The 72089-nt window shown below is 40.4% G+C and overlaps 5 protein-coding genes across 5 annotated transcripts in view; 3 read left to right on the plus strand and 2 right to left on the minus strand.

Annotated features, from left to right (window-relative positions):
• gatb (glutamyl-tRNA(Gln) amidotransferase, subunit B) overlaps positions 1 to 4944 on the plus strand; it is a gene marked incomplete at its 5' end in the record, with an annotated part of 18144 nt that extends 13200 nt beyond the window's left edge. The window contains 3 exons of the mRNA XM_083935744.1: positions 3992 to 4070; positions 4179 to 4313; positions 4412 to 4944. Of these exons, the coding sequence (XP_083791870.1) occupies positions 3992 to 4070; positions 4179 to 4313; positions 4412 to 4537 (340 nt within the window). The 3' untranslated portion in view covers positions 4538 to 4944. The remainder of the gene's footprint in view (positions 1 to 3991; positions 4071 to 4178; positions 4314 to 4411) is intronic.
• A 1057-nt stretch (positions 4945 to 6001) lies between these two features.
• On the minus strand, positions 6002 to 37320 carry fhip1aa (FHF complex subunit HOOK interacting protein 1Aa). The gene is made up of 13 exons (XM_083938770.1): positions 37114 to 37320; positions 26017 to 26060; positions 23567 to 23787; positions 18140 to 18811; positions 16248 to 16406; positions 15895 to 15981; positions 15407 to 15574; positions 14185 to 14264; positions 13787 to 13989; positions 12014 to 13015; positions 11733 to 11911; positions 11188 to 11308; positions 6002 to 8523 (listed from the first exon to the last, which is right to left on the minus strand). Exons 3-13 carry the CDS (start codon positions 23669 to 23671, stop codon positions 8327 to 8329), a joined length of 2973 nt encoding a protein of 990 aa, XP_083794896.1. The 5' UTR covers positions 23672 to 23787; positions 26017 to 26060; positions 37114 to 37320; the 3' UTR covers positions 6002 to 8326.
• Positions 37321 to 39734: 2414 nt separating this feature from the next.
• Positions 39735 to 55707, plus strand: sh3d19 (SH3 domain containing 19; the record flags this gene model as incomplete). The annotated part of the gene is made up of 23 exons (XM_083936801.1): positions 39735 to 39804; positions 40790 to 40862; positions 43996 to 44021; positions 45148 to 45187; positions 46670 to 46710; positions 46907 to 46946; positions 47199 to 47325; positions 47671 to 47860; positions 47950 to 48987; positions 50083 to 50196; positions 50301 to 50410; positions 50976 to 51016; positions 51123 to 51327; positions 51416 to 51484; positions 51590 to 51733; positions 51827 to 51899; positions 53027 to 53157; positions 53245 to 53303; positions 53401 to 53630; positions 53938 to 53987; positions 54162 to 54348; positions 55076 to 55176; positions 55269 to 55707. The coding sequence occupies 23 exons, from the start codon at positions 39735 to 39737 to the stop codon at positions 55377 to 55379; spliced, it is 3270 nt and encodes a 1089-aa protein (XP_083792927.1). The 3' UTR covers positions 55380 to 55707.
• A 931-nt stretch (positions 55708 to 56638) lies between these two features.
• On the minus strand, positions 56639 to 60617 carry rps3a (ribosomal protein S3A). The gene is made up of 6 exons (XM_083934542.1): positions 60518 to 60617; positions 59767 to 59870; positions 58946 to 59133; positions 57478 to 57686; positions 57156 to 57265; positions 56639 to 56807 (listed from the first exon to the last, which is right to left on the minus strand). Exons 1-6 carry the CDS (start codon positions 60577 to 60579, stop codon positions 56680 to 56682), a joined length of 801 nt encoding a protein of 266 aa, XP_083790668.1. The 5' UTR covers positions 60580 to 60617; the 3' UTR covers positions 56639 to 56679.
• A 6306-nt stretch (positions 60618 to 66923) lies between these two features.
• Positions 66924 to 72089, plus strand: part of lrba (LPS-responsive vesicle trafficking, beach and anchor containing) — a 196666-nt gene continuing 191500 nt past the window's right edge. Inside the window, 1 exon segment of the mRNA XM_083933277.1 lies at positions 66924 to 67696. Within this exon segment, the coding sequence (XP_083789403.1) occupies positions 67511 to 67696 (186 nt within the window). The 5' untranslated portion in view covers positions 66924 to 67510.

The raw sequence follows: 72089 nt of genomic DNA on the forward strand, positions 1-72089 counted from the left end.
GAAGTGATAGTGACGCTGTAGTCGGACCAAAATCTGTTAAGTTTGCTCGCATGGAGGAGAGAAACTAGTATGGGCATGGTTGTTAACATGAACAGCGGGGTCTAGTCTAACAATATCAGCGCACAGTCATAAATTACACAGCATTTTATCAAACATTTTACTGTCATTAACCCCTGTCCCTGTCACTGCAGATAAACAACATCCTTTCTAATAAAACAAGCATCACAATTTCATCCAATCTGATAAATTTCACGACTGGAAGCTGATTCGTCTCGCCGTCTTTCACTGGAAATTAACAGGAAGCGAAATCCAGTCCGACTGCACCACAGTAGGTCAAAATATGAGGTTATGGTGGCCGTGCTGTAAACCTGCATTAACGTAATCAGTCACCTGATGCGTAAGCGACTTCAGTGCTCCTGAACTAATGATATGCCTCATATCTACCGCATTTCTGTGCCAATGACCTTTTATATGCACAGCAGTCGTAGCTGGCATCACATTGGAGCAAACAATAGCCAGCCAGAGTCCTATTGATAGCCAGGAGAAAATCATAAGCGGCAAAATCAACTGAACAAGAAAGCAAAAAGTGCAGGGCAACAAACTCACTTCAGTTGTAAAAAATCAATCCTATTTTGGGGTTGCATCTCTTGGCACGCGTTACACAAACCTCGGCTCAGTAGGAGAAGCTACTAAAGGACTAAGTTATCGAACTGCTTTTTCTTTATTCCTCCTCAATGAGGTTTACTCTGGATTAAAAAGCATTTAGCCACAGAAAAGTTGTTTTTGTGTGCTCAGAATAATGTTTTACTAGTCAAGCTACGATGTCTGCACAATGACAGCATACTTAGTTCGATCAAATAATTCTGCCTTATCCGTGAACCCGTCTACAATGTATTATTTTGGTTTGATTGACATCATGGATTATTAGATTCTTAGTGTTCACAACTACGGATCAGGCCGTCACACACTATACAACAATAACATGTGTGAGGTCATAAATCATCCGATATTCCCTAATTCTCTGTGTCTGTCGATGAGAAAACCCCTGCGGCGGTCTGACAGCCCGTCACTTTTGACAAATCCATTTACATTAGTGAAATCATTACTTTTGTAAGGTGTTGTTTTGATCTCTCTCTGCTGAAGGCCCGTTAGCTGGAACATGTTGGAATTTATAAATGTTCCAAAACACTGAAATCTTTTTTTGCCATTTTGAAGTTGCCATAGTTTCTCTCACACTTGCCTATGTAGCCACCTGCTGCGGGAAAGACAAAACTTCTTTTAATGGCCTACTGAGACACTGGATATCAGACACTCATTTCAACTCATTTCATTTTAGCAGCTTTCTTAAAACCACAGTTTACAAATGCCTGCAGATTAAAGGAAAACAACTGTGGTCGTATGCATCAGAGTTGTTGTGAAGCTCTGACTGAAGGTCGTCACGACTTTAGAAACTTTACTTCAGCTTGTTAAAACGGATATTTTTCATTTAACTTGCATAAACTCTGTGTTTATGATCATTTCTTAGAATAAAACCTTGAGTCATTATGAAATGAGAGCAAATAATGGGTTGACTTCAGCGCAGATGCTCTGAGCCCTTCTTTATCTACCATTCCCAGACTGTTGTGAAGCATTTGTGTGTGAGTAAACCACAGAGTAGCTGCTGTTTATTTATGCATGATGCTGCATTTGCTTTGGTTGAAAGGAGGAGAGTTAAAGAAAAAAACAACTAATGGCCGGCAGGACTGTCAAAAGCTGCAGGCGGGGAAGAAACAGAGAAACTCAGCTACATACAGTAACTGACATTTTAGGTGTAAAATAAAAGGTTTTCATTTGAAATCTTTTTACATTGCCTTTCCTGTATATTGTGTCCAAACCTCCTTTTGCCCCTCTGGCTCTGAGCCCTTGAGCAGGATAGATTAAATAAGAAATGGTGAAGCATATTGGTCAGACAGCCGGAGAGGTGAAACTCACCTGACATGTCATTAAGAGCTCGTTCGGATGCTTCCACCAGCTGAGGCAAGTCGTTCGTCCTATCTGTCCCCCCAGAATAGTTGCTGGGTGAGCTGGCGGCTGCTTTTTGAGGCAAACTCACTGCGGGTCCAGTGGGTGATTTGTGGCAGAACGGAGACAACCTGCTGACAGAATTGTGAAATATCTCACCAGGCCTACATTAATGCTCTGTAAAAATGTGAAAACGAAAACTATTTCCACGGTTTATCCATTCGCCGATTGGTATTCCTAGTTTTCTGTTTATTTTCCTCCTGAACACAATTATGCAGATGTATTTTTTTCAAGTTTAATTAATTTGTTTGCTATATAATTCATATTTTTACTCCCCGTGTGCCCTCTGGCAACTGCAGAAGTAGTCGATAGTCAAGTCAGTTATAGTTATACTAGTGCGGTGCCTGTTTGGATCAAGGCTGTTGCTTTGCTCCTGGTATTGCTGCTTGCAGTGTTGTTGAGGGGCGTACCACTCGGGCCGATTGCTTGAACTCTGAACGCGCTCTTGAGAACTGCTCAAACAATCGACTTCACATTCGACACTGCACACCCTTAGGTCCTGATCAATACAGCCACCAAGTGTGAAGTAAATTGGATGAACGGTTCTTGAGCTATGTGAAAGACAGTCATACATACAGACTGTAAACATAGAGATTTATTCCCAATAGGTGCAGCTACAGCACCACCTGTTGTCCAAATAGCACCACATCTTTCATCATATTTACACGTCTACTAAATGTGGTTGCAAATCGCAAAAAAGCGTTCAGGAGATGAGACATGTTTTGAAATAAAAGCCTCTGAACAAACTTGAAGGGGCCAGATAGCAAAACTGTAAAGTACATCACAAATCTGAAAAAAGTCACTTTTTACAGCTTGGTCCAGAGATGTTCTGTACCAAATTTGGTGATGATTGCTCAAAAGTTGTAGGGGCAGAAAATGAATGTGTCTTATATTGATAGATTTGTCCGGACCCACAGAATCCAGGAAAAACACGATTAGCTTCTGAGACTTGCGGTTCTGTGGTTAAAGGCCAAAATGTAAAGTTCATCTGGCCAATATTACACATTACACAGCGTATAACATTGGTCCTCCGCAATAAACCCGCTAAATGTGAAGTCGATCTGATGAAATGGAAGGTTCTCTTGAGATATGTGGATTATACGCACATGCACACGCACACGCACACACACACACACACACACACACACACACACACACACACACACACACACACACACACACACACACACACACACACACACACACACACACACACACACACACACACACACACACACACACACACACACACACACACACACACACACACACACACACACACACACACACACACACACACACACACACACACACACACACACACACACACACACACACACACACACACACACACACACACAGCTCACTTTATAGTTAGATAGCGCTAACTAACTCCACAGAAGACAGCACTTTCATATCGAGCCGGTCTAGACCATACTCATGCTACAACATTTACACCCATGAGCAAGCACAGCGACAGCTACAAGGAAAAAACAAAACCTTTAACGGGTAGAAACCTCCAGCAGAATTTGGAACGACTGCTCTATTTATTTCACACAAACAGTCGTCCAAACCGAGTTCTGTGAAGATGGATACTTTTCATCTGTTTTCCCACAGTGTCCAGGCCATGTTTGGGGGGGGTTGAGCTGAGATTGGCTGTCTGGTTTGCAGTCCACTGAATGAAAATGTGTTGCCACTTAATATATTCTAACAGGCTTCTTGATTCTGTTTGTCTGGTAGCCTGAGGTATAAACAAGCAGACATCGGAAAGACAAACACATTATAACCGCAAATGTTGATGGACTCTTTCATCCTTCCGGTCTGATACTCCCACTCTTTCTCTCTCCTTCTCCCCCTCCTTTTATTTATCGCTAATTATCCAGTACATATATTTAACTGTAATTAAGTTCCCCCCTTCATTTGATTTCAGCCCGATCTCTCCTTCTGCCCTGGCTGAGCTGCTGGAACTCCAGGAAACGGGACACATCTCCTCTTCGGTTGCCAAGCAGGTCAGTCAGCTGCAATTATCCCCTTCTATCTGTCACTCAACAAGCACACAAGCCAGCGTTTGTGTGTGTTCTGGTTCTCACCTGCGTGTTCTCCGCCGCCGTTCTCAGGTGTTCCAGGAGATGTGGAGGTCATCGGGCAAGACGGCCCCGCAGATCATCCAGGAGCAGAACTTGGGTCTTGTTGGTGACGTTGCACAGCTGCACAGCATATGCCAGAAGGTGGTGGACGCCCACCCTGATGAGGTGCGTACTCACATGCAAATTTTCACTCGTAATTTACAGTACATTTGTTGTTTTGTGCATGTTTTGAGATGCTTTGTGTTTGTCGTGCCTCTCTTTAGGTTCACGCTTTCAGAAATGGAAACAAGAAAGTTCTGAATAAGCTGATGGGCCTGGTTCAGAAAGAGACCAAAGGGCGGGCAGATCCAGTTCTGGTGAGGGCAATTTTACAAGAGAAGACTTCATAACATTCAGACTGCGAGGCCCAGCCATATCACAGACAGTCACATCATTGCATATGTGACCTTCATGAAAGAAGACTGATTTTTGCAGATCTGTATGAGAAATGCAGAGTAATCACATCCATGTCACACAGAGATATATTATACCTGTTCTTCAGCAGGTTGATAGAGCTATTGACGGTCAAGCCTCCATTATTAGTTCTTGAGAGGTTTTTGTAAATACTGAACACACCGGACAACAGCGATGACTTCTGTATGTACGTGTCTAAAAAAATGTATGAAGCTTTTCAGAAGAATGCTCTCAGTGGCGGTGTGTTGTTTCAACATTTGAGGAAAAAATGGTGCATCTTAATTAATAGTGGAAAACTCAATAAATGTTTAAGATACATTAAAAGGCACTGTACTCAATATTCAACGTTATTAAAGCAACAAACAACTATTTTTTACGTAAAGATATAGTACATCATTGACGATTGATGACCTCTGTGTGTGTTAATCTGACTTTCTCTGTTGTGATATATGGTCTGGCCAAGTGTGCATGTTCAGACATGAAAAAAAAACGTTTTTGGGAGTAAAACACCTTTAAATGGTGCTCAAATAAAGACGATTGGGGTTTCAGAAACAATTCCTCTACACAGCCCTGCGTATAATTCAGTATAACCCTTTCAATATAACTTTATGTACCTTTGCCCACTGCCATGTTGCCATTTATGGTCATTTTGAGGCCTGAAAATCACACAGGCAGAAGGTGAAATTGCTGACATGACAGATACACTTTTATCAAAAGAGGCAACAGCATCTGTCTCACACGTCCAGATGAGAGCGATCAATGAGCGCCCTCTTGTGGTAGAAACATGTTACTCGCCTTGTCTATATTGTGGTGTATTAAACCCTCTGGTACATTCATCTTAATCGTCTCAATACTGTTCCTCGAAACATGTCTCCCTCTTCTTATCTACACCTTCTCTTTTGTGATCAGTACATTTATCAAAAAGGAAATTAAGACACAATACCAGCTGTTACTTGACCTCATTAGTTTGCTTCTTGCCTCTAATGCAGTTTACGTAAATGTAACCAATTTTGAAAGCAATACTCTTGCAAATGGTAGATGTAGCAGTCTACCCCACATTGATGTAGTTTTATGCCCCATGTAATAACTTGATCTAAATGGTATTCTTGTGCATACACGTAATAATAATGAACAGGATATTTACAAGCTGTGGAAAGGTTCTCCATCGTTTTCTTCATCACTGCAGAACTTCATAATCATTGCATGTTAAGGGAGAATGTAAGCGAATGCATTTACCTGAGGATAACACCTAGTTTTGAACAAAGTCTCTCAGGGAGGGAAAGTTCTGTGCAGAAAAGAAATGTGTATTAAATGAGCATGTCAATGTCTACAGAGCAAACAGCCACAAACCACCTCTGGCAGGTAAAGACGCAGAGTTTCTGTTTTGAACGTGCATCCAGTTTCATTTACCAGAAGTTGACTTTATTAAAAGAGGCATGCCTTTGGGTCTCAGACATCAGCAACAAACAACCTGATCACATGTTGGACAGAAAACTTGAGGCCAAATGGTGTCAAAGGATGAATCTTTGGAACCCACCGAGACAGAAACTGGTCTGTAATCGGGGTTATTATACCCATCCTCCAGCCACAACGCTGCCAAAACGTTGTTATACTGTGCTGGGTATGTTACCCAGACTGAATGCATCTGTGCTGGTTGACGTGTCAGTGGTGCAGAGTGACACTGTCATATGAAAAGACTGATAAAGGGAGAAGTACTTATTCAACAGTTCTGGAAAGATTTGATTCAAATTTAAATTACATTTAAAAACAAACAAAAAAAAGTACACAAACACTGCACAATATATTCCCTGCATAGCATCAAGTAGAAATGAATGGATTTAAATAGGAACAAAAACTCAGCTGGACTTGAGATGATCAACCTAGGGTCGTTTTACAAGTCTACCAGACGTCCCAATAATTGGTGTTTGTACAAAAGGACAGTGTTTTTTTCGATCTTGGTGATGTAGTCCATTAACTCACTCTGAATCTTTTCATAACTGAAAGAAAATATATATATATATATATATATATCCTCAAAAAAAGTTACATTTCTGTGGGACATGTCCACATTATATTAACTGTATCTTTATATGAAGTTGTGAATGGATGGTGATTGATTGTTTACTTCGAAACATTAGTTTGAAATGAATACATTCTTTTTTTTAAAGCAGTGTTCGTGTCTTCTGTGGAGTTGAATTAAAATGAAACTGAACACGTCAGAAATATTGGGGGCTTTCCTTTTACAATGACGATGGACAGTTTCAATTAAAAAAAAGTCAATTCCTGTTTAAATCCATTCCAAATCAGGCAATGTGAATAAAACCATAATTTAGGCACCGATTACAAAGTGTTTCTGTCCTGTTACATTTATTGAGACAGCAGAGGCATGCTTTGTAACAAAATATATCTTTTGTATTATCTCATTTCAACAACCACATGAAATACCTGGACTAAAATAAAGGCGGCTTAAAACAGTTTGCCCTCTGTAACCGTTACAATGTGTGATGGTTTTGAGCAAATGCAAAACTACGACTCCTAACAGCGACACTTTAAACTTATCACAACTAAAACAAAACCTTACACAAACCCTAAATAGATGATGACGAATCATAACAAGTAGCCTCTAGTATAAACAAAAAATGGCAATATAAACTCTCATAATAGCTTAAATACCCCTTCCCATTGTGAAAATATCCAAAACTTAATTATACCCAAAATATTCTTGATTTGCATAGTGTTCTGTGTCATTAGAACTTTCTTTCTTACAATATGTACATTATAAAGCATCGCTAAAGTAAGGCAAATTAAATATAGCATGAATAATTCCGGTTTTGGTGCTCTGGACTGATCTGGAGAACATTAATGTGAGAAACTAGTGCATCGTAAGAAAACTGCTTTACCCAAGGGCCGTTTAAAACTGACAGAACAGAACGTGCGTTAAAAAGACTCCTGAGGTACCGTCATGAATTAACAGAAAAACACCAAAAAGAAAATGTACATCTAACACACACAAAGATTTTGCAGAAACACCGAAACATTTAAAAAAGACAAAAGTGACCCACCTGTGTTCACAAAAATGTAACAGTTGCATAAGAACGAAGTTTAGATGTGTGCGGATGTCGGCCCTGCTGCTGGTCGGCAAAAACAGTTCATCTAAAAATTACATTTCTATGCTGCTTATTCAAAAAAGGCTGCTAGTGGTGCTCTGATATGGTGTGTAATCCTATGGCTAAGAGGCAACAACTCTCCAGAAAGGCCACCTGAGTATTGAACAGAAGCACACTGAGCAGCAGACATCTTGCTGTGGTTGGAGCTGGTTGTAGAAGACATTCAGAAAGAGTTCAGGTACGGGCTGATGATTGTTTTTGTAAAAATCATCTCTCTACGGTCTTTGGTTGGTGGACCTGGAGCTCGCTCTTATGAGCATTATCGGCTGGTGAAGCTTTCAGCTGGTCACAGGTCAAAGTTTGGGCCTTTTCTCGGCTGCCAAACAGAACTTTCAAAAACTAGAAAGATGAACATTTTAAAAAGCACAAGAAGTTGATTATCTTTGCTTGGGAAAATAAATATGCTATGATTTGTTTTAAAATTGTTCTATAAATCACTTAATCTGAGAGTTATTTTCATCAAGTAGTGCCTGAAAAGAACACATTTAAAAAAAAAAACATATTAAAAGAGTCTTTTAAAGTCTTTCAGAGTTAAACTGGACTCTTATTGGGACACGATCACTCTTCCATAGGAATGTAAGATAAGATGGAGTGCTCTTGTGCAATGGCAGCCAGTTCTTTGAGGAACTCCGTGAAAAGGACAGTAGCAAAGACTTCTGTCCGGTCCAGAGAGATGGCTTTGGGTTTCGGTGGCGGCGAACTCTTCAGCATCCTTCCCGCCTCACCGTGCGTGGAGCGGCGGCTGCTGCTGTTGTCTGAGAACATGAGGATTTAATAAGTAACTGACAAAATGAAAGTAAATCACCTGTACCCATGCATATACTCTACACCATGCATGAGTTGGTATTTAAAAAAGTTCATGAACATAATATATTCCTGTTATTGATTTCATAAATTCATAATTTCAGCCAAAAAGTTGGTTCTTAAGTGCTCCACTGAACACATACAAGAAAGGAGAGTATCCCTGTTAACTAGCTGAAAAAGTCCCTTTAAATTCCCACTTAGGGAAAATTCTGGCTCTTATCTTTTCACAAACATACTAACGATAAAGTTTGTACAACTTTGAAACCACAGGGAACCTAGTTAAAAACAGGCCTGACACTCCAGGGTTGAGCTGAGGCTGCTGCTCAATGACACGTGACTCGACAAAATCAAGTAGAATTTATTCTGGTTCCCAACAGGAGCCGAAATGCAACCGATAATGAACGCAGACGTTTTGAACTTGACCCAATTTTTTTACAGCACGTTACTGAGACTGAGCGACTCAACAGCAGTGCAGAGTTTTATATTCTAGTCATCAAGTTGCCACCAAAAGATCTAAACCGTGCAATCTCAAGCCAATAAATCTCATTCGGAACCAACTGTCTTACCGAAGATACTTTATGAAACTGATTTCTGGAGTGGAATTACAGTTATTTATTTATTTGCAAATACATGGCAGCTTAAGGCAGGGTTTGTACAGGTGCTGAAATCCTTTGAAATGCTTGAATTTTAATGTTTGAAAAGGTTTAAAAAGTGTTTGGATTTTTAATAAAGTGCTTGAAATTGCAATTGCATTACTTTCATAAAGAACACTATCTGACAGCAATAGTTTGCTTTTTAGATAAAGAAATATAAAAGAGGGGAAGAGAGCCTAACTGCCTTTGCCTTTAAATGAAGAAGACACCCCCCGAGCCTCGAAGTCTGCACGTGTCATCTCTCAGTCTCTTCTGATGTGTGCCCTCTGATGGAGCAGAGGCTAACAGATGATAACATGCCGGGAGGTTGTCATTTCAGCGTAAGTAAAATGCGAGTGAAGGTTGAAAGGAGGACCCTTCTGTAAAATCTGCAAAGAGGACTTGCAGCTATTCACCATGCAAAGTAAGCCGTGGTAGGAAATTTTCCATGAGGCTGACGCTACATCAAAGTTGGCTATACTACATTTCTTAAGCTGGTGAATTCACAGGCTAATAAAGTGATTTTTAAAAAAGTATTACATGTCAATTACAGTACTTACTTTATAGAATATGCAACATAAACTAAAACAGTTTGACATTATGGGAACATTAGCTTAGCATAACAGCTCTAACCAAAGGTAAATAAAAAAAATTCAAAAATAAAAATCTGTGTACTTTCACCCCTAAAGCTCACTAATTAACACATTATATCTGGTTGGTTTAATTTGTACAAAACTGTGAAAAAAAGACATGTTTTTTTGTTGTGCTAAGCTAACTGGCTGCTAGCAGTTGCTTAATATTTACAGGTTGAGAGTGGCATCTTTAATAGCTGCGTTTCAGTAGGGGTTCAACATGCCCTTGTTCACTTTCCCTCGGCACTTGCCCTCGAATCCCCGCCGCTATGTTAAGTGTCGTTCCAATAGTGTGAAAAACTGAAATGAACTTGGTGAGTTCAAACCTCTGGGGGCTGAGTTATCCGAGTGAACAACAATGGTCACTCCAGAGGTGGATATCAGCCACAATGCATTGCAGTTATGCATTTGGTGGAAGAGAATACATCCTTGGGCAGGTGGCAGTAATGTACCTGTCCAAGATTGCTCACCACTAAAGAAGAACAATATGCATAAATAAAGCAACCTTTATTAAACTTCACTATCTGACATGCTTTTCAGTTTCATTTCTCTATAAATAATATCTTATTATAAGTGGGCTGTTCGCCTGTTTAGCCGATAGTTTCTGAAGAAAATATTCATAGCTTCATTTTTTACTGAAAACTGACTAGTTGCAGTAAATATTTAGGCTACTTAGTTTATATATCTATACTTGACTTGTGTGGTTTCTCCTCAACATTATCTGTAAACCCATGGAATAAATGTTATTTTGCAACATATCAAAGCAATAATAATGATGATAATCATGATACAGATCACAAACAGAAGTTTCTGAATCAAAGACAGATGCAGCTGTTTACAAAGTACAGACGGTGCTGACATATTGCAATCATCCGTAGAAAACACCTTCATCATTAAAATGAGTCTAAAGGTATTTCTGATTATTTGTAAGAAGCAGTACAGCGCTAAACCTACAACTGTGGTGGATCCATGATAGTTTGGCCTGAAGTGAACGAGGGCAGGTGCTTTTCATTTCATCCCCCACTCCTCCCCCCGCCCAATTTCCCTCAGCTCTCCAAGTGGCCCCCGTGTGACGTGTGCTGTTACGTAATACCAAGGGCTGAGGGGAAGTGAAGGAGGGCACGTTGAACAGCTAATGAAACACAGCTCTTGTCATCTCATGCTCAGCAAGAAAGCAAATCATGTTTCCAAAAATGTCAAACTATCTTTTGAAATATCAGCAACTGTGTGTTGAATGTTTTAAATACTTGCTTTTTCATGCACAATCCACACTGGTATACAACTGCACTAATACAGATTCCAACCATAACTGGCATTGAAACAAAAATCCTAGATGTGGGTGTGTTGTCACCTGCTGCCATGAATGAAGTCTCCCTGGCCAGCAGCCAGTGTTGGGCGGCAGTGATCAGCTCTGGAAAGTCTTTTCTGGCCGCGGCCTGCTCTTCTATCTGGTTCTTCACGGTGGCCAGTACCTGAAGGGAAACATAGGAAAGAAACTGAGGATTAGTGTACATTCACACCATTGAATTGCAGTAATATAATTAAAGCTTAATTAATGAGAACCTTGAAATCTGCAGCCTGATTATATTAATCAAGCATCTCTACGGTTGTACATGAAAAAACAGAGAGAAGAGAGGATGCTTTCGTTACTTCATCTTATTTAAGAGCAGCTACAGAGCTGTGCTCAAATGATTCATTGTATTCCTATTTTATCTCACTTACTGAAAGGTGAGCTGCATGTTTCATCATGACTCAGTGAATTAACAATACCCAAATCATTTGCTTTCTTTTTCCTCCTTTTATCGCCCTGATGATGCACAAGCCTCAGGGGGAAGGAAAGGAATTAAAAGCATCACTCCTGCCTGCACATGCATAAACACAACATATTTGTGCTACCTGGTAAAGAGAGCGAACAGTTGGCTGAAAGACCAAGTTGGTATTGAGGAAGAAGGAGCGCAGGAGAGGCTGAGGGTAGGCAGCCAACTGGGCCAGGATGCCCGTCAACAACAAGTTGACGTGGAGCGAGTTAGAAGGCATGTTCTCCAGACGAGACAACAGCACGCTGACAAATGGACCTGCAGGAAGAATAATCATAAACAATCTTTATTGTGCAGTCTGAATGTAAGTCTTTGGCGAATAATAAGGCTGCTGCAAAGCGTAGGTTTCCCTCAACTTACCAGTAAAAGGCACTGACTGGCTTCTACCTGCACTTCCACTGACAAACTTGGCCCCAAATGGTGAATGCAGTTTCTCTGGCTCTGGTGTCTCAGCAGAGAAGGAGGTGAAATCCATCTCCTCCTCCTCCTCCTCCTCCTCCTCTGCAGGTACGACAGGTTTCTTCAATTCTCCATCTGATTTGACTTGTTTTCCTCCTGCTTCAGTGTCCAACGTGCGAATGAGCTCCTCATACTGAGCCAAAAGGTCATCACCCGCCACAGCAGCCGTGGTGCTCTGGAGCTGGACATTACAATCTGTCTGACCTTCGGCCTTTGCTTCCACATTCGTTTTATCAGCCATCACAGCAGCTGGGAGTGTTAGACTAAGTCCGTTTTTTAGGGGAACTTCTGCTGAGCCTAGCTGAGTTTCTTCTGATTCAGACCTGTTGGATTTGAGCTTATCTCGTTCAGCGTCTCTGGTGTCTTTCTTAGCAACAAGATCATATACCATGACATCATCCTGGAACTCATTTTCCTCGATATAAGAACCTTTTACCAACATAATGGCTGTTTTCCTCATCTCCTGGATGTGCTTTGGGGGCTCAGCAGGAGGCTGTTGTGGAGGTTTACTCTCCGCAGGAGCCTCAGTGGCCTGCACGGGGCATGCATCGTAACTATCATCCCACTCCAGCTCCAGCTGCGTGATGGAGGGCAGATCTGTGTTCGGCAGCAGGCAGGGGCGAGGGCGAGGCGCTAGCGGCTGTGGAACTCTCTTAAAAGCCATCTGGGTTTGACGAGTCTTTAGCGCCGGCTCCTCGAGGACGCCGGGCTGGTATTTCTCAGGAGGGGGATCCTCGCTGTCATATGGTGCTGACCAAACCTGGCAGGCCCTTATGCAGCTGCTGATGCTTAGACGGGCATCATAGAGGTAATGAAGATAACTGACATCAAGGTAGATTTCTGAGCCGATGGTGCAGGAGTTACCTGAGCCATCGTCCTCTTCTAAGAAGCTCTTATTTTCCTCTGACAAAAAAAAACACACAGCAAATGTTGATAAAAGCTGGCGTCTCAGCGTCTCAGCCTCTCGTCGCAGAACTCACACAGAGCAGAACTAATGAGTTTGACATGTAGCTACAGGGGGTAAAGTGATGTAATACAGCGAAACAACGGGAGATTGCACTATGTGATAAAATACTCATAATCATCCCTGTTATATGTTCATGTCCCAGATAAATGCTCCTTGCAGTGCACTTTAGTCAAAACATGTCTGCAAAGATGTACATGTAGTGTTAATAAATCATACTCTTTATTATACTTTTTGTTTCGGTTTTAGCACTCTAACTGCAACAAAATTACTTTTCATTATGCAGAAGGACACCTCAGAAGTACAGTATGTATGCCTTCAGCACAGGGCCTTAAAAACTCACTATGTCACCCTGCTTCCCTACTCATTTCAGCTATGACGAAAATTAGCTGTACTCCATTAAGTGCAGCATGTGCTCCTTAGGATAATTGTAGTTTATTACAACTTGGGTAGTCTTTTTGTAGCTTTGGCCATCATTTCTGTCCTTTTTAGCTCCAAAAAAAGTGGTTTTGATAATCTGTCAGAACTCTTGGCTTATTTACAATCTGTAATGCTCGGTAATGCCTCCCTGTTCCCAGATCTGAGCAATTACTTTGCTGAGTACAATGTTGTCATAACCCATTGAAATGATGCTCCAAAAAAAGGCATAAATAGGAGCTGAGCTGTAATAAACCAAACAAAATTTTCTTTTAATGTCCTGTCCTTCTTACCTGTGTCGCAGGTGTTGCTGGGAGTCTCGGCACCCTTGGAAAAGAGGATGGAGTCCAGCTGTCGGAGGGGCGGAGGGCTGTGATCAGGAGAGCAGCAGGACGGCGTCAATGCCAGGATCTTGGCTGCTGACACAGAGTAGCAGTCCCTCTCCCCAACAACACGTCTCTGACTCAACATCATGTGATTACAGGGGATCAGGTACCTGGGGAGGCAGATGGGAACGAATCCTGTTAGGAAAACCAAGGGGTGGTCGCAGGAGGAGGGTGAGCAGACAGATGGTAACACAAGTCTGCACGGTGGTAGGTAGAAAGTAAAGGCTCATCCAAACCAATTAGATGTAGCATGTTTCATAACTGGGATAAGTCTGTGTGTGTGTGCGTGTGTATGTGTTACTCACCTCAATATGAGCTGCAGCATCACATCTTCACAGTATAAGCCAATGAGAGTGCGGAAAAGTGCCAGTGACACAGTCCCCAGCTGCAGAGTTGAATGGAAAGACACAATCAAACAAATTAAAACTACTGGGGAGAGTACTGCTGAAACGTTAGTGGAATAGTCAACAGCATTTTTGACAATTAATCAATTAAGTCACTTTTAAAAGCAAAATTGGCAAACACTTACCGGTCCCAGCTTCTCAAATTTGCTGCAATTTTCTATTATATGTAAATTGAATATATTTGGGTTTTGGACTGTTTGTCAGACAAAACAAAATTTCTAGATGTGGCATTGGCCTGTGATAAATGGTGATGGATATTATTTTTCATTAGACGTATTGAAGACTAAATTAATTTAATAACTTAAAAAGAATAGAGTGTAGAACAGAAATCAGGTGTTTGTATCAACTGCCCTGTTAGATTAAAGTAAAATCAAATCTAATAAATCAAATTGGTTTCTTAGCAGTCATTTTTGATTTGATGAGCCTAGATATGGTTGAGAGTTGAGATGTAGATTTAAATGATATTCTGTGTCAGTATTTCCCTCAGTCAAAGGCTAAACCAGCCATAACAACATGACTCTACAAAGTGCCATTTTTTTCAATCATACATCAATGTTAAAAGCAAAAAAGAAAACAGCTGAAATGTGGAATATTAGCGTGTAAGATTAAGTTTAATTTGGCTCAAGGTCAGACATAGGAAAAGCAAACACGCTTCTTGTTTTTCACTCGGAGTTGCAGGTGTGCCAAAGCCGACTGTTCGCAAACACTGCAGGGAACTCCCCGGGCCAACAACATTGTAAAGAACACATTACTTATTCATGTTAATGATGTGAACACAGTGTTTCAACACAGTACTGTAGGACTGTTTGAAAATGCTCATATCAGTTGCTTTGCTAGGATGATACCGTCACCGCAACTGAGCATCACCATGGCAACAATCCACCAGCTTTGCTACTGACATTTAAAGTTTTAGGGGTCCAAAGTGCCTTTCGGATAGTTTTTTTGCAGTTATTAAACATGAGTCATGCTGTATTTGAGTGGTGTGTGTGTGTGTGTATGTGTGTGTGTGTGCGTGTGTGCGTGTGTGCGTGTGTGCGTGTGTGCGCGTGTGTGCGTGTGTGTGTGTGTGTGTGTGTGTGTGTGTGTGTGTGTGTGTGTGTGTGTGTGTGTGTGTGTGTTGTACCTGGAAGGGAGTGTTGATGCGGCTGACTAGAGTATCTAAGATGTGGACGCTGTCGTGTCGGTGGAGGAGGATGAAGGAGAGGAAAGTCTGCAGCAGGGCCGGCTCAGACGCAGTCCTCAGGAAGAGGTCGAGGTACGCTGTGGTGGTCATCACCTCTTCTACTGTCAGCTTCACAGAGAGGAGGAATCATTAGTTTCCGCAGTTCATGTGTGTGTTTGTGCGTAACAAATGAAAACATCATGCCAGAGAAGAAAATGTCCACGGTATATTGCAAGATGTTGCTATTTTATGTGGATATTCTTATGTACAAATATGTACGATTTAAATATATTTTTCTTCCTTTTATTTATGTCTCATCCAGACACAGTATCTTGAAGATGTGTTGTGCCTTCTACCTTCTGTATTTTGGTGATTGGAGTTACTGAGGAATATGTATATGTGTGAGGCATTACATGGAGGTGAAGAGGAGAGGGAAGAAGAGTACTGACCTTGTGGAGAGCTGGTGCTAGGACAGGCACGAGGAATCCGTTGTAGATGTAGCTAACCAGCTGGTCTCTGATATCAGGGTTGGCCACCTGGGAACAATCACATGTCAGTCAGGTTGCAGTCACTTACCACGTGTGAATACATTTTTCATGTGGCAGAGCCTCGTGTCTGTGTCTGTGTGTGTGTGTGTGTGTGTGTGTGTGTGTGTGTGTGTGTGTGTGTGTGTGTGTGTGTGTGTGTGTGTGTGTGTGTGTGTGTGTGTGTGTGTGTGTGTGTGTGTGTGTGTGTGTGTGTGTGTGTGTGTGTGTGTGTGTGTGTGTGTGTGTGTGTGTGTAGCCTTGTGACAGTTTCTCACCTGAATAACAGCGTTGCAGAACTCCAGCGAGTTGAGAAACTGGACGAGGGACGGCATCTGGAGCCAGTCCTCTTTGTGCAGGCAGTGCCACTCATCATTGGGAGCCTCCAGCTTAGTGGGCAGAGATGAGTACAGGCCGCTCAGCCCTGTGGCCAGAACCTGAGGCAGTGTGCAAATTAATTAAACTGACAAAGAACCAAATAACCTCAACGAATAAACAGAAAGAAAAATGTGATACATATAAAACATAACTGCATAATCTTAATTACTCAAAATATAAGGCAACTACAAATGGCGAACATGTAAAACATTAGCCCTTGACTGCTAAACATGTGAGTATGTTAGCATCAGGTTTCAATGCTGGCGTTATGTTTTCAGCCCTGTCCGCAGGATTAAGGAAAAACTACCTGCCCGGTTTTCATTAAAAACCTTAGAGGAAGGGTGAAGCATGGGCCAAGGATGAACCCTATACAGGGCGGATAAGCAAATTATTTTTCACTTTCATTAACATTGTGAAAGGGCATTTGTGCTGCCTTTATGTGGTGTCAGAGGTTATTCCCGGCTGCTGATTCAGGATCAGATTACAGAACTTTGCCTAAATTCTCTGCATTGATTAGTTTCATGTTAGAAGATAGATCAATCTTCTTCATAGATCCATCCTTACTCCTTAATCACCATAAAACACTAATGCCTATTATAGTCTTGAACATGACTGGGTTTGCTCTGGACTTGGACTTGACCTGGACTCAATGAAGTTGGTCTTCACTAAAGCCCTGGATAAGACCCGTCTTATAAATACATTTGTAAATTATTTATACATTTTCCAGCAACTACAGAGCTTCCGTCAATTTGGGAAATTGGATGTAAAGAGGTTGTCAAAGCAGTTTGCCATAAAGGTTTTTTAGAGTGCTTTAGAGAATATTTTTTTATGCTGATTTAAACCCATGTTAATTTCTCTTTGTAACACTAGCCAGCTGTTTGCCTACAAAGCAAAATTACAATGTGACATATAAATACAGTATAAGGTGATTAGAGGGTGAATATAATGGGCTTTATTAAACATTGTTGAGGCAGGTGTATTGCATAAAATTATATATCTATTGGATGTTTTCATTGTGCTTCGCAGAACCGATTTATAACAGAATTTTAATGCTCACAACAATGCAAAATACTTTTGTAAATCATTTCTTTTTTTCCATTGAGATAATATAATGCAGATGCACTGCAGCAGCCTACATATCAGCCTGCCTGTTCCTCCTCCTCACACAGGAAGACAGCATACATATGGATTTATACCTCCTATAGGTCAGCTCTATAAATATTTGAGCAGCAAAGGGTTTTATTGCCTAACACGTTCCTATAGAAGCTTGATACGGTAATTAGGCCACTAATTAATGCATTATTGTCAGTATGATTTGTTTTTTGTTTGGGATGTTGAGTCAATAGCACTGCAGTCTGATTTAACATGCATTACTATTGCAATGATGTATACATCCTCTATAGGATTATCTTTGGAGTGTGCCGGTGGAACCAATTAAATTCAGACTCCAGTTGCTGAACCGGCATTGCATCAAAAGGTATATCTCACTGCGGCGTCTGCAGCTGCGGGTAAATAGTATTATTTACAAGGGATTAGCTTGCAGCCGTGCAATAATCTTATGAATGCATGACATTTCTAACATTCACTGAGATAGTTTAACCTCACGTCAAGTGGCTTCATGAATTCATTTGCATATTTTTTGCCTGATTATGATGTCCAGGGTCACAGAAAAGTCTGGAATTTAAAAGTGGCTGTAAGGTAGTAAGTGTGAAGAAGTCCTCATACAGAAAGGTTGATTAGGTATATAAAAAAACACAGGGATAGAGGAGGTAATTCATCATTCGGGACTGACCGGACAGAAATAGGTATTCTCTGCGATGTGTTTGGCTACTCGCTCATTCTCCGCAGACAGCGACATAATGAGCAGCAGTGCATCTCTAGCTTGCTGGCCCACTGTGCCCTCCCTGTGGATGAAGGGGATGAGCAGGGAGAAGATGAGAAAGTTTGTGGCTCCCTGATCCTCGCTGGTGTGGAAGAACAGCTCTAGAATTGATGGGTCCTTTGCCAGAACGCAGCACAGCTGATTGAGCAGCAGCACCAGCTCGGCTTCGACCTGTGGCACCGTGGTGCCCGAACACGACGACAGCAGCATCATGAGCGGCCGCAGGATGGGCTTGTGATGCAGCAGGGGCTGGTGCGCCTGGCCCACCAGCATCTCATACATCTTCAGCTGCTCCAGCTTCATGTCGTCTGTGAACTCCCTACGGAGGCTCCACACGAAGAGACGCTCCATCACATTCTCCATCACTACAAACTCCAGGATGGGGCCCATGGCGCCGGCCTGACCACTTTCCTCCTCCATGAGCAGGAACAGCATGTGCTCCACATAGTTCTGCACCGCGCTTGCCTCGTCCCCGGGGATGGGGCCGAAACGAGGGCCGCTGCTAGAGCCGGTGCTGAGGTTCAGGGAGGCCAGCGTTGAGCTGCTGCGCAGGGGATCATGCTTTTCTAGGATCTTCACCACCTACAACAAGAGAAGGGAGGAAATTACTTAAACACACATTACAACCATATGATTTGATTTAATATTATTATGCTTTGGCTCATAATTACATTCTAACAGAAAGAGAGGAAGCCAAAACTTATAGAATTAGACTTCAAAATATAAAACGTTAAGAGAAAAGGATGATTTTGGTGGAAGGTTTTAAATAAAGGACACAATATTTGTACAAATCACCTAATAAAGCTGTCTGATGTCTTTTCAATCTAAGGAAACATTTCGAGCCATTGGTGTAAAGATGCACTCCATGATGAGGCTGACACATTTACCAGGTTTATATGGCTTAATACATCTTTTTGTATTGGTCAACTCTTCGATTGGAGATGTGTGTTAAAGTGACATTTGAACAGACAAGTCTTTTTACAGCATGTATGACTGTATATGAATTAACCATCTGAGTACTTTCAAGTGTACACACTCACGGCGATGAAACTTTAGTCAAGATTGACAGAAACTCAATCAACAAAATCCAAGGAAGAAGCAAATTGACTGCCGGGATTTAAATAGTGCAAAAAGCACAAAAACAGTTTCCATTTATGTTGACAGAGAGGATCTTAAGCATTGCCACCCACATACAGCAGGCTATATGTGCTGTCTACCGATGGTACAAGACAGGGTTTCAAGTTCATAGCAGTTTTCAAGATTCAAGATTCAAGAAGCTTTATTTATCCCGAGGGAAATTATTGTGCAACAGTTTCGATACAAAGGCGGAAAAGGATCAGAGTAACAATAAGCATAAACATAAATCAAATCAAAATAAAGTTAACGTCAGATAAATCAAGCAATGAACCAAGTGTGACAGAGTGCAACAGACGTCGTGGTTAAGCGTAGGTATATACAATATACAACAATACGCAGCGTGCAGTTTAGCAGCAGATTGAAATAAAATAAGTACAAATAAGTATTTGTATGGTGCTTGTACACTGTGTTAAATTAAAGCTGATAGGTTGCAGGTAAAATAATTTCCTTGTTCCTGACAGGTTAATTATGGGTGTTAATAGACCAGCGGCACAGAGCAGATGAACTCAGTTTGGTAGCACAGAGTGAAACAGTCCTTTGTGTATCCACTCCCTCCCTTGTGTGTCCGCTGCATAGAAACCAGAGACGCAATAATGGAGCCAGTGTCCCCGGCCTGCCACTGCTGCCATGACAATAACTGGCTGTGCACAGGAGAGCAGGATGGAAACAAGAGAACAGAGTGTGTAATCCCTGTCTGAGCCCGAGAGGGCCTGGCCCAGTGGATCAGTCCAGTTCAAGCTCTCTGGCCATTTCTGTAGTGACAAGACAGATTAATACTGACACTACCAAGGTCAGGTGCAGACTAGGTTAATGATTGTTAACAATAATGACTGGAGTAGTGCATTAGTGTATTATTTGCAAAGCAGCTGCCAGTAAGTGAAAACCTTTGGCTCCATGGGTCAGAATAACATTTCTGGTTCAGGGATTTGACCTTCAGAATAAAAGCTGCTTTTAAAAAAGTGTTTGAAATTGAATTATTTATTTAGCATCAAATCCTCAAAGGCCACAACTGGCAGTATAAATGCTGAATGGGAGATTTAGACCTCCAAAGTCTAACAGGAAAAAACAACCTTTACACTTACGATGATCCGACTGATGGTTAGTTTACTATTTAACTACTGGGGGCTGATGATGATGGCGAAGGCATACTCTAAGTTTCCTGTCGTTCTTCTTCTTCTTGAGGTATTTTATTGTGGGTTTTATTGTGTGCATACACTTTTCTGTGTGTTCTATGTTTTACCTGGCTGCTAAACAAATCCCCCCTCAGGGACGACGCATTTGCCCCCTCCAAACTTCCTTTAAAAGTTGGAAAATACATCAGAATCAATTTGTTCGAAAGTACAGTTCTACTTTTACATCACTACCAGATTTGCTGATGCAGGCGCAGGTGCCTTTTCTTAAAGCTGCTGGAGTTTTACCATGAGTCAGCTTATAGAGTAAAGGTTTAGCTGAGTTGAATGTTTTGGCGCACATCTTATGAATCATTAATACACAATGAAATAATTGGTGTCAGATTCAGGCCGTGCTCTGAAGTGCCAATTCTAAAAAGGTGTCATTAACCATCATCAAAATTGGGATGATTAAATCAAACTTTTTGTCACACTTAACATCTGTGCTTTTATTTCAGTTGAAAGATGCCAAAAAAGGAAGTAAAAGATTATTTTTTTGGCAGTTTTTCGAGCCTTTATTATAAAGGACAGACAGAAAATGGAATGAGAGAGAGACATGCAGAGTAGAGCCGCAGGTCGGAGTCAAACCCGCGACCGCTGCCTTGAGGACCTTCAACCTGTTTACATGGGGCGACTGCTCTAACTACTCAGCCACCAGCCACCCCGACAACGTAAATTTAACTCAAAATCTGAATGTCTGAAGATGTTCTTCAGCGTACACTGGATGGAAGTGTTTCCACAAACTGTACATGTCACTAAGCAGAAACACATTCAGAAAAGTGAGGGATTCATTCGGGGTCACGTGACATTAACCATGAATGGAATGAGTCATAAATTGAAATATGGGCAGTTGGTTTGTTGTCATTATGGCTCTTCACTGTCTATAGAAAAGATTGTTGGCAACCACTTAGCATTTAACAACAAACACAATGAGCTCTGTGAGGCCTGGAGAGCGACAGATAAGACACAGCAAATGAACATAAACCTAATCTGCCAATGAAACAGGCAGAGCTTCTTACAGAGGGACCAACGTCACTGTTACTCGAAACATGTAACTCAGATTTCAAGGTTTTTTCCAAACTGAAACTGAACTCAAGAGCACTGTTATCAGGCCACAGATTAGCTATGCGTGGAAATAAGACTGCAGGAGTGAAATTGTGCTGCCAGTTTGCCTGAAGCCAAACAAGCTTTAATCTGGAACAGGGAGTTCTCTCTTTTTCCATTCACAGTCAGGCTGGGACTAGTAAAGGAATATGTGAATCTGTTAAAATGCACACACAAAAACAGACAGACCCCAGAAAGGACGAGTCAGAAACAAACTACAATGTTAACCCACCATCATGTTCAGTGCCAAGTCTGTCACTGGTCTCTGCCAAACCTGCTAAACTTGGCTACCTACTATGACAGGTTTGTGTTCAAAACAATAAGCTCACTTCCAACACAATTCTTCCACATCAATCTCCATTCTGCAACCACATTAACAGATGCACCCAATGCAAAGCATATCACTGGAGTCATTTACTTTGTCATCAAACTATTTCCAAGTTCAATAATGAAACTTCAAGCTCAATTTATCAATTTAAGGAGTAAATTCACAATAATTCCTCAAGAAATGCAACATAAATCAAAAAACACATCAAATGTTTTATAGGGGACATGACAATGCATTTTTTTCAGTGTTTGTGCAGACACATTTGGGTATCTGGAGGTCCGAGCAACACACAAACTGTGAAACAAGCCAACACAGTTGTTTGTGGGCTGTCTAGTTCAGAAAACATGGGATTCAACAAGTCGTCCAGATTGGTCTCCCCTTCCTATGCCACATGCAGGATCCTTAGAATATACGGTATCTCCTCCCACGGCTTGAAAACAACTTTTGCCAAGGTGTGGCAAATTTTTCTCACAAGTCAAATCAGCTGTTTCGAGAGCGGATTAGTGTATTTCGAACATTAAAGTATGAAAACATGTTCGAGTAGAAACCCAAAATAAAGGTATGAACCTAAAAATGAGCACAATGTATCCTCTTAAACGTATATACTCTGGTCAGAATAATATTTTGTGTCTGATATAGTTTATTGTTTCTTCTAAAAAGTTAAAATACAGTTCAATTCTTAAAATCACATCTATTTATTCGACCTCCTTAAACAAACATATTTTATGAAAATGCAAACTAAACTGCTGGACACAAGATATCGCCTACACTTTGTGAGTGATCCCATATCCAAGTTGGGATATTACTAAATTTTGTATGTGCACGTGTTAAAGAAACGTTCCTCCTACAGCTGGTGAATGTGAAAACTGCACAAAGTCTACTTTACTTCTACCGCACAGACAGTAGAAACTGACTCTAGTGTTGTCCAAGCAACTCTCAACTGCAGAGCAGTTATGGCCAGTGGAATATTGGCAGTAGGACGCCAACTGTCTCAGACTTTTGGCTGTTTGCAGCAGCATGTGTGCCTCTGCAGCCCTGTGGGTCCTGGCTGCCAGTGAGATCTGCTCCTCCCACACTGAGATCTACAAACGATATATAGTATGACACTGGCCAGACACTGAGGGGTTAGAAAAGTGTGTTTGTGACTAAGTGTCAGCTGCTTCTTCGTCTACATTAGTTGTTTTCAGTATGGGGTCTGAGCCTTTCTGGTGCGCACAGCTATATAAAGCTAAATTCCTGTTTTTATTACATTTTTCACCAGATGAACTTGTAGGGATTAGTTGTGTTATTTGGTCAGAGGTTGTGTGGTTCAATGCAAATGTGTACACTCCATGAGAGTGTTATTGACATGAAAAAAGAATAATTATTAATCATTTCTATTGATGTGATGATCATTTAGTATTATTAAAGTTAAAAAGCAAAAAATAAAAAGCTACATGAGCAACTACCAAAGGTCTTTATTATTTTATTATTTGTCTTTTTTTGCCTATTTTCTGTTGTATTTATTCCTCTTTGTATTTCCACAATACACGTGTATTTCCTGAAATGACAAACTGTCCCTTTAAGCTGTGTCACTCTTGATTTAGTGCTGGCATTTACCTGAGCCCAGTGGTTCTTGAACACAATCATGCATGTCTCTGGATCCACCCCTTTCAAGACCAGAGACTGCCCATCTCGGTTTCCATTGGCAACCATGGAGGCCATCGCGGTGACCGGATCATACGTGGGTTAAACCATGTCATAGGCAGAAGGAGGAGGACATTCCTGACTGCTTACTGGCTGCAACCATAACCACAGAAGGAAGCGTAATCACAGAGAACCTACGGATGCAACAAAAAAAACACATTATCATACAGAGAGCCACGAAAAGTTGCTTCATAAAATAGCAGCACAGATGCACTGATATGACTGGTGTTTGCGATTCTCTCCCACTGCATGGCTACACAGCAGCTATGACAGGCATGCAGGACAGAGAACAATAACAGTCAGATAACTCAGGAGAGGAGAGGAGAGAAAGAGACGTATCGGGCTCGACTTTGGCTCAGAGACTGGCTGGACTTCGGACTGAGCTGTCAAATTGCTTTTGGACTACCTCATACGCCCAAAGTGGATTCCTGCAGGCCCCCTGACATCACCCTCATTACAGAAACATTTCTTGACATCAGTAGGCGAACAGCAACTGGGTGTCAACCACTCTGGCTGAATTTGGGGAGTTAAAAAGACAACATACTGTATATAGGCAAGTGAGGTCTGCTGCATTGCTCACATTGCTCTTTTTGTATTAAAAAAAAAAGACTTTGATGACTTTGACTTTATAACGTTATAACCTGAAGGCAGCTTCTCAGATCGTTTTCAACAATCTCATTGGCAGCGTGGAAATTTGGAGGATGCCCACTTTTTCCCCCAGAAAGGAGCTAATTTGTTGTTTCCTTTGGAGAGGACATTACTGGAAAGACTGACTCTGTTTAAAAAGACAGAAAGTTTTCTGCGGAAAGAAAGAGTGTAGTGTTTTTCAACCAGACTAATGTGAGGGGGGAAAAAAAACCATCAAGGTTAAATCCAGTTCTCTGCTCTTACGGTTTTCCATGTACACGCCCGCACTTCAAGAGGAAGGATGCGAGGATGTGCCTTATCTGCCCGTGTTTCCTCTGTTTGCAGACAGTGAATGTTTGTGATGACCATCATGACAACTTGAAATTATGTCAGTTATGTTCAAAGGATCTTACGCTTAATCTCTCCAGAACGAAGCCTGCAGGCATGCTAACAGCTTAGGTTTGCAGTACGGTTTCTAATTAGCACTAAACACAGAGTATTTCTCATGGGAATGTTATCAGCTTTGCAGGTCGTGAACCAAAGAATCTGACAAATAAAATGATGATTTGTCCAAAACTTGATGAAGGTACTAGGGGGTAAAGCTGTATGGATAGCTCCTATTGAGGTTTTTGAATGAACGTGTGAAGTCGCATTTTATGACGTCATCATCATCGGCATAGGCATCAGGTTAATCCAATCAGGGCATGAAATAATAATGCGTCCTTTGGCCTACAGTAACATTATACCACGGCAGTAACACCTCTGGAGTTATTGAAAATATATGGATCCCACAGGTCAGAAAAATCCTACGCAGGCAACACTTGAACCTAATTTTATAAATAATATATTACTAATAATGTTAGTGTTACCTATATTTTCGTGTTTAAAAAGAATAAAGAGAAATAAAACGAAAAAAAGAAAGCGTTCAAATTTTGATTTAGAATTTGAACGTCAACATTATGAATGATGCTTCAAACCCATTAGCTATCTGTCTGATGACAATTCGGCTGCTTTTGAGAGACTGTGTGAACGCAGCTCTGCACGTTTGATGCAGGGCCTTAGCTGAGCTTCTAATATTACGTTTACAATAATTCACTTTTGGTCAGTTTATTGTTTGTTTCAATGATTTGAGAAGCTTGCGGGCATAGTGGCGGTTTGTTTTTACAAGTACAGTTTTAAAAACGCAAAAGTTTGGGGGGGGGGGGGGGGGGGGGCTGGGGAAGCAAGGCTTTACAGTTGGGGGGCAGCTGCGCCCCCTTGCCCACCTGTAGATCCGCCCCTGGCTGGTGGTGGTTGAGGAAAAGTGATATGGTTTAAGTCCGTCCCTCCCAGAGCGCTAACACAACATCGGACAAAGCTTAAAACTCACACAACACACTGCAAGATCATATGGACTCCCCCGTCACCACAGGGGATCAACTGTAAAACACGCAGCAGCTGCATGCCACAACGTCAAATACAGCCTCTAGAGCTCCTGCCCCTAAATGTGCCTCTCAACCAATCACAGCTCACCCCCTTCTTTTGAATCCACTTTGCCCTGATACCACAGAAACATCCCCGCCAGCCACTGAGTTCAGGCGTAACAAGGCGCGCAGTCAAACTTTTACCATCTGCTTTCAGTTAGAGGAGAGCTGCCGGCTGGTTGGATTCTTGAGAAGGAATGTGAAAGCAGCGTGGCGAGCGTGTCAGACTGTGTGTGTGTATGTGTGTGTGTGTGTGTGTGTGTGTGTCCTTACCTTTGCTGAACCATCTTTAAGCAGACAAGGACCTCATTCTTCTCCTGTTGTCACACAAAAAACAGAGAGATGAAGATACGTCAAAGCGAGGAGCAGGAAGTGAGTGTCCGTGTGAGAGAGGCAAGGCATGGTGGGAAGTGACTGGACATGAGTAAGCTCCTCTGAACGCCACTTGGACGGAGATGGAGAGGGAGGAGGTTACAGGGAGGGAGGGAGGGAGGGAGAACAGGAGGGGGAGGGCGAATAAAAGGAAAAACATGTTGAGAGAAAGTCTGATAAAGGAGGGGGTATAAGAAAAACATGACAGCAACAGTGTTTACATGCATAAAAAGAACAGAATAAAACAACTCTGTGTTGGCGCTTAATATTTCCGTTCATCAGTATCACATCCCCATGATCCCTGAATAACACTATTGTCCTTTTCAATTAGTGTTGTGATATAATTGGCATCCTTCTCCACTGTGAGAGGCCCAAACATTACAACTGCCCTCTCCAGCACTTACACCTAGCCATCGTGGGAATCCCATCACATGATGCAGCAGCCTCAAAACTCTCAAAATCTGGTTGTGTTTTTTGCATCATGTGTACAATAAAACTCTCCGTTTCTGCAGTTGAGGGTTTGCTCTGTGAGAATCTAAAAATGTGGGTTTCTTGGAAAACATGCAATCTTTCATAAAAGTGTAGTGTCGTGTAAACAGAGAGAAGTGAGAGGGAGACAGATGGAGATGTGTGTGTGTGGGTAAGTAAGTGTGTTAAAGGTGAGTCATCATCATGCACTCATTTTGTTTTGCAGGCTGGTTTTGTGCCTCACACATGCCGCCTTTTTCCTAGCAGCACAGTACTGATGCCACCCATGGACGTGTACATTTAGATTCAATGTACACTTTTAAATGCAGACAAGAGGAACTCAGAAACACAACACCAACCTTGTGATTAAAGGCCGACCAGCTCTACCAACTGAGATACAGCAGCCAAAAACGTAACTTAATTTAGCAACTTAGTACACGACAGCAGGCTTTATTTAATGTCTGCCACACTGGCAACGAGCCATCAGCAGCGGATCGCAAAAGCTGACAGAACGGTTGCCATATTGAATGGTGCGCTCCATTTGCTTCGGAAGTCGGAACTGGGGATTGACGTCACACCCGAGTTGACCGCGTCCCAGTTAAAAAGTCGGAAAAGCCTTATATAAAGAGATAGCCAGGTTAGCCATGGTTAGCAATACCAGCTGACTAGAACACATTATGCTGTATTTTTTGCTTACAAACACTGTAGCAACATGTCAAAGATGGGCAGTATTATGTGCACACAATTATTTCATGTTTTCACTTCGGTTGATGCTGGGCGCCAACATGTTGGATTTTGACGTCGGGGATCCAAGAGATCTTTGACTGGGAACTTCATGCCCGAGTCTACTGGAACGCAGCATTAATCCTATTTAACTGGAGTGATAACAGTGATATCAATGGGGAAAATTTGCGGTTAAACATTTTACTTAACACACATTTAACACCCTTTCACATAAAATTGATTCAATTAAAAACAAGTCACTCAGCTTCACTAGAACTGATACATAAGTACATGATGGCTGATAAGTAAGAAGAAATGTCAATATATGTTTGAGGTAATTGGTGACCACTGACAAGTTTATTCTTCAAGTGTTGATGACAGTTCTTTACAGGGTACCACATATTCTTTAACATAAAAATTCAGACTTTTCAAGGACGGTCCAGTCCCAATTCCCCCACAGTTTAAAAGACAGGGTAATTACTGTTATAACACTGGGCTTTTTTATAATGAGATATTAACTAATGTTCAGTTAAAAAAGAAAATCAAAAGACCTTTAATTTTCTATTCTTGCACAAACTATAAATAAATAACACAGGTTTACTCTCTCTATTGTTCTCAAATTCATAAAAAGGATTTCAAGAACATGTTGAAACTATGTCTTTAAAAATGTAATTTAAAGCGTATGAAGATGTTTGTTTATAATGTATATTTGAAAAAAACAAGAAATGGGTTTTCTCAGGAGGGTGGCTGGAGTCTCCCTTAGAGATAAGGTGAGAAGTTCAGCTATCTATGAGGAACTCGGAGTAGAGCCGCTGCTCCTTTGCGTTGAAAGGAGCCAGTTGAGGTGGTTCAGGATCATCTAGTAAGGATGCCCCCTGGGCGCCTCCCTAGGGAGGTGTTCCAGGCACGTCCAGCTTGGAGGAGGCCTCAGGGAAGACCCAGGACCAGGTGGAGAGATTATATCTCCACTCTGGCCTGGGAACGCCTCGGGATCCCCCAGTTAGAGCTGGTTAATGTGACCCGGGAAAGGGAAGTTTCCCCTGCTTGAGCTGCTGCCCCTGCGACCCGATCCAGGATAATCGGTCGAAGATGAGCAAGTGAGTAAGTGAGTGACGTTTTTAAAATTCAAATTATTGGCCTCAAAACTCCATCACTGGTTGGGATACAGTCACAGCTGGGGCAAACTTGATAGACAAACATTAGCACACTGAATAATGGATACATCTTTGCAGGGAAATATGTACATTTATTATCATCTCCTGCTGAGTCTTTCTCTCTCCAAGTTAATTATTCAGCTGCCGTCTCAGTGGTTATTATAAAAACCTTTCTTTTTGTACAGAGCCTGTGAAGGTTTTGTTTTTGTTGTTTTTTCAGTGTTACAACAGATTGCAAGATTAGCCTGATGTAAGCAGTGATTAGCTCCTCTCAGACAACAATACACTGGCAACACCTCCTCACAAATATGCTTTACACAACATTTTTGTCTTGAACTATGAGCCAAATAGGTCAATACTTGGATTTACACGACTGAGCCTGACTGAGACTGAGCACCAGCATCTGATAATACTCTGGAGAATCCAACTCGGGTCTGAAATTATGTTTTCGAAGACTGAAATGTGCTTTTTCTCCAACTAATCTACTGTAGTAAGGCCCTATTAATGAAAGTCATGACCTACATCGTGCTCTCATTTACAGTACCTGCTGTCATGCTGTCACACAGAGTGAGAGCCCACAGTTACCCAGAAGACACTGCTCTACTTGCCTAAAATAACCTGAAATACAGTAGAGCCAGAAATGTGACGGGCAGAGCACATGAGAAAAAGTATAGGTTGTTAAAAATACATCTTTTGTGCATGTGTGTTTGAGATCTGAATGGTGTATATATTTGTCTGTTTACAGTCTCAGACTGCCGGAGTAGGGACTTCATTGCTACACAAGCCTTGCTGGATATTCCTAATGTCCAATTATCTAATTATGGCAATTTGATAATTACACATATTTGTCGCTTCCACATCTCCACAGTCAGAGACAAGATCAACATAGCAGACAAATCCAGCCTGGGATTTCCATCTGTACATGCAGTTAGTAACACCCATAGACACGACATGTACTCAATTTCTTTCCTACATGAGAGGAAATTTAGACGTCACAGGAGAAACACTGAATGCAAACGTCTTCTACATCTTTCCTAAATGTATGCCATACGCCACATTACGGCCTACAATCCAAAAGTCACAATATCTCACTTTTTCAACATTTAAAAAAACTTGATTACTCTGTTGTGTTTCAGCATCTTGAGCTGCATTGAGTCGCTGGAGGAAAAACGACTCATAACAAATCAAATCAGGGAGAGAGAAACTCTTCTTTCGACGTTTTTCACTCTTTGATTTATTCTCTGATGTTGAGCCATGATTGATGAGGCCTTACAAGTGTTCGGTTACACCAACAGTTTTAAACTATTTTTTGGGTAGGGTGAGATCTTTTTGGAGGTATACTTCTGAGTCGACGCGTCCCTTTATTCCTGTGGTTCTTAGCTGATTGACACAGACCGAAAACAAACGCCCACATTAAAATATAAAGGCTCAACTCAATAAAATGAAATAACAATAGAACAAAAAAGCTGTAACAAACCTGGATTGAATTTCCTTTTTTTTTTTTAACTAAATTACCAGACACCATTCCTCATAGCTTTGGCTGGTTTCTTTACACTTGCTGTGTGGCGGCTAAAGCGTTTGACTCATCCTTATGAACACTGAATTAGGAGTTGTTACAAACAATCTACTTTTGCTGAAACATGTCATGCCTTTCCAGCCAATGAATGCATTGGCTAACATATTTTTATTTAATATCACTACACAGATAAAGCTGCTCTTTCAATCTAGTCAATAGGAATGGTTTTACAAGTGGTTTTGCGTAAAGAGCAACAGGCTCTCATCTCCTCACTCCTAAGGTAAATATGGGAACAAAGTGAGAACATGGGCTGGTCTTTTGTGTTGCACCTCAGTGTTTTGCAAGGATCTAAAAAAGAGATAAAGCCTGAGGCCCAGAGGAGCAAACATGGTTTTAATGCTCGCCTCAAGGGTTTTGCCAGTTTTTCTGACCTGGTTTCTGGTATTGTCAGCTTTCTGTCATCCCAGAGGTTTTCAAACACACAGGCGTGGTCTCGACAAATAGCTTTGAGGCAGGACACACCCTTTACTCAGAGTAAAGATCATCTTTCCTGCTAAGCAGGAGTTTTAAACCTCAATCCCAGAGACCTGATTAATGAACTGTCAGATTAGATATCATTGACATTTCTTTTCTAAACTTTAGTCTAAGGTGTAGCGTTCTGGGTGCTAGATAACCTCAGCTTCACAGAGTTTAATCCTCCTGAACCAGCCTTATTATATAATTTACAGTGGCAGCCATGGTAACACATTGACAGACAGGCCCATTAAAGGAATAGTAGCTGATTAAATATTTAGGGGCTACAGAGGAAGCCATTGAAGGGGCAGATAGTTTGTGCTCTGATCATTTATATTGTTCACCCTCCTCATCCCAAACCCATCAACAACACAGCAGGAAGGAAAAGGGCTGTTTCTTTTCTCCATTTCTTTCATTATTCCCTTCAGCGACCGTTCTGTTGAACCATCTTCAAAAGAGACAGATTGACTCAAGTTCAGAGCAAATTACAAGAATGTTTTAAATGATCAGACAATCAGTTAAATGTCGTAAAAATATGAATAACAATTAAAAAGGATTGACCCAAATTTAAACACTCTAATTAATAACACCAATCTCATTGTGACAACAGCAAATAAATGTCAAATTTGTGTGAATATTGGACATACATTCATCCAATATTCACAGTCATACTTAATTTAAAAGTTAGATAAACTGACCAATAACATAATTATTAGACAGGAACTAATACTTTGTCTTTTCTATTTATAAAGACAGGATACTGCAGGTTAAACTGGGGGGAAAATAGTGACTTGACTTGCCTTAACTAGGGACTCCACCAAGAAAAAATGACTTTGGACTTGCTTGAGACTTGGATCGAAGAGACTGAGTCTCCAATGACTTGGCTGTTTCGTACATACTGTAAATCATAACTGTCCATATGAAGTATTCCCACAAAGCTTCTCATCGTCTGTTTCGAAACACAACACAAGCCCAACAGGTCCTGAATAATGACTGTAAATAGCTTTAAGATAAGAATGTGATTGTGTAAGCAGATAGTGTTGCTCCATACTGCATGTCTGTGGATTTTCACATGCACATGAAGGCTAACAGGGTGTTGGCTGCTGTATTTATTCATCTCCAACCTGATTCAGAAACGTGCTGTTGGTACAGTATTGCTCAGCGATCACGGCAAGCGATTCAATAACATGTTCAAACACACACACGGGTGCTTAGTGAAGCTGGGAGAGTCCCAGCCTGGTCAGATGCGTACATGATGAAGCCTCTTGGATGAGAGGTGAACGTCTTCCTAGACAAATAACTAAGTCCAGTTGCTTTTGACTGATTGCTTTGGGGATAACGATGACCTGGACAAATGAGAACATTCACAGGATTCCTTGAAGAGAGGAGGAGGTAAGGGCATTACCAAACAGACAGATATCACTCCAAAAAAACTGGGCTCAATAAAAGAAGTAGATAAAGACTTAAAGAAACCAACACAAGGATCAAAGAGCCCTCATACCCCATTGTTAAGATCAAAGATGTGTGGTAAACGTCACATGCTACATCTCTCTTCAAAGAGGCTTCAGTCTACAGTGGACACAGACAGACGGTCCTTTTACTGCAGACAGGTGAGACAGTATCCTGCTTCCTGACACTGATGTTGGCTAAGTGGGATGTCATCCCTCATCTCTGAATGCACGAGTCGATGCATACATCTGTACATTATGGGTGTATACAATCACTCAGTTGTCAAGACATATTAATCAAAAACACAAATATGAACTTCATGGTGGCGTTAAGAGAAAAAGTCACAGGATCAACAAAGGCATTATGATTAATCCTCTGGGCACCATGAATGTCTGCACGCATTTCATGGTCATTCATATTTGTTGAGATATTTCACTTTGGACCAAAGTGGTGGGGCAACCACCAGACTGACATTGCCGTCACTAGTGTCACACCAATGAAAGAATCTGACACCACACGATAGGGCGATATATATCGTCTAAATAATATAAGAATCTTAATCTGATGTATCTATTTTTCTATATTGTTTCTATAGGGATGACGAAAAACCAGCAGCTGAACTGTGTTAAGGCGATAATCATTCGTACAAACCTTTACGCTCTGATCCTTTTACATTATGTTCATTTTTCACTGAAGTTTTTGATTAAATTAGAAAATACTTGATTCATTTGTCAAGTATTTAATTCACATAGGAGTATACATACATAGGCTTTACCATGTTGTTATTCCATATAGACTATTTATTGAATTACCAGAAAACATGCTATGAATATACATAAAGATCCTTATTAAGATATTAAATGACCTAAATATTGGGAAAATAGAAAAAGGAGCCCTAACCCCGACATGTGTAATACGTGAAAATCGTAGAATGTAAGTGTCTCTTTGCATTGGTGTAACCCTGTACAATTATGATATGATACACATTTTTCTTCACTTTTTTTTTTGACCCACACAGGCTTGATTACCACATTGTGCATGTCCACAATGTGGGCTGGTGACATCATTCCTACTTTCAAGTTAGTATCCAGCCCGTCCCCGCACTACAATAGGCATCTGTCAGCGATAAGCATGTGTTTAGTGTGGGTATATCCTATCTCTGCTCCTGCTGCTTCCTCTATAGCTCGTTTGCATCACGTCTCGCTGGCTGATAACAAAAACAACAGGTTTGCATGTGAAATGGAAGGTACAGCATGTCTGTGAAGTTCAGAGATGTCTATCAGAGAAGAGGAGAGCAAACTGCAGCAATGCACTTGTGTAATGAAAAGAGGGTTTTAAACAGCTACAGTCTGACACACGGCTAACTCAAAAATAAATACAGTGTCTAAGAAAAAACGCCTGTTTGACTCATCCGTGTCAAATATTTGTTTGGGTGTGGATAACTAGTGAAACTGTTTTTTTTTTCAGTTGTTTTCTGCCTTTTAAGACTTTTCGCCGCCCTTAAAAACAAGTTCAGTTGAGTTCACTTTAGCCAGTGGCTGCACACTTCTCCTATGATGAATTTTCGAGGCAAAAGAGATGCAAACTAATGTACAGTAAATGCTGGTGGCTCTTGGTAAAAGTAGTTCAACAATGGCCTCTCACACTTCATGCACAATGATGTTTTACTTTATGTCAGTTTCTGTCTTTTCCACGACAGACGACAAACTGCAGGCTCTGCAAACATGACTTGTACCTTCACTCCAGGTTATTCACAACACAACAGAAGTGGTTAAACTGGATTCAGTTACGATCCCTTTTCCTTTCCATCTCATATTGATGCATGATAATGCTCTGTCTCTCTCCAAAAGGTCAGAAATATGCATATTACTCTAAGACAGAAAATGTTGACCGTTCCTTTGAAGGAAACGGGGTTAAATAACAAGCGGTGGAGAAACTTTTACTATCGTCAGAGCTGTTAAAAGAAATTACTACCACTCATCGTTGCCACACAGCTTTCATGTTGCCTGTTGCTTCTCAGGGTCAGCGCCAGGACACTAATCCCAAACACGGGACAGAGCTGAGCTGGCTTTGTCTTTAGTGGGAAACAGGTTCACTAAAACACACACATGCTGGTATGGTGATTACAACATCTGTTCCACCTAAATGTCCCACAAGTTCTGCCAAATGTATACTATTTAACCTACTGCCTTACAAAAAACTGTTCCTTTGTCATTATTGTTGCAATAATTATAATACAGCACTAGATAACCCTCTGTTTATGCTCCTGAAGTGGAAAAATATATTATAATTCAAAGAAACTACTCTTAAACAATCTGGAACCTTGTGTTCAGTATGAAGGCAGCTACAAGCAAGGTGAATCAACTCAATCACAAACTTGTGACCTGAACCTATACGTCTAATGACATTAGTATGACCATTATTCACAGTCTAGCATGCTGCGATGGAGACTCTGAGATCCTGTGTCTGAATGTCTTGGTTGCAGGTTTGAAAACTTAATGTTACCCAAACAGATTCCCCACTAAATGAGATTTGAGTCCCCTCTTCATATCACTAGTAACCACACAGATGACTGATTGGCCGCACATTCCTCTCATTCCTCAGACACTGGTATCATAAAGTCTAAACTTCACTTACATTCCTTGCTGCATGCCAGTGTTAATGCTCAACCTACTAATTTTAACGCCGTTATGAAAAAGTGTGAAATTCATATTTTTGCTGTAGGCTATGCGGTGGAACTGATTAAAGAGGCAGACGCCCGCAGCATGTAACAAATTATGAACAACAGGAGATCAGACGGTACAAATTTAGACAGCATCAGAAAGATCTCTCTACAAAACAGTCCAGCTTTGTTAAACGCAGCAGCGAAATCACACTGACCTGCTTCCCTAAAATGATGAAAACCTCATAATTTCACATCCTTTATGATGACGACATTGACAAACTACCTTTCAAGTGGTTCACTCTGCTGAGAAGCCCTGATGTATTTACTTCTCTCCCCCCCCACTAGGTTGTGTGCTACTGGGCTTTAAAGAGCATCCCCACAAAGAGCATTTTTAAGACCACAGCTGCCACATTTGATGACGACACACAGATGTTTATGGAGGACACACAATAGAGAAAAGTAAGCCTTTCATTAAAGTCCTACTTCTGTGGTTTTCTATTACAATGGCATGGGTATTCCTTAAATCCTCTTTTCAAAGCATGATTTGATATGTCTAAATATATGGTTAGTCAGTTAGTAATAATGGATTTTAACAGGCAAAAGATAAACACAGTTCAAAGTATGTGTGTGGCTAGGATATTCAACCACGTCTTTTGTGCTCGAGTGCTGTAATTCTCAGGATCTAAAAATATAATTCTTCCTTTTGTAAGTTTTTAGGATGTGTCCCAAACAGTATATTGTGTTTTTCTAAATACTTTGCATACAAATAAACAAGTTTGACCCAAAAAAGGAGACAGAGAGGCTTCAGTTAGTCTGATTGCACTATTAAAGGCTGTAAATTAATCACTGTGGTCCGCTCCTCTCTTTACCCTTAGAAACATAGGGCTGTGGAGGCGGGATGTGTGAAAATGACCATGACCAAAACAAAGCCTCCACGGGTCACATGACAACAACTGACTCATCTCCATGGCAACTGGGCAAACTCCATCCATCCGTATTCCTGCGAGGTTTATCGTACTCAAGTGTGAAAACAGTTGTTGTTTTTTAAATGTTCATGAAAAATGGACTGTTGCATTGTTAAAAAGCCTAATCAACCTGTGTTATATCACCCTGTGTTACTTTTAATCTGTAATAATATAAATAGTTTCACACGTGCCTCGACGGTGAACGGAGAATCCAGAATCTGAGGAAATTCTCCGTTCTCTGTTCATCATGGAGGCATGTGAGAGAAATTAGTGAGTAACTAATATACAAATGATCATTTTGAGGGTGAAAGGTTGATTAATATACTCAAATTTAACTTTTTTTTGACAATTAATTGATTGTTTTGGGTCATTTTTCAGGCAAAGATGCCAAAAATGGTTCCATCTCCTAAAATATAAAGATTTTGTGGTTTTACCATGTCTCGTATGACAGTAGGCTAAAAGATATTTAAATTTCGGACCGTTCACTTGACGAAATAAATATTAAAATGGGCTAAATGGTATTTTCCCCTATTTGCAGGGATTTTTTTCATAAACAATAAACTGCTTAATTGAGAAAATCATTAAATGATTGCTCAATAATGAGAACTATTTACATTTACAGCTCTGGTTCGATATTTCATTTAACTTTAACAGGCTTTTGAACTACTCAGCTCACCTACAAACACGCCTCCTCTGACCATTTCTCAACAGAGAGAGAGAGAAACCTGTACGACAACAACACCGTTTTCATGTTTGACATATTTCCACCCTGAGAAACTCTCCTCAGACGCTCAGATTACATCAGGTGACTGTGTACCACACTGATTTAACAGGTGGGAAGAAAACACCTGTAAAGGAATGACAGTCACACAAGACGGCCAGCCATGAAACATTAATGCTGTTTGTTGGTAACTCCACACCTCTTGCATTCTGCCTCCCTCACAGGGAATATCTGAGCTCATTGTGAGCCTGGAAGGTGAATCAGGACAGGTTTAGGCTCAGCTGCACTTCAGACAGACACTTCTTCTGTGTGGCTGCAAAATAACTTTACCAGGAGCTGCCAACAACTGCACGTGGATACAATATTTAAAGGAATTACGCTGCATGTTTCTGCAGGACAATGAAACCAGATACATTTAAAAACATGTTATTAGGACTCGTTTATTGGCTGAGGGTTGCAGGAAATTGTGAGCTATGATTAGAGATTGGGTGGGTCTACTTTGTCTCTATGGTGAAGAGGGCACAACACTGGAGCAAAGGGGAAACACGGCGGCAGAGTTTTCACTTCTTTCACGTCACAAGGATGCAAAACTAGAGCCGGTCCCCCCCAAGTATACCCAGCCAGAGACCTCTAGTTGCCCCCCTGGGTGAAACCCAACCCTCCCACCCACCCGTACACGTCAATCACTCCGCAGCTGTCAAAGGGAACACACACATGGTCCAACAACACCAGAAATGTCACTGTCATGTTATAGTTAAACGTGTAGGTTAAAGCTAGGACTGTCAACAAGACTGAAAGTAATGTTTCGGAGCTTTCTTTCTTACCGTCGCACGGGTCCTCCGGTTGGACGGTAAAGAGTGTTTTGTCAGCAGTTTGAGCGGCGTCGACCAGCAGGTTTAACCACTAACACACTCAGCATTTGCTCTCAGGAATAAAACTAACAAAAACACAGTCACTCTTGGACACGGCTCCGTAAATCCCCCTTTTTCATGCAGTGCGTCTGAGCACAGTACGCGTAACCAAGCGACTTAACCTGGTCCCCGGCGCGCGCACATACACACACATAGGTGAACCCGCACTAATCCTCATTTGAAGGCTCCTCCCACTGGTTTACAACAGGCCACATCCAAACCTGGGACACATAACGTGCATGTGTAAAAACATTATATAAATTAATATAAAGTGCTTTGTGTCATGTTTGTAATTTGGTGTTTTTAAGTCATTTTCAGTCATTTCCCATTGTGTACTTGTGTTTTTCTTCAATTCAATTCAATTCAAATTCATTCAATTCAAAAAACTTTATTTGTCCCCGGGGGGCAATTCAGGGCACACAGAGCAGCAAATGACGACAGTGCAATTATACAAAAACATTTTAACCTAACACAAGAATAAAGTGTAAAAGAAGAGTTAGTGTCAGGATGTTAGTGTGTTAGTACAGGTTAGATACAGAGAACATCGTCGGCGTGCTCATTTTTACTTTCTATGTCTTATTTTAATAATTGTACCATGTGAAGCACTTTGCGACTTTGTTTGTAAAAGGTATACAATAGGTTTATTGAATAACACATTTAATATCTGCCTTGTTTGGTCTCCTATAAAGCACCATTTCTCTGGATAAAACAACTTTTGCAGGTTCAAGTTTCCCAAAATCTTTATTTTAATGATTTCATTTCAGAATCTTTTCATCGTCCTGCTTATTTTGAGCCTTTTAAATAGTCAACTTTTATCAAACACGGGCAAAATAACATAAGATTAGATCATTCAGACTTCACATAGATCTCAACAGTGTGTCGCCACCTGTTGGACAAAAAAGTGGGGTGCAAGGTCAGGATGAGGACTGCCCATAGGGACTGAAAAAACAAGTTTTATTTCTCTGTATTATCTGATACAAACACTTCTGAACCAGAAATTAAGACTTTCCTCTGAGGTTTATTTTGTCTATATTGCAATCCTTGCAGCATAGCTCTCACTCACATTATCCCTTCAAAGCCTTGAATAATGTGGGTTTCATCTCTAAATCCACCCAGTGTTTCCATCTGCAGTTCCAGGGGGATCATTGTGCTTTCCAGCGTGAAATTATAGAGTTATGAAAAAGCAAAACCTGCATTTATGTTTGACTGAATGCAATATATTTAGCTCTAGTCATAATTTAAACAACTAGAGTCAAATCTTTAAAGTGAAAAATAAATCAGGGGTGACCTCTACAAACAGAAAACCTTGATTCAAATGAAAGAGACCTTTTTATTTTTACTTAAAGTTTGTTTACAGGAATAAAGATGACCAGGTCTGTAGCGACATCTAGTGGAAGAACAGTGTAATTGCAACTTTCCCCACACTTGGGTGTCTCCATCTACTCAGGAGGTACTTTTGAAGATGGCCACTGATAGGAGAAGTATTTAGATATAAACTTGAGTAAAAAGGGGTAACACCACAGTGTATGAATGTTCTGTAACTATACATACATATATATATATATATATATATATATATATATATATATAATAAAAGTAAAAACATTTAGAAAAATGTGTAAAACATAAGACAACTTTAGAATAAAAACCATAGCGTAAATACATGTTAACATCAGTGTCAATAGAATAACAATAAAAGTAGATACATTTAGACAACATCAGAATAAAAACAATTAAAACAATAAAGTGTATAAAGAGTAGAATGATGTCACCAGTACCTTTATAATAACAATAAATACATTTAGAAAAATATGTAAAACATGAGACAACATAAGAATAAAAACAATTAAAACAATAAAGTGTATAACGAGTAGAATGATGTCACCTGTACCTATATAATAAAAATTAATGTAGCTACATTAAGAAAAATATGTAAAACCTGAGACAACATAAGAATAAAAACAATAAAAACAACAGAGTGATATATGTAAAGTGTATAACGAGTAGAATGATGTCACCAGTACCTATAGAATAACAATAAGTACATTTAGAAAAGTATGTAAAACATGAGACAACATAAGAATAAAAACAATAAAAACAACAGAGTGATATATGTAAAGTGTATAACGAGTAGAATGATGTCACCAGTACCTATAGAATAACAATAAGTACATTTAGAAAAGTATGTAAAACATGAGACAACATAAGAAAAAAAACAATCATATAAAAATGAAAGTGTGGTATCCTCCCTATAGTGGATAATAGTATATTATCATCAGTGGGTTGACCCTGCTCTGACAGCAGTGTGCCCGCTGCCTGTCCGGGGTCCTGACGGTGAGTGGCACCACCTCCGCCCGCTGGGGGGGCAGAGAGAGAGCGGCTGTGGGCAGGACTCTGAACAGTCAGTGGTCCGGTCTGTAACCCAGGTTTTACCGACCGTGTAGACACGTCAAGCAGCTACCCTTCTACACAAGGATTACTGGCATTTTATTTTGTTTTGTCTTGTTTTACATTATTTTAAATTTTAAACCCCGATGGCTGAAGCCCGGCGTGAAGAGGAGGAAGAGGGGAGGCGCGACGTCCGGAACAGAAGCCAGGCAACAGGTACGTTTGTGTGGGAATGTAACATCCAGACCACTTAACTGGAATCGGCTGTCAGATCATTATTTGTTGCATTTAATTCAGACTTTTTGAGCGAAGTGACACGTTACATGTTAAACACTCTTAGTGGCTGACAGTGAAGTGAGTTTTACCGGCTCTTTGCGCACGTTTTCACCAATTTATTACAAATCACTTCCAACACAGCTGATCATCTAAAACGTGGCTGTATTTTTCTTACCACCCCATTTCTGTAGCATATGAAAATCCCTTAGCAGACTTAGTTGCGTTGTATGATCCACTACAATGAACTTGGAGCCTGTGACTTTAATTTAATGACTTTATTGCTGTGTGGTTATGTCATGGCATGAGTCTGCTACTTTTATTACATGCAGAAATCAATGGAAACTAATGGAGGTCTGGAACAATAGGAAAACAAATCCAACAATTTATTTTGCAAGAAAGAGTGCAAAGTCTGCATGATTTGAAGATAACAAAAACACCTGCATGATCCTTTTAACAACTTTTGCTATCAGAAGCTGCTGAAACGTGACACGCCTGCAATATTTTTGTGAGCTGGACAGATAGGCCTGTGTGAAGTCTTTATGTGGGTGAATACACTGGATTGACCTTCATGCTTTAAATGTGTTCACCACATTGTTAATGCCTTTGCTTTGATGCCTCTGATACCTCTGATGCTCCTGCGGGAGCTAAGAGACACAAACCTCTCCAACAGCATGAAGCAGTACGGCTGAATGTCATGTTTTGGTCTCTTGGGTGGATTTAAACTGATAAAAAATGCTACATTTTAAACAAACTAATAAAGGACAATTTGTGTCCATTTGGTTAAGCTGCTGAAATAATCCCCTGTACACCCTATGACATATATTTTAAAAATGTGTTAGCTTATCACTCCATGAGTGAAAGTGTCATTGATAGGAGCCACTGATGGATTTCTCTGTGAATTACATTTGTGTGCCTTTGTTAATAGTTGAGAGTAACGGTGTGTGCACGCAAACAGAGCTGTCACCTTATTACAGTAACGTCACTTACCTTCCCTCTCAGTGATTATAGAAGCTTAGCCCACACACCTCATAACAACAATATCACTCAAAGGAAATGGCTCTGTTGTTCCTCTTAGTTTTGGCATGCTTACAGTTTTGTAGTTTCAGTATCCAGTCTGTGGTTTAGTGAACAAACATCAGCTTTTATTTCGTACAAGCACTGAAACTGTCTCAGTAAGTTAGTTTCCCCTCTATGAATTTGTTCCTTGTTTTTCTTAGCAGCACCTGGTTTGCAAACACTTACTGCTTGAACCCCTCCCCGTGACCCGTCGTGCCCTGCCCAGCTATCTGCAGCCATTGTAGACTAACCCCCCCCCCCCCCCCCCCCCACGCCGCCCTCACCCAACCACACCCTAACCCCACCAGCTGCCTGGATGGGAATTTCAAAACAGGCTGCTGTGTCATGAACAGGCCTTGCTTGTCTGTACTTGATGCAGTTTCCCGTCCTTACAGAATAACGTTTTTAAGAAATTCCATCTTCAGTGGCTCTCAGCGTTATGGATTCACATCAGATACCATTTTGGGTAGTTTCCACAGTGAATCACTCGTCTGCACTGACACCATCTTATCTTCTCTGGAGGTCCACATCAGTGTTAGTCACTCAACACCATCGTCAGTCTTGTTTTTTCAAGTGAGGGCAAATCTGTTTTGCACAAATGTTGTGTTTATACCTGCAGGTTGAGTGTGACACACTATAATGTGACGGTGAATCAGCAAACTGTCCCGTGCCTATTGGAAAAACACACTTTAGCCAAAGTCTTCATCTTTGAATTCACTGTTATGAAGTTCTGCTGCTGGTGTAGTGTGTCCCTTGAAGCCGTATTGTTTTTTTTTTCTCTCCCTTTGTTGCCAGACGTTATCCCAGCTGCTCTGTGACTGCTGCCGCTGTGCTGAGTAATGTCAGCATGTGTTCGAGGGAGAGTGTGGCTATAAAGGGAATCCTGTTCCTGCTGACCTCAGCAGCTTTCTCGTGTGTTTGTGGCGTGTTTTCATGTGCCACTTGTCCAAAAGTACCAAAGGATATTGATTAGAAACAGAGTCCAAAACCTTATAAAACCGGGCTGAGCAATGATTCAGTGTCATTTATCGTATTTCAGTGGAATTGTATCGTGATAAAATCATATATTAAGATATCGTGATACACAATCACATTCTTGGGGGCGGCAGTAGCTCAGTTCATAGGTGACTTGGCTGGGAACCGGAGGGTCGCCGGTTTGAGTCCCTGTGTGGACCATGAATGGAGCGTGGACTAGTGGCTGGAGAGGTGCCAGTTCATCTCCTGGGCACTGTCGAGGTGCTGTTGAGCAAGGCACCGGACCTCCAACTACTCGGGGCGCTGGTCACTGGCAGCCCCCTTGCTCTAACATCTCTCTATTAATTGCATGTATATAGGTCCTGTCTGTGCATGTGTGTGTATTTCACATGTGTGTGTGTAACCTGTAAAACAATAATAGAGTGAAGTAATCGAATTTCCCCGTTGCGGGACTAATAAAGGAATTCTTCTTCTTCTAAATTAACAATAACTGTTTTGACAACAAACAGTTTATCTGGGTGCCCTACTGTGCGATATGATGATTGATATTTGATGATGATCAGATAACATTTATGGAGAAGTTACTGTACTTGTTTTTTCTATATCATTTCTATCACAAGATTGAAAAATCGACCGGCTATTCACATTCACCTAAAAAACCCATTGCTTTTCAACCTACAGTTTGCTCTCCCAGTGGCCCAGACAGTGTTCCCTCCTTGTTTCACTTTAAGCTCATATTACACAACTTAATATTACTTTTTCTTCAGTTCAGTCGGTAGATAATACTTTATTCCAAAAATGTAACTAATATATCAGTGTCTCAACTAGATGTTAAACTGTTAAAGTGTTATTTTTTTCTCTGAATTCAACTGAAAGGCTCATTTTTAGAATAGCACCAAATCTATTTACCATCTCTAATATATCACCAAAGTGAATACACTTCCTCCTGAAATCAATACAAAGATATTAATGGTAATACTATTTGGCTTGACTATTTTAATTGTCTAATGTCTGTTATATGGTTTTCCAAAGAAGCCAAATCATCTACTGTCTGATGACTGAGAATACATATTACACCTATAAGACCCTAAACAGGTCATATGCTAGTTCTTTAATACTGTTTTTAAAACACACCACGTGTCCTTTATATTAGACAACATATCTGAAATGCGTCTAATGAGAAGCAGGGGGACTCCTCTGGTGCTCTGGAAGCTGAAAACCTTTGGTGAAGCAACATTCGCTCATGTGCAGCCTCCTAGAACATCACACGGTATCTTAAAGTGTGATGTTTTTAAATGTAAGCTTAAAGGCCCCGAGTCAGTCCAGAGTTTTTTCTGTGATCGTAAATTATTTCTTAATACTTTCATTCATTCATTCATTCATCTTCAACCGCTTATCCCGGGGTCGGGGTCGCGGGGGATGCTGGAGCCAATCCCAGCTGACATCGGGCGTGAGGCGGGGTCCACCCTGGACAGGACGCCAGTCTATCGCAGGGCACATAGAGACGAACAGAGACAGACAACCATTCACACCTACGGGCAATTTTAGAGTCATCAATTAACCTAACACGTGCATGTCTTTGTAGTTCTTTAATATTTGTCATGCTTTTTCATACCCCCCCCCCCCCCCCAAGTGTATTTACTTCAGCATCTTGCATGTACAGCACTTGTGTGTGTATGCGATAGTCTCCTTTGATTCACATTTTTCATTCTTGTAGTTTTGTTTTCTCACACTAGCTATATTGGTTTATTGATACATATTTATCAGCCACACAAGTAGACTGTGACAGTCAATCGGACCTGTTGAAGTTAATTATTCAAGTACTGTTAGACTAATGCCAGCTCCGAGTGGCACCGAGTGGCATGGTCTTTTAGATTGTAGGAAAAAGACAGTGACGGTGCAGTGCACAACCTCCACTTCCTGAATGACCACATTCCAGTTCGTCAGATTGGCCAAGTAAACACAGGAGAGCTGAGATATCACAGGGCCCTCCCTCTCTTTTCTGTTGTCTGTGGGTGTGTGCCGGCTTCCTTCAAGTTTCTTTGTCACACTCAGACCAGGAGATGGGATCATGGTGGAAATATTCTTTTGATACTGAAGATTTATTCCTTTTAAATACCTCAAAGGTAGGAGCATAATTGCATTGAACAGCATGATACTCAAAAGTGAAAGTAAAGCAAACCAGACAACTGTGCTGTTGTTGTCATGTATATCAGACTTTATATATACAAGGAAGTGGTGATGTGTTGTGTGAAGTAACAGAGCTTTAAACTTTAACTGGTAGTTGCTAATTTGCTTCTTTCTGGCTAAGTGAAAGTAGAGAGACTCTCCTCACATGCTGTTAAAGTGTAACTTGAGGCAGTAGCTCTGTGGCACCAACAGATAACAGTAACAGGTGTGACAGGTGGATTAGACTGCCAACGCAGGCTAGAGGCATCAACAACAAAGCTGGCTTTCTTCAATATTCTTCTTAAGAGTTTGCACTCAAATACAAGGAAACAAATGACATTTTATTACGTTACATTGTTTGCATCACTGTTCCTAACTAATGTAGTGTGATGTGAAACCTACTTTTTGCTTCTTTACCACTGGTTGTTGGACTTGAAATTCAGGTCGCTGCCAAATGAGGACAGGATCTCACTTTATTGTGAGTGTCTGAAGCAGCACATGGGAAAGTACCAGATTGTTTAACTTTAGCCAGGGTTACATAGTGACTCATGATCAAATCTGTCATTTTAAAGGACCCATATTAGGCTAATTTTCAGGTTTATATTTGTATTTTAGGTTTCTGCTAGAGTATGTTTACATGCTTATTTGTTCACAAAACACATTACTTTTCTCATACTGTCTGGATATACCTGTATTCGCCGTCTGTCTGAAACGCTCCATTTTGGCGCCTGTCTTGTGACATCAAACTGCACAGAAGTCCTGATGGCTTGTTTAAAGGCACAGTTTCTGAATTATGTGAATTTCTCCATGGATTAGTATTTATATAGAACCTTTACTTGCTTTATAATACAAAAAGACATGGAAATTTAACTTGTTTATGAAGTTTTTCAGTGCAGCTTTATTCAGTTGCAATAGTGGATTTCAGCTAAATCAATGTGATAAAGTTTCTTGATTTGTCAGGCACTTAATTCACTTGTTTCTCAGTCCGATCCTCTGTCAAAATTACTGTATCATGATGTTACAGACATAAACCTTCATGAGATCACTTTAAAAACCTGCACCTCTCTGTTTCTTTTTCTACAGATCATCCAGAAAGAACCAAGCCAGATCATTTACATTCAAGGTATGTTTTTTTTTTTCTTGCATTACTACCAAAACTGTGTCTGTGGCTGGTAACAGGGCACTATCCCTTTAACGGTCATATCTGCTGATGCTGGTGAGGTTGTGAATGGACCAAAACAATGCACTGATCCTTACTGACTAACAGAGGGTCAACATGCGGACAAACACGTCATGATGCTGTTTTTCAGTTATTGTTTACAGACATTTGTAGGCACTTGTAGACCTCCATAGAGATCTAATTTAAAACATAGTTCATGAAAGACCGTGCAGGAAGGCCTAGAGGTCCCTGTGTTTACAGCTCAGATAATCAATTAAATAACCATGTGGTATCGAGCTGAGGGCGAGGACGGTTTGTCTTTCCCCAAGATAGTTTACATCACTGTCCTGCAGTCTGTGCTTAATGAGCAGGATGTGTGTTAATGATGCGCCTGCCTCCGCTGTCAAGAGAATTTACTGTAAGCTTTGGTAAAGAGACTGTCAGCACAAAGTATCACAATTGTTTTATCTCTACTCTCTTAAAAGCACAAAGACGGGGGATCTTACTTTTATAATGTTGCCTGGTAGAGTGATATCATTTAAGGATTAGAAAATAATCTTTACCCACTGAGAGGTAAACAGCCTGAGGATATGAAACTGTGTGTTCGGTGTGGAGAGAAGGTGTCGTGTTATCTGGAAGTGGTACCTTTTCCCCCATGTTTTTGTAAGGTAGGTGGATTTTAACTGAGCACATAAACAGCATCTGCAGGGATGTTCTTCTCCTCTTATGTCATATTAAACATCAAGTACAGGAAGTATGTTTGGTGATATAAACCTTCAGTCTTCTTTAACCTATGTGAAGTATTTTTGCCTCGAATAAGCAATTCTTTGTTGAATACTTCAAGATCCTTGCACATACGTTAAGCTATATAAACTTCATTAAAGCCATTTCTACAATTTATCATTTATACTGTTTATTTGTTTACACCTTTTAAGACTATTATTATTACTTTATTTATTTATTTTGCTCTTGTCTTACCAATGGGTCCATCTGCTTTTATGCCACTTCCAGTGTATGTTTACATCTCAGTGAGCAATAATTTGTCCCTTCAACTAAACAACCAAAATGGACTATGTGCACCTAACTGTATCATGGTAGGAATCTGTAGACATTTTAAAATCTGAATGATAAAAGGCATTTTAACATTATCGTTCCTTTTAATTCTGTTCTTGTACCTGTCTCTGTACAGCTCTTTTTGATCATCCTAGATATTATAAGTTAGTAAATTAGAAGTTAGAAGTAAAATCCTTAATCTTTGCATGACTTTGCATCAACAGTCTAAAATAGCAGTATGGATGGAGATAATATTTAGTATGATGTTGCTCAGGGGTGTGGGAGGAGTTTTCTTTTTAACAATTGAGTCACCACAAAGGTATGAATCCGCTCTAGTCTGTATGGCTCCACACCTTAATGATAATTGGACTTCCTGTTCTGCTCTCTCTTCAGCCAAGGGCCTCTGTCTTCGATACGAGCTGCTATCAAACGAAGTAAGTTTGCCAAAACTGAGCAGTTTTTTGTAGAAGTTAAAAGCCTTTTCAGGATTAACTTTTACCTCATGAAAGTGATTTTTTCCACCACTTTTCTGTTAAATAGAAGTGAAATGTTTCCACTCATACATGTAAAAAAAAAAAAACATCAAGGGACATCTATGACACATAATTAATATGATCTTTCTACCTTCAGCAAGAACAACCTCTCAGAGTGACCACAACAGAGAAAGAAGGTAATTCAAGCAAAAATTTGTAGACAAATAATTGTTGTTGTTGGTGTTTACTTTTTGAGCAGACATGTTGCGTCTCATTTATGGTGATCAAAATAGATTGTAGTTGCATGTTGCTTTACAAACGACCCACTAAGAGAACTATACTTTTCCAGCTACGCTAAGAAAGAAATCAAGTTAACAATCAAGCGTGAAATTAATCATATATAAGGATTGGACGTGCTCTAAATTGGTATCATGTGGTTTGTACATCAGGCGACCAGAGATTACCATCGTCGCTGCAGAACCTCTGGCCAGTAACAACTGGTTCTTAGGAACCTCTGTGGTGTTCCCTCGTCCCCCTCAGTCACGCTGGTCTGAAGGCATCCAGGCTGTTCCCCAGGTAGGCTTCACCTGATTGATGGTGTTTGATTTCACTTGCTTGTTTTTTTTTTCAGTGAACAATACTTGGTTATTCACGGGCCAGTATCTAGGTTAGATGTGTTATGGCTATGGTTCTGTGCTGGTCAAGGATAGACACCAAATGGAAAGTTTTTATTTAATTAGGTAAGGTATGAATATCGTTTCAAAGCCACACTGCTGGAGATAAACTTTTGCTGAAGAATTAGGACTAAATTAAGTCTAAAAAGACGGAGGAGTATCCTAACGTACTCAGCAGGTGCCATAAGCAGAAGCTGGTCAAATAACGTGTGCTGGTATGTGAACAACTCTCTTTTTCATGACTTAGCCCCCACCATCCTATGACCAGGTGATTCAAGAGAAGACACAGGAAGTGCACATTGTCAAGCCCACTGCAGCCCCCCGCCGGACCACCTGCACCACCACGTGTGCAACGCAGACTGACCCTGTGAGCGACACCTCCAGCTCTGTCCCACAGTGCAGTGCTCCTCCACAGTCAGCAGTGAAAAGACCTGCAGGTGCGGCATACAGGAATCATCTATTGTAGTGTAAATGTGTTTGATGTGTTTCATGATGATTCATTTATGATGATTACATTTATGTCCAGGTAAAAAGCCACAAAAACCTCCAAGGCCATCACTGCCGAAACCGGTGGGCAGCGTCACTGAAACTGTCCCTCCCGCTGACGACAAGGTTGGAACAAACACTGCAGTACCCACATACACTGAGGACCAAAGCGACTCAAAGTCGGATGTGGAGCAGCCCAACGAAGCAGATTCCACTCACACCTGCAGTAGATCTGTCAGCGTATACTGGGATATTCCTACAAAACACCTTTCTCCCACCACTGAAACTACTCCCCCGTCTTCAGATTCAGAACACAGTCGACGCCCTGTTCCTCTGCCTCGTACGAAATCCCGAAAGCAGGCAATCACAGAAGAGGTCACAGTTCAGACTTTGGTCAAGCTTGGTGAACACTGTGACAACATTCACTCTGATCCAGAAGGGGTCTCCTTGAATAGGTATTTGAAGGAGTTACTGGAGGTCTTTAGTGCCGATAACGAGTTTGAGGAGAACGGTGACGTTGTTTACCAATCAGACGAGGTCTTACAAGGTGAGGATGCTGGTGGCAAGATGAACCCCACCAACAGTCAACGCAATATCCGGGCCAGGATCCAAGCCTTTGAGACCCAGACTTCCACAGAGGAGGTAAATGTGGTTGAACCAGCCAAACCAGAACCTCGACCCAGGAAGGCGACAAACAGACCCCCAGTCGCTGCTAAACCTTCTGTAGCTGTCAAACCTCAGTTAAACCACAGTGTAGATAATGACTATCAAAATATATCAATCACAAATGTCCCCCAAAGCCCCACACCAGCCCCCAGACCTCAGCCCCCGAAGAAACCTGTGGGCCTACCTGTAAAAGAGGAGCTAGAGATTTTACTCAACAAGACAGCCACCCCAACCAGGTCACGTCCTTCTGTACTGACCAGAGCCAGCTGCATCTATGAAGATGACCCTCCACCAGTTCCCCCAACACCTCCAGTGAAGCCCCTTAAAGAACCTCTGAAACCCAACATGAATATAAACAACCACAACTCGGCCTCCATGACCACAGAGAACGTGTATGTGGAAAGTCCAACAAGTGAGTAGCATTTCATTTTTAGGAGATGAATAGTTGGTAATACAAAAATAATGCTCTGCAGAGATGTATTGATTTGATGAATAAAAAATTGTTTTATCATAATAATATCCCTTAAACTATGGAGAGAACCATGCTAGCTGTTTCCCCCTGCGGCCAGTCTTTACGCTAAGCTAGGCTAACCGCCTCATGGCTCTAGTCCCATACTTAAAGTAAACATTAATCTGTATTGAAAGTGGGTCATATATGTAGTCAAAATGTAACATTAATTCCTAATTTGGTGCCTTCTTGACTGAGAAAAGGCAGAAAGTGACTTAATGGCGCTTGTGGATTGAAAACAACAACTCCCATAATGCACCTTGCCTCTTCAGCAACAGGCAGGTCTTCTGCCTCATCTGTAGACACAGTAGACGCCTCCCGTTCCCCCCATAAGCTTCAGCTGCTCGTCGCTATATTGCGGCTCAATTCGAGCATCAGATCTTCGTAATCCCCTTCTTAGATATACTGAGTACCTTCCGCCATTGTTGTATCCACCTGTTATCTTATCTTAGCCAAGTTTAGCTTCCAAGGAAGATGGCCGATGTTAGTTTCAGTAAGTCCCACCCACTGATCTGAAATTGGTCTGTAGCGTCAGTGGGTCCCACCTCCTATAAGGCGGTTTGAAAAATGATGAACTATTGCTTGCAGTTTCACCAGAGCCCATCTCTTCAACACTTCCTGTTTCAAATGACACAAAATGACAATTTTGATGGCATTTAAAGCAGGAAGTGTTAGAGGTAGTTGGGCTCTCTCGCGTCTCAGGGGAATGAGGAAATCAAAAATATGACTGGGTTTCTAACAATACAAAGCTTCATGCAAATGGGTGAAGTATTCCTTTAACACAGACATGGGAGTGATTTTAATCCTCTCACCTCTTTTTGCACTGTTCCTTTAATTTGATTTATTAGATTTAAATTTCAGTCAGCAAATAGATAAAGTAGGCTTCAAAAACTGTTCCTAAAAGTGTTCGGCTCCTGAGCGTCCATTTTCTGGTCAGTGTAGCATAAATAGTTTCACTGACATTAAAAAATATATTTAATAAAGTGTCTCTTTGTTCAGATCACACCACGGTCAAGCCTCAGCATAATGTGGACAGCAACGGAGGCTCTTGCACCAGACAGAGTATCACACGGAGACCAACCACGATCAGGGTCCCCAGCAAAACTGGTTCATGTGAGTGTTTGACTGTCATATTATACTCCAATTAAAATACTTGGACACATCATAATGGAGCACATGTTTTAAGTATGTTGTGGTAAGGACAGTTCTCTTTTCAGTGTCGGATAGTTTTCAGGACAGTCCCCCTCCTCTCCCTGCTCAGAAGCCCGTAGGATCCCTAAACACCACTGTGAACCACAGAAGCCAGACGCCCATTCTACCCCGCCAGGTAAGAGTTGCATCCCACTGAGCAATCAGAAGCCTCTAAACTCTGCAAACACTTTCTCTGAACAACCCAGAAGCGTAAAAGGTTATTCTTTGTTGACCTAAAAATACATTAAGATATATATCTGTTTGTAAACTACGACATGGATGGGGTTCCCAGTAGCTCACTTGGTAGAGCGGACGCCCCATATACAGAGGCTAAGTCCTCACCGCAGTGGCCCATGCTTGACTCTGACCTGTGGCTTTTTGCCCTCTCTCTCCTGGCATTAAAGCAAAAAATAATATTCTGTAAAAAAAGAAATAAAAACTATAATGTGGCACATTTTGAGGAGATTATGTCCCTTTAAATTAGGTTTATCTTGTCTGTCATCTGTGTAGTTTACCTGCTTATTTTCCTCTGCTCTCTACTAACTAAGATAGTGTAGTCCCATGAACACATTGCCTGCTGTTGAGATGACGCCAGCTTTGGCTGAATGTTTTCTTCTAGCCTGGTTTCTATGGTTTCCAGTGCTGAAGGCTGAGAGTTTGTTTTAGTGGCAATAAAAATGCACAATTGGATTCTTTTGCAGGAGTCTTTCCAGTTTGGGACGGAGCCATCACTACCACCTCGGTGAGTAAAGGGGGGGAAATTCTAGCAGTGAAATCTGAATATTAAATGATGGTACAGTACACTTTGCAAAGACGCTTCTCAACTTCATGACTGTGTTGAACTCCAGGAGGCAGAGTTCCCTCCCACCTCGCCCACCTCCAGCCAAAACAGGCCCAGGAAGACCTCCCCCACCCGGCCTCCAGGCCGCTGGTCGATCCCATTCAACATCATGGGAAGCTTCACCTAAACCCCAGGCACAGAAGCCTCAGAGGAAAGGACCTGTCTTACCTCCAAGGCCCAACCCAGGCCACTGTCTCTACAACAAATACACTGTGAGAGAGATCCCACTGAACAACAGAGCAATCATGATTCAAACGCCACTTGATGAGCATCTGTTTAATTTTTACTTTCTTTCAACAGCTTCAACTGCCTCATGGGATCGCTTCCTGTGACTACAATGGGAGTAATACAGGAGAACTGTCATTTCAGGTGTCTAAGCTACTTTTGCTGGCTTACATAATACCTTTACACGCAAGTGCAACGACTAGAATTGATTCAGTAACACTGAATGCCTTTTGTTGGCCTTTTTTATAGCAAAATGAAGTGCTTCTGCTGCTAGAGGAGACTGACCAAAACACATTTGACTGCCAAGTTGGAGACACCAGAGGCAGAGTCCACAAGTCTCGCATGATGGTCATAAATCCTCTTTCCCCTCTCTCACAAATGTCCCCACCTCAGGTAACTGGTCCTGCATTTATGAGTAGATGTATGTCTTTGATACTTGAGGCTGTGGGCTCTGACACATTTGACCTTTTTGTTCTCTCGCTGTAGGGTGCCACTCCAGCTGGTTCAGGTGGGGCTGGTTATGAGCTGAAGGTGGAGGCCATTCATGACTTCAATCCAGGTGACACATCAGGGTTTGTTTTTTAAACCAAACAGCTGCTGACTGAAATTATACAATAACACTTAAAGGAGACTGGCTGTTCCCAGGGTCCTATGTGCCCCAAGGGCATAGTCTAGCCTTGAATTGTGAGGCCAAACTTTGCAGTTAAAATAGTAAAAAAAAAAATGGTCTGAATGGTCTGTTTAGCCACGGCAGAGTTATCAATGTCTTACCCACAAACTGGAGGGTGTAGGCTTCAAGGAGTAAAGAATAAGTGAGCTGTAAGTGGGTTGTTTCAACATATTGACCAAGGGAAACATACATTTGTCATTTTACCTTGTTTATATAACATACCATAAACCCTTTGAAAGGTCTACTTAATGGGTCATATTAAGAGGACATTGAGCTGTGGAAAACAAAGGACCCTAAGAATATACTGTAGATACACTCCACATAAATATGCGGGAGAAGGGAGAATATAAGGGAGAAGTTAGCCTCCAGAGTTTAAATCCCAAACAACTGTCTTTTTCTAAACTTAACCAAGTGGTTTTGTTGCCTAAAAGATTTCTGGCAGAAAGCCCTGGCTTCCATCTTCTCCCATGTGCCATTAGCACTGGCAGAAGTAACAGGCTCTCCAAAGTTAAAAAGTACTTACATGGATTAAACATATAGCTTGTTTAGTGTGTTAATTAGTGAGTTTTTGGTGTGATGTGGGAAGGTGTTTTTACTCCAAAGAGAACCAGGCTTTCTTTGTCTCTGTGCTTTCAGTCTTTATGTTGGAGGATGGAGGCAATTGGCTTAATTTAGTAGAAAGACCAAAAGTAGGAGGAAATAGTTGGCTCTGTCCTAAACTGAAAAATGTGCCTACCTACACGTATAAAACTCACTAATTAGTATAAAGTATAGTGTGTTTTTCAGTATACAGAAACTTAAAAAAAGAAATATTTACATTTAGAGAAAGCCAGGTCAGCTGCTTCTCCCGGCTTCCTGTCTTTATGCTAGGCTAGGCTAACCCGCCTCCTGACGCACAGACAGAAGGCGCACAGACAGACAGAAGGCGGGTTATAAGTATAACTGAAATGATTTGTTGTTTTGCATGTGGACATTTTGAACATGTTTTAAAAGGCTTTTCTGTTTTGCACACACAGAGGGCCCAGGAGAGCTGGGTCTGAGAGCAGGAGATGTTGTGACCGCGGTGGAGCAGGTGGACAGTGAGTGGTACAGAGGCACCTGTAGGGGATCTACTGGTTTCTTTCCCGCCAACTATGTCAAAGTCCTGGTAAATTATAACCACTAAACTCCATGTTTGTGATGCATTGATCACTTCTTTTGTGGCAAAGAGACCTGAATTTTTTTCTCCGATTAGTCAAATTCACCCAAACCCCTCCCTGAACGGAAAGCGAAGCCCCCGTCTGCAACAGTCAGGTAGCTTAATGCTTCTACATCATAAACTCTTTGCACTTGCCTTTACAAACTACCTGATGAACTAACCTGACGTATGAATTGTTGTCTCCCCCTGAAGTGGTCCGAGATGCGTGGCGAGGTTCGACTTTGAGGGGGACAACAGTGACGAGCTGTCGTTCTCTGAGGGGGATATGATCCAGCTGAAGGCGTACGATGGACAGGACTGGGCTCGGGGACAGATCGGCACCCTGACTGGTATCTTCCCTCTTAACTTTGTAGAGATCATTGAAGATCTGCCTCCAACCCCGAGTCAGCAGAAGAGACTGTCCATCGGGGTAGCACTGCCTGGTAAGATTAGCTGGAAGACTAAATCCATTCATTCTTTACACTATGTTTGTTGAGACTTTATTACAGATGGGACAGTGTTTTAAAATCAGAATATTTACACCATATCATCCTCTTGATCCTCAAACTGAACCAAAAGAGTGACTGTGCCCATCTTTTTTGCTTTATGTCGGCAGGCGTTGCCATCTGTGGCATGTCAGGAATTTGTTTTTCTGTTTCTATTTCATTAAATCGCTGTTTACAAAAGGTCTCAACACACACATGCAGCAAAGTCTGCAGCGTAGTAACGCGTACGCACTTTTCCCCACAGGCATGGTTGCTTCTCCGAGTACGTGCCCTGAAGCCGTCAAACCTGCTCAGGTAACCAATATTTACATAAACGGAAACATCAATAAGGACGATGTTGGTTTTGCAACAGACCCCTTGTGTTCTGTAAAAAAGCCAAACATCTGGGATAAAGGTTTGTTTCAGCTGAATATTGCACACGTGTATGGAACTATAACATCATCTCTTCTCTTGTCCTGAACTCTGTAGGCGTCTCAGCCTGGTGTGGAGTGGGTGGTGGCTCTGTATGACTTCGCCGGGAATTCAGAAGGCGACCTGTCGTTTCAAAAGGGCGACTGCATCCTGATCAGCCAGCATATTGACGCTGAGTGGAGCAGCGGCCGGCTCAACGGCAGAGAAGGGATGTTTCCCAGGGCTTTTGTTGAGAGCAGCACGGGTATGAAGTTCTCACGACATCAGATTGTTGTGGATATGAAAAAAATGACTGCCCTGAATTCATTATTATCTGCATCACTTACCGTCTGTTGCCATCATTGAACTTATCCTGGTTGTCAGTAAAGACGAATGTTTAGGATAGGATCAGAGAGAGTTTATTACAGGAAAATAAAGTGTTGGTAAACTACTTTTTATCGTTAAAACACCAAAGTTGAACTGTTATGTTTCAGTGACAAGCAACTTTATTGGTAGTACTGTACAGCTGCAACCAGTTATTATTATCAACTCATCTGCCAATGAATCGATCGGTCTATAAAAGTGCCTCACAATTTTTTTTCAAATTGCTTGTTTGGCCAGAATATTCAGTTAAAGTCAAAGAAATAATAAGACTGTATTTTGGCTTTCATTGAGGTTAACTTTTAAATTCTGGTTTTAGTCTGATCATTGATGTGCCTGACTGGATTTTAGGCAGTGCTTACGCTTTAGGGAATATATTACTGTTGTGCAGTGCCTTTGGGGGGTATTTAGAAGAATACATTTCTCACATTTTATATCTATATATATTTATATCTAAATAATTATAACTGGGTATTGTATGGTATTTGCACTGGTAAGTGTTTAAAGCATTCATCGGTTGTTATAATATTTGCTAATTTCTGCACAAATGAACAGTTTTATGTCATTATTATTCATATATTATTCAATCAGGTATATGTCTTCTTCAACAGGCCAGCAGTCGTCTAATTTCCGGCAGAGTGTGGCTGCTGGTGGTCGAGGCAGGGCTTTGTTCAACTTCACATCAGACTGCGATGAGGAGCTCTCTCTGCAGGTTCACTAATTATTTAATGAATGAATTAAACACGTTTACACGACGACAATAGTCACTGCCATTCACACAACCTCTCACTCCTTCTTTCTCAGGTTGGGGATGTTGTAACTGGTCTGGAGTCTGTTGATGAAGAATGGTTCCTGGGTGATTTGAAAGGGAAACGAGCCCTGGTTCCTAAAAACTATGTGCAAGTACTGGAATAGTGCCATGTGACTTTCCGTACAACAAGAAAGAGACACTGTTGGATTACCCGAACTGAAATTAGATCCGAGGACAGATTCAGTAGTCTGATGTGAAGAAGTCTTTAACTGGAATGCAGTATTTCAGTTCCAAGTAGTGCAACGTCTTTTTAGATTTGGTGCCATCTGCCAACTTAAAATGAAATGTTCACTGAATAATTTATCACAGTTATAAATAAACATATGAGTAAAGCTGGCTGACAATTTAAATATGCTGGAAATTGATTTACAAACTGTTTCTGATTCTTCACCAACTGTGTATTTACACCACCTAGTGGTTTGTGTCATTATTGTCCTCCAATTGTAGTTACTAATTCAGTCATGTTGTACTATCTCCATTGCATTTCATGTGTAGTTAATGCCTGAAGAAATCAACCCTCCTTTCAGAACCTGGTCTATTTATTACATGTAACATGTAATTAGGTTAAAATAAAGCTCAAGCCACTTCAAGGAGATGACAATATTGCTTCCATATGATTAATAACTCAGAAGCCCTGTTGAGTTTTGCATTGCATCTTTAACACAATTTGGTTTATACATTTTATTATTTACATCCAGAAGCATCATTTAGACATCACCAGTCTAATTGCAAATGAACAAATAAAACATGTTTTTGGTTTCGTACAAAATATGAACACCTTATATGACGCAAATACTTTAGGTACTAAAAGTTGGCCTCAAACAGGGTTTCTACAGTAAAAACCAAGCACTAAATATTTTCACATTAAAAATGTCCGCTCAAAGCCTTTATAATTATCTATATTTAAATGCAATTGTGGAAAATTCATGATTAAGTATTTCTTTACATTATAGCAGTTTGGTGTTCTTCACAACTGTTGAGGGTCTGCTCTGCCTCTGTGACATCAGGAGACGACACATGATTTTATTTCAACTTATAAAATATTTTTGGTTTACACAAGGTTTGTTAACACCAGATTGTTGAAAATCAAACATTTATAAACATTGAGTATATTCACATTCAAGCACAATCCTGACCTTGAAAACAGTTTTTAAAAATCAGTTTTTCCAAACTTGTAAGATCCTGCCAAAGGTTTGAGTCTAAAACTGAACACATTGTTTTTGTAGTAGGGTTGGATTTCACTGCTTGTACCAGTTTATATTTTGTCTACCTCATGTACACTTAATGAGGTAGAAAAAAGTACTATACACAAAAACATACTAGTTCTATTACTATATGCACAAAGACACAAGACAGTCAAGAATGTTGGTCATTTACATTTTTTATTAAATCTGTCAGGGTGTTTTAGACTGTCTCCTGGATGGGGGGCTCATATCCATCAGCCCTCTCCACCTTGGCTCCAGTGTCATCACCGGTTGCCTTTGCAGCACTGCCGGCACCGCCCTCACCGTGGAGCTCCATCAGTTTGCCCACTGCAACAGAACAAAAGCAGCTTTTAACTCAAGGGGCTAAGAGTACAGGGAAAAATAAAGCAGCTGGATGTTTAAAGTGAAAACGACAATGATGCTGGAATGATCATCCATCACGCCTCAAACCCAACTCAAGGTTTTACACTCAACCTAATTAACCAGGGAAACCAATGCAAACCACCATCCTTCCACACAATGAAAACAGTATGTTTTTCATGTATGGGAACGTCAGGTGATCTCAATGGGTAGTAATCAGGCGATCATCTGGGACCGAAACAGTTCATCATCACGTGTTCCCACGGAGTGGAAAATAAAAGTACACAGCCATCGTTATAACCGTGTGTCACTTACACTCAAACTTGGGCTTCTTAAGCATCTTGACCTTGCGAACGTAGACGTCGTGTAGAGGGTAGATGGACTGGCAGGCCTTCTCAATGTCCTTACCAACGCTGTCAGGGATCCTGGAACAAAGCAACACAACAGATTAATGCAAGCCATTTTCTACACGTCTACAAAATATTGTGTTACATAAAGACAAAATGCATACAGTAATACACAAGGGCCTTCTACCTGTATAACCTAAAATGTAATGTTTGCCATTTATTTTGAGCAATCAAGCCACCATAATAAAACAACTTGAACAAATGTTCATTTAGGGGCAGGAGAAACTTACAGCTTGTTGACAACTTCCTTCAGGTCATTGGTCTGAACCTCACGGGTCATGATCTCCATCATCTTCTTGCGAATCTGACGGACCTGCTGGTGCTGGGCATAAGAGGTCTTTCTGATCTGGTTGGTGCGCTTCTTTGTGAAACCCACGCAGAACAGACGCAGAAGGTAGCCGTCGGTGGTCTTCACATCCACATGGGCTTCGATCATGGTCTGAGTGGAAAGAACAAATCAATCCTGGTTAGTCTTCATAGGGAAAATTTCATCCTATGATCTCAAGCTGCCTGTGATGGTTCCCATATTCTAAAACGTTTGCGACGCTCAATTTGCTGTTACATTTCCTTCTTCACACAAGGTACACTTCCACAACCTCTGAACAAGACTGCAGCTTTGTTTACTTGATGTTGTGTACAGTCTTGAAAAATCAAATGAGTTTTAGAAAGCTTGTGCACATGAAGCGTCTAAAGGATGAATAATGCACAAATAATCCTGAACAGGAGCATGTTGTAGTTGTAAGCATTTCTTACAGTATTCACAAACTAAAACAAAAACATTAAGAGTTCCAGTTCAATAAAAAAAAAAAAAAAAAAAAGAATAGGATAACAAAATATCCTAAGCACTCAAACACCGGGTCTGGACAGTATGCAGTGCATATTGCCTTCCGGTATTGAACATAGATCACACGTTTAAGGGGGGGAATTATTTATTCTCAAGAAGTCAAACAGTCATCTCATGATTAAAAAAAGAAAATCACACCTGTCAGTTCTCAAATTGAGACAATCTACATTTGATTTACAAGTAGTAGATTCATAGTTCAGCCACTTACTAGTATTATAAACCCCTTTTACAGTTAAAATTTCCAAATTAGTAATTTTTTGTGTTGCAGTCCAAGGAAACTACAGATTAATTTTCCATGGTTTACTTGTTACACTGTATGTGAATGGCATCAGCTGACAGGAAGTCAGGAACCAGAAATGGAAAGAAAGATCTATATGGTCTGACATTCAAGTGCTCACACTACAAAGCAGTGAAACTGGCTACATAAATATGACTGCTTATGAATGAATACAACTTGAAGTTTTTATGATTTTCTCCAGGCATCAAGCAACCATCCATGCTTTTTTATAGAAATGTCTCTTCAGTTGCATTCAGAAGCTTTTCAGTACCAGTTTTCTACTGTTACCGCTGGAGTAGTTGATCGAGCACCTGAAGTGGACTAGCTACTGTTCCTGCTTTATTTGTCCAGGTAGTCCAAAAAGTCAAACAACTACCCTCCAGTCACAACACAACCTCACTGGGACACAACCACTTCTCCTAAAAATCAAGCTAATGCTGCAGGTGTGCTCATCCTTTTTAATCAAGGCGTATAAACTCAAATAACATTTATTGTGGAAATAATCAACTTGCAAAAGGGGCTTGATATATCTCCAAGGAAGGACATGCAGTACTATTCTTTAAAACGTGACAATTACCTGCCATTTCTTGACCATAGAGCACATCTTGTCACGGGTCAGGTCCATGCCGTGGAAGTTGGTGAGGCAGTTCTTGCCCTGAACATCCTCTGTGATGAGTTTGAACTTGCGGAAGGCCACCTCGTCGTTCTGCAGGTCAGCGAGGCTCACCTCGAACACACGTCCCTTAAGACCATCTGAGGCGATTCCTAAGTGGTGGTGAATAACAAGTTAGAGACAAGCACATGTGGGAACGCCGTTATCTCTTGAAACTGGAACATTTGTCAAATGAGCCCATGCGCAATCTAGTGGTATAGAAACAAACCACACATCCCTAGTACAAGTACAACTGACACATGGTTATCTCCTATGGCTCTGATGTAGAACTCAATGCTAGCATTTTTTGAGTATTTACAGCATTACTAAAAGTGTAACTCTTTAATATAATAGTTTGTTGCATCCTCTCTCTGATATGGCCCAAGCATGGAGCTGGTAATTAATCAATAAGTGCGTGGAATAGCTAGTCTTTGGTCAGGGGATGAACCCGAGCAGCCAGCTGTAGTTGGTGATCAGGGCAATGATGAAATTAGCAGTACAGTGGGAGTAACTGTGGAGTTGAATTTTTCATGTTGCTGGTTTGTTTCTGTAACTGCAAATAGAGCAGAGTAACCTGGTTACTAGCATTTATCATGTTTACAGGGAATACTAATAGCATGATATCTGTGCTAGAATATAATCCTAACCATAATAAGCCTCAAACGGGTTGGTCATGTCAGTGTAAATGGACCCAGTGGCAGTCTAATGACACCTAAACATTGGAAGATTTACACTTGAAGACTTACTGGTTCCCTGAGTCCTGGTGACCAAGGTCTTGCCAAGATTGCGGATGTTGAACATGGCTGGTGCCTTGACATCATACCAGTCCTTCTTGGAGAAAGGGTCCACACTGCAAAGAGAAGGACACACACACTTAGAGAGCAGGCTCGATGAGCAGAAACATGGCAGTCCAACAAAACACACAAGTCAAGGTGCAGTGAGCTGGAGAGCAGAGTCACTGCTGAAGCATGCGCAGGTTAGCAGGTAACCACGGAGAATTAATTTACACTTTAACAACGCAATTAATGTGAGCAATTTACTAATGCAACTTGGCAATACAGTTAAGGCACTGGGTGATGTCTGCCCACAATTATCCTGATCAGAAATAAATCCAATTGTGTCCTTCGGCTGCCATGTTGATAGCTAACCGTGGCTAAATCCATGCTAACATGTAACTTTAGCAATGTTACTCTCCTCAACTATGCGACCAAGCTGCAATGTCTACGTGCTTTCTGTACCAGACTCACCATTACAAGTATACAAGCCTGATTAAACAAACTGAATTATGACAAAATACAACAACGCATTGTAAAAGGGGGGCACGGCATGCTACAACTGCACCCAGCGCCATAGAGGCCGGCGACGACGAGACTTGCACTGGCCGCCGATCCCATCCATTAAAAATCGGCTTCATCCTTCACATTTCTTGCGCCGAAGCGACGCCAGTTGAGAGGACGAAGGCTGTTTCGTGTAACGATGTAAGAATTTTGTACTTACATCTTCTTTTTGGCACCTTTTTTGCCGCCTTTGGTCAGCCTCTTATTCTTGCCGACTGCCATGTTGGCTACAGGGAGTGAAAGAGGAGGAAGGACGAAATACCGCGAGAAATAAAGAGATCAGCCTAGGTCGTGAGATTTGGATTTTCTCGCGAGTCCTCGCAGCCTCTCTTTGGCGCCCTCTGCTGGTGAAAAGGCTAATGTTCTAATAACACGGGCACAATGACGTATTTTATTTATTTTTTAATCATTAATAATAATCTAATAAACAAACTTTATAATCAACACAATAGTATTACATTACAAAACAAATAACAGTACAGGGAGTAGTTTTAAAATGTGCACATAAATATACAATTACAATTTCAGTTCATAGCAATGAATTAGAAACTTAAATCATCGGGCATTGTTACTGCAATACCGTTGGAATATCCTGCATAGAAATGTGAAATATAAAAAAAAAAAATCTCAGCTGCTGGTTTTGCTTGTATCTTTATTTTATTTTTATTTTTTTTTTGGGGGGGGGGGTCTCTCTCACAAATTTACATTTATACTTATACCTTACATCTGAGAAAAGTATTTGTGCATTAGTATACTTAAATTTGAATTTAGACAATGAATTATACAAAAAAGAGAGAAAAAAAGGTAAAGCACCAGTAAACTTGAACATACACATGGTACATTTTGCTAAACAATGATGTTTTATACATGCAAAATATCAGTATCATCATAGTGTGTAATAAGAGGAAGTAAAAATTAAAATTAAGAGCACTTCGACCCAAATGGCTGACATCAATCAAAATATGAAAAGTGCCCTCTAGTTTTGAGTGTTCCTCAAGATGTGAGAAGTCTTGAAAGCTTTTTTGTTTTAAAATACTTGACAAACAGAGTCATAGCATATCTAAAGTTCACCATAAAACAAGTTTTTACTGGGAAGAAACTGAAGAAATCTGGCCTTGTGAATATGATATTTGCTCAAAAGACACAGCAATTTTGTTACGTTGTCAACTTCCTTGTTGTCCGACTCTACATTCAAAAATAAAACCATGCATTCTCTCTCTTGGTTAAAGAGACCAAGACCTTATGAGTCTCCCTGATTAATAAAGAAATTTGAGTCCAAAAGTTACATGAATGAGGAACTTACAGGGGAAACATTGGGTCTATTTACGAATAAATTCATTGCATGGATAATATCCTTTAATGTTATTGGGGAAATCTGTTGAATTCAGTGCAAACATTCCTGCTAATGTTAGAAGACATCACTTTCCAAAGATGAATGGAAATAGGACATTAGATAGACTTTGTATAGAAGTAATTACACTTCTGTTATGAGCATTATTACAAAATTGTCCTAAAGAGCATTTCCACCTGGCCAGGGCACCGGGACGTAACTGTTCAAATAACTTTCTTTGAAGTGTTTATGGAGGCAAATACTGCAGATGTTGATTTTAATGCTACAAGCCACTTTTTTTAATTTGTACTTTACAAAATAAAAGAACCAGTGGGGCTTCTACTATGAAAAAGAAAAGCCACCATCCTGATCTCTGAACAGGCTGAACCAGTCTCTAGGTGTGTGTAAATACATCATGCGGGTGTGTAGCTTGTTATCCACCCACACTGTTATTGTAACAAAGACAAGAATTTTGTCCGTTGATAAAACTTAATCAAAGTTGAAGAAAAAAAAAATCCTGCACACATGTAGTAGTATTATTCCTATAGACCGTTAAATGACTGTTGGTGAAGGAAACACGTGTGTTTATGCAAATGCAGTGTTTATGTGCATGTAAGAATATTTTGAAAATGTAAATTAAAGAGGTGAAACTTTGCAGTCATTAAACAGAAGTGATGACACTGCAGCAGACACACAGTAATGATTTAACTTTATATTATCCTCTGGGGTTTGGGGTTTTCATGATCCCTCTTTTATTGTGTGTGTGTGTGTGTGTGTGTGTGTGTGTGTGTGTGTGTGTTTGTGTGTTTTATAGCATTGGTGTTATTGCCGTTTGTTGTTGTTTTTGGTTTTTATCTGCTGTTTTCTTTTTTCCCCATTTGAGATTCTATTCTTCAATGCAGCGTGCAGTGCCGCCAATAAAATTTCACTGAATATTTTAAGACCATACGAATAACACAACATGTGAAGGCATAGAGCAACAGTATATGCTCATTTATATTTGCAGCTTTTGTTTTTATTTCATCTAAAATGTCTGCTGTATTGTTTCAACAAGCAACACTATTACATCGGTGGCTTTAATGGACTTTCATTCATCATCATTAATGTACGGCTTCTCTGCTTTCAGTGTGTTCAAAGTGAATCCTGCCAGCTTTAATCCAACATAATCTGAAAGTACAGCTCTTGACAAATTCAAGCTAATTTATATAAATATTGTCTTTGACACTAAATCATTTACAGACACGATAATCTTCTGCTCAGATAATAAGACCGTCGAACAGGATGGAAGGAAGAGAGCAAAAGATGAATACAGTAAAACTTTGATAGGCCTGCACCGTTATCTAGAGCCCAGTTACAAAAAATAATGAGGCATGGTCCGTGTTCAATTCAAAGGTCAGTTTTTTCAGTTTTGTTTTTTTTAAGTTTAGCTTTTTAAGGCCCTATTAGGAAGGTATACCTTTGGGCTGCAGTGAACAAGTCTGCTGATTTCAGGTCATTACATCAGAGACAAGGCCTGCGTCTCTTGGGTGCTGCTGCTGCTGGCTTCCATGACATCCAGGGTCCCTCAGGGCTCAGCTACACTTTAGTGGGAGGTCGGTGGTAACAGTGACGTCAGCTGCCTCTGTGGCAACAACACTCATATAGTTGCATATCCATCAGAGCAAATATGGAGTATTAGCCAGTATGAGCAGTGAAAGGAGATGACAAATATACATAACGCATGGATTATAACTTTACAGATTGGGTTTTGCGATGCAATAATAAACACGGATAAAATAGGGATCTCTCAGCTATGTAAACATCTCACATGGGTTGCTGGTAGGGATTTGAAAAGGCAAGCAAAGCAGGGCTGTCACTTTGCTTTAATGTTTGATTTCAACTGCCGTGGGATGCAGATATCTTTCAGTGTGCTGTTGTGCTGCAGTGAAATAAAGTTTTAAATACATTTCAACCCCCCCTTTCTGTTTTTCTTTTCCTTTTCCACAGCATAACTCTGTGTTTGGTGCTTGTTCAAAATACAAGTTTCCCTCGGGGGGCTCATATTGATTTATTATTCATGGTATTTTTTAATCAGTTATATTGTGAGGTGTGATGTCTATCTACAGTTGCTGAATGATTTATATTGTATATTCTAAATTCATATGATAGCATTTGAGCATTTTGTTTAAAAGAATAGGCAACTACATGGGTTAAGGTTTTATTGGCCTGCCATGCATCATAGAAATTCTTCAGATGCCTCTGAGTTTGTGTTTTATAATGTATTGGTAGGTTAAACTACTACTCCGTTCAGCTCTTAATTAGTACAACAAAGGCTGAAGTTCCTTATTGCAGTAAAACAGATGGTTAGAGCATTATAATACTATAAAGTCACTGTAAAAAGGTCTTTAGTGATGTTGTCAGTAAAAGATTTGATCTGCATTTAGTTTAGATGAGTGGCAGAATGCAGTACTCTATAAGTTAACTTGCAGTATTTATGGATGCTCATGTTCTCAAGTGTGTCAGGTTGAAGGACAAGTAATGTTTACTTAACTTTGGTGGAAGTATTCAGATCCTAAAACGATGCTTCATTACAAGTTTAAGTCCTTGATTAAAACTTTACTTAAATAAAACTACAGAAGTTTTATCAGCAAAACGTAGCCTTAAAGTATCTAAATAGAAGTAGTCAAAGTGCAGAATAGTAGAATATAATATTATTGCACCTGTTCTTGTACTTCAGATATGGATCAATACATTTTGTATGAGGTCATTGAGAACAATACATCAGATTATATGAACCCATTATTTAAATATATATATAAATTCTGAGTCTGCAAAGTAACTTACAACAAGGTAAATGTATCACAGTAAAACGTATACCATTTTATATCTGAAATGTAACAGAGTATTAGTATAATACTAAAAAAGTAGCATTAAATAACAGTCCCCAAATAAATTTAAGTCAAAAATAACAGTAGGTGACAGATGATTCAGATCCTTTAATTAAGACAAAGGCCTAAAAATACTCATTTACATGTTATAGTCATGCATTTAAAATGTAAAAAATACAGAATCAGCTTATTTAACTTAAGGTAGCCCTATCAAAAGTTGATGAAAGTTCTCATCATTTAGAACGGCTTCTTTCAAAGTGTTATAGAATATTATATTATTTTGCTCTTATCACTGAAGAATACATGTAAGAGCATTTTAATGCTGTAGTTTGTCAACGTGGTGCCAATTTTAGATCCTCTATTTACTACTGGGTAGATTAGTGTAGTTGTGTAGTACTGCATCATATTATATAAACATGGCATATATGTTTAAAATACACAAGCCATCCACTGTATTTTTAATGTAAAAAGTAAACAGTGTAGCCTATACGCGTTAACAAATATTATTTATTCAGTTCATTTCCTCAAGGACAGTACACATCAATACACATTACTGTAAAAATGCCTGAATCAGGGGGTTACGTAGTCCCCGGCCAGGTGTGAAGTTAGCAGCATAAAATCAAGAAACAGGTTTAAAACAGTAGTCATGATGATGATAAGAGTAAAAGACTAATAGTGTAAGCTGAACACAGACACAGGCAGCAATGTAAGCAGAGTAAATATGGTTCAACACAGCAAAACAAACAATTACAGAACAGAAACAGACATATGCAAAGGAGTAGTATCAGCAGACCATGGAAACACTCAAGTAGAGTCTACAAGTGATAATACTTATAATACTACTACTAATAGTCATAAACAACTTTATTCATTGAGCACCTATCATACAAAACAATGCAGCTCTAAGTGCTTTACATTAAAAGCCTAGAAATGAGAACACAATCATGAAGAATAATGCTTTTGGCATTGAAAAGTAAAATAATAAATAAAACAGAAGAACAAACAATTAAATAGTTCAAAAATAAAGGAACTGAACTGACAAGCAACCAGGGGTAGAAGCAGACATAAGTATTGAGCAAAACATACAATAAAACACTGAAATAGAATTAAAAATGCCTGTAAAGTAGACAATTTATGTCAAAAGGAGTTACTTTCCACCCCTGCCTTTATGTCACTTATGTCAGGTATGGGGGACTAAACATGACTAAATAAGTCTAAATAAATAAATGCATAAATAAAGGTTTAAATAAATTAATACAGGAATAAATAAATGGAGAAATAAATAAATAAATAAATACAGAAATAAGTGAATAAATAAATGCTGGAATAAATTAATGAAAAAATAAACCCATGAATAAATGGGACATCCTATCTCATTAACATATGAACACAGAAATACATAAAAAATAATTGAATACAGGAATAAATAAATAAATGAATAAATAAGTGCTGAAATAAATGAATGGAAAATAAATGGGACCTCCTACCTCATTAATATATGGACACAGAAATACATAAATAAACATATTAATACAGTAATAAATGAATAAAAGCAGAAGTAAATAAATAAATTAATAAATAAGTGCTGAAATAAATAAATAATAAATAAATGGGAGCTCCTACCTCATTAACATATGGACCCAGAATTACACGAATAAATAATTTAATACAGGAATAAATAAATAAATGCAGAAATAAATAAATAAATGAATAAATAAGTGTTGAAATAAATAAATAATGAATAAATGGGACCTCCTACCTCATTAACATATGGACACAGAAACACATGCAGAAATAAATAAATAAATGAATAAATAAATGCAGAAATAAATAAATAAATGAATAAATAAGCCTTGCAATAAATAAATAATAAATAAATGGGACCTCCTACCTCATTAACATATGGACCCAGAAATACATGAATAAATAATTTAATACAGGAATAAATAAATAAATGCAGAAATAAATTTAGGTGAACAAAAATGTAGAAATGAATGTAAAGCATTTCTTTATTTTTTTTGCATGTATTTATTTATACATTTATTCATGCATCTATTTGTTCATTTATTACTGCTTTTTTCTGTTTGTTCCTCTTTGTATTTATACATTTACTTGTGTATTAATGAATTAATATATTGAGTCATCCGCAGTCAGGTTGAGTTTTAACTGAGCCCCACCGTGTGGTGCTGCAAAAGCCACCTGAGCTGCACACCTGCCAATGAGCTTGAATGGTCTCCCAGCACCTCACTGCGCATGCGCCGCTCTCACTCAAGGAGCTACACTGTCATGGCGGTGACGAGCTGAAGCTACCGGGGGTAAATCAGGAAGAGAATGTAGTGCAGCTGGGTTAACGGTGACATTTAAGCGAGTCTGAGGAGTTTACCGGGGAGGACCGAGCGGACAGCTGTCTTTCGTCGACTCCCGGTGACGGACTTATACCCCCTTTTTCCAGTTTGTAGAGTTTTCGCTCGTGCCAAGCGCGTTACCTGTCAAGTGTCTGGACTCAGTGACAATAGCAACTTCCACTGCTGTGCGGAGACAGTCACAGTACCCTCGTTTGTCATTTGACCGAGCACGGAGGGGGGAAACCCGGTTTAAGGGCGAGCGCTGCTTCACCTGCACACTTCCTCGCGGCTTTTAACGGCATTAATCCATCCGTCTGGGATCAAGTTACGGACCAGGGGGACAGGAGGAGGAGTAGTTGACTGTGTGGAGTGAAGCGTTGACATATCTGGCAAATTACCTTTGCGCCTTTTTTTTTTTTTTTGCACCACTTTCGCTAAACTGTTTTTGGATGGGGAGGTTTGGTTTGTGTGTCTGTAGACTGTCAACAACAACAACATCAACTGAGCTGAAGGGGAGATAGAGCCCTCTTTCTCTGCTGTCACTCACCATTGGAGGTGAACAGGTGCCTTACCTGTGAACAGTCACCTGTCCCGTCCTTCCTTACTTAGCAATGGCGAGCGAGGAGACGGTGCGCACTGCACAGCAAGGTGATGGACAGGACGGGAGATCAGGCGCCATGGCGCTCAACCCCGGAGTGCCCATCAGGGGGATCAAGATGAAATTTGCCGTGCTCGCTGGCCTGGTGGAAGTTGGGGAAGTTTCCAACCGAGACATTGTGGAGACTGTGTTCAACCTGGTAAGCTGATTATGAGAGCTCAGGGTAGGCCTTTAGATAGCACTGGCACGCCGTGCTGTAGTACTGATAGTGGCATCTTAACGTTTTGGAAAAGTCTGACATCATCCTCATCTGCATGATAAAGGTGTTGAGGACTGAAACACACAATTAAGTGCGGAAAATTTTTAGCACCAATGGGTTTACTGTGACTTTATGGTGAGCAGCAGCAGCAGCACATTGGAACTGGCATGAGTCATATGCTAAATGACTATTGTTCTGGTTGCCCTTGTTGCCCCTTTTTGAGATGTTATTTTCTTTATTCATTGTATACCAAATGGCTTGGTCTACAGAGGTTAGAAGGAGTGCAAAAACTAGGCTAATATATTGTCTCATATTTGGCATACTTCTTATTTGTCTATTACATACATATATTACAGTTCTCATTGTCTCTACATATGTAACATGTTAGGTTTGTTAAAAGAAAAAACACCGTTCCTCTGTTTTTCATGACATGGTGCTATGTCAGGGAGAATGATCATGGCGTTAATGCTGTTGAAGCAAATCAGCTGGTGCTTTTTGTGACATATCCAGGTCAGGCAGAGTGTGTGTGTGTGTGTGTGTGTGTGCTTTATCTGTCTACTACCTGTTGTTGGTCACCCTAAAGTCCTTATCCAGCTTTGTCTGTCCGCAGCACTGATAGCCCTCTGGCTGCCGAAGTTATTATGACATGACTTGGCAGCACCTGCATGAGAATGAATGAAACTACCACTACCGGTAACAAGGAAGTTTAAGTGTGAAGGAGAGAGCGTGCTCAAATGGGTTGGCTGGTTGGGTGGGAGGAACAAGAGAGCGAGCGAGAGAGAGGTGAAGGTGGAACCAGTGAAACTGCTTTGTCACTGTGGCAACACAATGGAGTCCTTTTTTTTTAAAGGAAGGCTCATCCTCCATGACTGTAGTCAGAAAGTTTGCTCCAACACCAACCCCCACAGCCACTATGTCTGCGAGTACAACAAAAAAGCTATTTTTAGCAACCAATTAAAATCCAGTGCCTTTGGTTTCCATCAGTGACAACTACTTTTTTTTTTTGACAGTTTTCAAGCCTTTTAGGACAGACAGGAAATGGGGTGATAGAGAGAGGGGGAGACATGCAGCAAAGGGCCGCATGTCAGATTCGAACACTGCCTCAAGGACTTTCAGCCTCTTTACATGGGGTGACTGCTCTAACCACTGTTCCACCGTCCGCCCCAGTGACAACTACTTTTAACAGATAAATAGCGATAGCAAACAGCAAAATGTGCACCCTAAAATATATTTTTTACATATCTTTCTTTTTTGAATTAGTGATATTTAAATATTGTGTTATCTGTTTTTGAGACAGCGGTGAAGAAAATTAAGTTGTTTGACGTGGGGGAAAAGTTCGACTTAACCACTTACCAATAAACGGCACAACGAAATGTGCAAATTAAATCAACTGACAAAGGACCTGATGAACCTGACATTTGTAAATTTTGGGGTCACGGTCAGTTTTGTGTCACGTTTTTTTAATTATTATTCTGACGTATAACTGCATAGTATTTTAATTACTCATTGTATAAGGGGGCAAAAAATGGCAACCATATTTTCAGTTTTGGCAACCAGAAGCTGATGCCTGGTAACCACTTTTAAAAGTTAGTGTTGAATGTCACAACGAGATATTTAACAGTCCTAAGAGAGATAACAACATGCATATTTTGTTTAAAGAAATTTTTTTGGCCCGTTTTTTAGACGCTATAGCTGGAGGTTGACAGGAAATGGTGGTGGGGGGCGAGATGCAGCAAAGGGCACAGGTCCGAATCGAACCCTGGCTGCTGCGGCGAGGAGTCTTTTGCCCTCAGTATACGGGGTGCCTGCTCTAACCATTAAGCCACTGGGCAACCCTGATTTTTGAATTTTCTTTTATAAGAGACAGCCATGCATATATTTTGACAGAAACGTCCGTGTGCAGCTCTGCCTGTGGCCCTGAGACTCCGTGTTTACCATGGTCAGTGTCATTTTAGGGCTTTGAGCGATCACACCATGCATTTAATTATGCTCACCACCCTCCACAATCTTTCTCTCACACCCACTGCTCCTTCAAATGTTGGATAATCCGATTGCATTTATTGCATTTGCAGCCCTCTCAATGCACAAGTCATCCACTGTATTTGGTTGAATGCAAGATAGTTGCCTCAGGAGGCTCATCTTAAATATTCTAGTGTGACTTAAAGCATCGGCCCTGGGGGCTTGTGACACATGGGCTTGGGTTATGCAGGATTTAATTGTTTAAAAAGGGAAAACCTCACACTACACTGTTTTACGCTTCTGTTTAGGGCAATACGGCATGTCAGTTTGTCAGTTTCAGTTGTGAACGTACAATTGAGAGATAAATTTAAACCCTTTTTAAGCCTCCTGTAATGTCTAACTGTTAATATTTAAACTGGTATCCATAATGTATTTGAGAAATGGTAATATCTCCGTGTGGTGGATTATCCTTACCTGTACTATCTCTCATATTAACTGTATTCTCTCTCATACTCTGCTACTGGGAAATGTTGGTTGCCTTGTCATGGCTTGTTGGATTGTACCTGTCTTGGTTGACAGTATCCCTTTTAAAGCAGAGCTGTGCTGGAGGCAGTGAACTTCATAACATTTTTCTTTCCATTTCATTTATTTTTTTCATGGAACTCATGAAACTAATCACAAATACAGTAGTGTCACACGTCAAGGTACAATACAGCATGATTTCAATTTTTTTTTCTTCCAGTGGCTGATTAAAATAAACCTCAGGTTTACACACAACCTCCAGCAGTAAATGTACCATCTTAACTGTAATACTGCGGAAAGTTTCATTAAAGCTAACTGACTTTTTTTTCTTCAACATTCGCTTTTAAGTGTTTTAGAGTTTTTGCAGGACCTTTTAAGGCTTGTTTGCAGTATTTATCACAATGGCGTAATTGTCAGTAAAGACCTTCTTAGCTTTTAAAGCAGCAGTATGTTCTAAGACTGTATCAGAGGACTAATAATAATATGAAAGGGCTACTTCCAATTCCACTGAGAACCAATGCCCTACTTCACAAACCTATGCATGTCTCATTGTTTTTTTTTCCTGGCAACGAAAAAAAAAATCCAAACCATACTGGTTCATATAAAACTGGCCAGCAGCTCTCAGCCCACAAGATCACACAATCTGATTATAAAGTAGGCTTCTCACACTGAGCAAATGTGAACAAGCCAGAGAAACCAGCGGAGATGTATTTCTGGCTACCTGTCAAATATCAAAAATGGTCACTGATATCTCACCCTCTAGTTTGGTCTGCCAACTCTTGAGAAACACATCTCTTGTACTTGGTAAATGTTTGACTTTCTTTCCCAGTCACTCATTTACTTCATCCTTTAACGCATGTAGCATACAGTCACCTTGTGTGCGCTCATGTGGTGTTAGTAGCAGCTCACAGTTTTACAGGAAGCAGTCGGGTTGTTTGCAACAAACACTACTGACAGATGTCTCCATCTACTCTGATGTCATTTTCAGTTGACATTAGTTAGAGCAGATGTATGTTTATGTCATTTATAACAACTTGCCTATTTATTACACTTACAAAGTCTTAGTCATGTGAAGGAACGACAGAAAAATATTAAACATGTATTAAACATATTTTCAGATTCTAAGAGTTAAAGATAAGTTAGATTATAAATAAATCTATGAACCATTCATACCCCACTTTGAGAATCACTGAGTTAGGAAACAGCTCACAGGCAGTTAATATTGAAAATACATGTTTATAACGATGTTGTTATATAATACGCGATAAGACATAATTACATCCTTATATAGGATAATAATAGATGAGACAGACAATGATTCCACCATGCAAAATGAATGTTCCCAGCACCAAGTTCACTGCTTGCCTGTATTAGGTGGCAATATCAATGTTAAAATATTAACACTTTAAAAAGGGAGTGCAAGGATTAGAGCATTAGGGCTGTTATGGCGATCCTATAACTATGGGAAATAGAAAAAAATAAACATCAGCTGAGCCTAAAGCACTCACGTATTGGACAGTAACAGTATTTGACATACTCTGCACCATCATCTGCTTAATTGAGCAGATCTACTTCTGTCAACTGTGCAAAATAGTTTTATAGAACAATGGAGTCTGCTATATAAACGGTGCGTGCACTGTACATATGCTGACAGTGATGTTTTTGTGAGGATCCGGTATGAGCTGACACTACAGGGCCTCCATTATATCAGTCGACACCTTTTAAAAAAAAATAAACACACGTTAACAACAAAAACAGCCTTCTGTAAATCCAAAATCAGGATGCACCACCTGCTCCAATACAACTTCAGTTATCACGATTAATGCAACAATGCGGCCTTCCACTGAGCTGA

Source organism: Echiichthys vipera (genome assembly GCF_963691815.1).
Source record: "Echiichthys vipera genome assembly, chromosome: 2".
In the NCBI taxonomy this organism is placed as follows: domain Eukaryota; kingdom Metazoa; phylum Chordata; class Actinopteri; order Perciformes; family Trachinidae; genus Echiichthys; species Echiichthys vipera.

Coding starts and splice junctions, on each gene's coding strand:
- fhip1aa (XM_083938770.1), bottom strand. CDS start 23,671: ATGGCCTCCATGGTTGCCAATGGAAACCGAGATGGGCAGTCTCTGGTC. Junction 15,575..15,894: donor TAGCACCAGCTCTCCACAAG/GTCAGTACTCTT, acceptor CTCTCTGTGAAG/CTGACAGTAGAAGAGGTGAT. Junction 8,524..11,187: donor GACTTCATTCATGGCAGCAG/GTGACAACACAC, acceptor TCATGTTCTCAG/ACAACAGCAGCAGCCGCCGC.
- rps3a (XM_083934542.1), bottom strand. CDS start 60,579: ATGGCAGTCGGCAAGAATAAGAGGCTGACCAAAGGCGGCAAAAAAGGT. Junction 59,871..60,517: donor AAAGGTGCCAAAAAGAAGAT/GTAAGTACAAAA, acceptor TTCTCTTTGCAG/TGTGGACCCTTTCTCCAAGA. Junction 56,808..57,155: donor TAAGAAGCCCAAGTTTGAGT/GTAAGTGACACA, acceptor GTTCTGTTGCAG/TGGGCAAACTGATGGAGCTC.